Source organism: Nicotiana tabacum, chromosome 1, assembly GCF_000715075.1.
Source record: "Nicotiana tabacum cultivar K326 chromosome 1, ASM71507v2, whole genome shotgun sequence".
Classification (NCBI taxonomy): Eukaryota; Viridiplantae; Streptophyta; class Magnoliopsida; order Solanales; family Solanaceae; genus Nicotiana; species Nicotiana tabacum.
Genome location: NC_134080.1, coordinates 31,429,680 through 31,501,768, shown reverse-complemented (window position 1 = coordinate 31,501,768; position 72,089 = coordinate 31,429,680). Strand labels below are relative to the sequence as shown.

The window sequence follows — 72,089 nt, the reverse complement described above, 5'->3', positions numbered from 1 at the left end:
ACTAGAATAAAAGAAAGACATTTGGAACTGGTTCTTCTATCTGGTTCATGTAGCTTCAGGTTCGCACACTTGAATCACACAAGAATTGCTTGCAAAATGCCTTGCTATTTTGCTCTCAACACACGTTTAACTTCAGCATTTGTGCGTACCTATAAAATGAGAACATCCTACAATATATAGAGTTAGTAGAATAGGAAATAACTAAAAGTCTAATGCTTTACTCTTGCTGGTGGAAAAGTTCTAGTGACCGGCGCTTAGGAACAAGTGCTCTCAAGTAAGCCTCATCGGTAATTTTACAGAAAATCGGACAGAGCTTCCCCTATTTTTGGACCATCCCAAAAATTTTCCTGCCTCAAATCAACAACCAAACATCCTAATATCATACCAAACAATTGACAACTTGCCAATTAACAAATACAAGTCTTCACCATAACTAAACCACCAACTAACCACTAGAAATACTAATTTATCTCCAACTTTGATAAATGAGAACGATACTCAACATAAGACTATAATAAAAAAAGAATACTCATGACACTAAAATAATGACTATGGAGCGACTCTAAGAATTCAATGAAAAGACCATAACAATAAATAAAATCTCTGCCAACGCGAACAAGTGTGAGGCTCACCGAGACATATCGACCTGTGCGCTCTAATTAACGAAATCCTCGCCTACGTCAGCTGCTGTCTCTGTAAAAAAATTAGTGGGGAATGAGTCACTAGCTCAGTGAGTAATAACATTTAACCACAACCGTTTTTATTTGGGGACAAGTCAGAAACATGCTAGTATCTCAAAGAGAATATACATAAAAATGCCCTTTCAGAAACAATCAATAATTTCAGTCTCATCACGCTTTTCTTGTAGTAAAATATAATTAACAATTCAGTAATAAGCTCGATAACCACTGTATAATATCATTATTCACATTTTTGGGAGGTTTCAATGAACGCATCATGTAATCGGTATAACTATGGACTTCTTCGCAAGAAGTCAAATATAACGGTAGTCCCTACTCGAGGGAAATCAGTAACAGTATACTAGTTCTACCTTCCCACTAGCGAGGGCTATAACTGTACTCTGTAATCGGTAAATACAAGGTACACCAGGTCTAACGAACCCACCGTTAGCTATGGGATCCTTCAAAGTCTCCTCCCATTTATACTTTTCTTTGTAATAATAAATATTCACATGAAAACATTTTCAAAATAGTAGAGGGCATTTCAATTCTTATCAAATCATGTAATCTGATTTCGGTAACGGTTATCATATCTCAAATACTAGTTAAATATGTCTAGTAACATGAGAACATTTTAAATAACTGTAAACCTCTCAAGTAAACTATTCAGTACCATATCAAGTAAAGGACTTGTCCCACATGCAATTTCAAACATTCACTAATACATTTAATTTTCAAAATCATGTATAAACCATGAAGGTTATGAAAATACAAATTGCAGTAAGATTACTAATTACAGTACTCGTGCCGAAATACCAACTGCTTCACCTCAAGCAACTCGTACAAATTTCTCCAATCAATCTATAATTACATAATATCGATCTCATATTAATTGCCTCATTTATGCTAAATCCATCACTAATTTAGAATACCCAATTATCGGGGTTCATGTTTGAGTATTAGTTTGTGAATTTATATTTAATCATAGAACTAGTCCATAATTCTATCAATTTCAAACTATTTGGTATAATTTACTCCTCTAAAACTAGACCTATCAGTGCTTAAACCAAACTTTTATAGCCTTATTATCTCCATAGTAATTGTATATATAAGAGAAAGGTGATATTGAATTATTTTGTACTACATGAAATTGCATAGATTCAGTGAAATAATTCAACAGATGAGAAGAAGAAGGTTAACCTCTTGAGTCGAAGGAGAACTTTAATACTTTCAATTTCAACTCCTAATTCTTCTTAAGCCTTTGCCTAAAGCTTTCTTCTTCTTCTCTTTTCTTTTTCTTCTTCTCTGGTTTCATTTTTTTTCGTTTTCCTACAGAAGCCTTGGCTTCTTTTGTTTGCTAACCCTTGCCAAACCATGGCAGGTTATTATTTTTCTAAGGGGCTTCGGCCCTTTTTTTGTTTCTTTATTTTCCCTTTTTTTTCTTGTTTCATTTTGTTTCATTGTTTTTTTGAAGTTACTTTCTTATAGTTATTATTATTATTATTATTATTATTATTATGACCAATACACCCTTATTTAAAAAAATATAGGGTATTACATCCTCCTCACCTTATGAAATTCGGTCCCCGAATTTAACTCAAGTATGTACAGTAGACTGAAACAAATGGGGGTACTTGACTTGCATATTATCTTCTATTTCCCAAGTAGCTTCTTCAACTGTATGATTTCTCCATAAGAATTTCACGAACACGATTTCTTTTGACCGTAGTTTTCTTATTTGTCTATCAATAACAGTCATTGGCTCCTTCTCGTAAGACAACCTCTCATCGAGTGGTATAGTCGGTGCTTCAATCATTTGAGATGAGTCTGATATACATTTTCTTAGCATTGAGACGTGAAACACTGGATGAATAAAGGACACTCAGGAGAAAGTGCCAAACGATAAGCCACAATTCCCACTCGGTCTAGTATCTCATACGGTCCTATAAACCTGGGGCTCAACTTGCCTCTTTTTCCAAATCCGCATCACACCTTTCATAGGGGAGACTCGTAGGAACACTTTGCCCTCAATTGTGAACACTAGATCTCTTCTTCTCTTATCAGGATAAGACTTTTGTCTACTTTGAGCTGTAAACAATCTTTGTCTGATCAATTGGACCTTGTCCATAGCTTCTTGTACTAGTTCGGATCCAAATAAATTAGTCTCGCCAGCTTCAAACCATCCGATAGGAGAACGACATCTTCTACCATACAATAATTCGTATAGTGCCATTTGAATACTGGACTGGAAGCTATTGTTGTAAGCAAATTTAGCTAAAGATAGATAAGCATCCCAACTACCTCCAAACTCAAGAATGCAAGCTCTCAACATATCCTCCAAGATCTGTATAGTATGTTCAGACTGCCCGTCTGGCTATGGATGAAATGCAGTACTAAGATCTACTCGTGTACCCAATGCTTCTTGAAAAGATTTCCAAAAGTGTGAGGTAAATTGTGATCCTCTATCAGAGATGATGGATATTAGAACTCTGCGAAGCCGGACAATTTCGTTCATAAATATCTGTGCATACCTGACTCCACCATATGTAGTCTTAACTAGCAAAAAGTGTGCTGATTTCGTTAGTCGATCTACAATCACCCATACAGAGTCATAACCTCTAAGGGTTCGTGGTAGCCCGGTGAAAAAATCCATAGTAATTCTTTCCCATTTCCACTCTGGAATCTCAATTTGTTGTAGTAGTCCCGCGGGTCGCTGATGTTCAGTCTTGACCTGCTGACAAGTCAAATAACTAGAAACAAAGTTAGCAATATCTTTCTCCATACCTTCCCACCAATAAAATTGCTTCAGGTCATGGTATATCTTTGTGGATCCAGGATGTATAGTGTATTTAGAGTTGTGGGCTTCTTCAAGAATAGCATGTCTCAACCCATCTACGTCTGCTACACATAGCCTGTCACCTATTTGAAGAACACCATCACTTTCACCAATCATATCCTTGCTTTTACCAGCTAAGACCTCATCTCTGTATTTACATAATCGTTCATCCTCATATTGGATGGCCTTAATGCGCTCAACTAATGAAGACTTAGCTTGAGCACAAGCCAAAAATGCCTCTGAATTTCCGACACTAAATCTGATACATGTATCTTCTAGTCTCTGAATATCTTTGGCCAAAAGTCTCTTTGCATGGGCTATATATGCCAAACTCCCCATAGATTTTCTACTCAATGCATCAGCCACCACATTGGTTGTTCCAGGATGATACAAAATAGAACAATCATAGTCTTTGAGTAGTTCCATCCAACGACGCTGCCAAAGATTTAGATCTCTCTGCTGAAAGATATACTTTAGCTTTTATGGTCAGTATAAATCTCACAAGTTTCACCGTATAGATAATGTCTCCAAATTTTTAGAGCAAATACCATTGCAGCCATCTCCAAATCATGTGTAGGATAGTTTTGCTCGTGCTTTTTCAATTGTCTCGAAGCATAAGCTATAACACGACCATTTTGCATGAGAACACATCCTAATCGCACCCTCGAGGCATCACAGAATACTGTAAATCCTCCAGAACCTGATGGTAAGGCTAATATTAGTGCAGTTGTCAAACATGTTTTGAGTTTTTGAAAGCTCTGCTCACATTCCTCCATCCACTAAAATTTTACATTTTTCTGTGTTAGCTTGGTCAGCGACGCTGCTATTCCGGAGAAATTCTGTACAAAATGCCTGTAATAGCCTGCTAAGCATAAAAAGCTGCAAATCTCTGTAGGAGAAGTAGGCCTGGCCATTTCTGCACAGCTTTAGTCTTCTTAGGATCTACCATAATTCCATCTTTGGATACAACATACCCTAAAAATGCTACCGAGTCTAGCCAAAATTCATACTTCGAGAACTTAGCATAAAGCTGATGTTCTCTCAAAGTCTGCAACACAGTCCTGAGATAATCCTCGTGTTCTCCTTGGCTACGAGAATATATCAGGATATCATCAATAAATACTATTACAAATCTATCCAGAAACGGCTTGAACACCCTATTCATTAAATCCATGAAGGCCACTGGAGCATTAGTCTGTCCGAAAGGCATCACGAGAAACTCATAGTGCCCGTATCGAGTTCTGAAAGCAGTCTTAGAAATATCTTCATCTTTGATTCTAGGTTGATGATAACCAAAACAGAGGTCAATTTTTGAAAAGTGGGCAGCTCCTTGTAACTGATCAAACATGTCATCTATACGGGGCAAAGGATATTTATTGCGTATTGTTATCTTGTTCAACTGCCTGCAGTCAATGCAAATTCTCAGGGATCCGTCTTTCTTATTTACGAACAGTACCGATGCACCCCATGGTGATACACTAGGTCTAATAAAACCCTTATCTAACAAATCTTGTAACTGTTGCTTTAGCTCCCTCAACTCTGCTGGTGCCATTCGATATGGGGGTATCAATATGGGTTGTGTGTCAGGTAGCAAATCAATACCAAAGTCTATTTCTCGTACTGGAGGCAATCCTGGTAAATCCTCAGGAAATACATCAGAAAATTCTCTCACTACTGGTACATTTTCTATACTAACTGTTTCCTTTCTTGTGTCATTTAGAATAGCTAAGAGACCCAAGCAACCTTTCTTCAAAAGTCGTTGAGCCTTCATAAAAGATACAATTTTGCAAGTCTCTGGAACCTGACTCCCTCTTAGAATAAAACTGGGTTCATTTGGTATCTCAAACCTTACTATCTTTGCATGACAATCGACTATAGCATAGCAAGAAGATAACCAATCCATTTCCATCAGCATGTCAAAGTCAATCATATCAAGTACAATAAGGTCAGCTAGAGTATCTCTACACTTAACCCGAATCTGACAAGCACGATACACGTATTCAGCTAATAGAGACTCTCCAACAGGAGTAGCAACTAGAAAAGGATCATTCAATAGCTCAGGTTGTCTACTAAACCTCAAAGCAAAGTACGAGGACACATAATAATGATTAGATCCCGGATCAATTAACGCAAGTGCATCAAATGAACAGAAAGAAAGAATACCTATAACTACTGCATTCGATGCCTGAGCACCCTGTCTAGTAAATGCAAAAACTCTCGCCTGACCTCTACCAGCATTCTCTTGTCCTTGATTCACAGTAGCACGGTCTGCAGCACCTCGACCTTTGTTTCCTGTACCTGTAGCACCTGAAGTATTACGAGTAGTCTGAGTCGGTGCAGCTGACTGAATAGAAACCTGGTTAAAATTTCTCGGAGGCTGAGGGCAATCCCTCAAGTGATGTCCCAACTGGCCACACCGAAAGCACTCTCCCATTAGAACATGACATTGGCCCAAATGTAATCTACCACAGGTCTGGCAGACTGGAGTAGTGGCATATATCTGCCCAGAATTACGATGTCCAGAAGATGATGGTGCCCTATTACCTTGTCTATAATGTGGTCCGTATGTGGAATGTGAAGACATGTGTGTCTCTGTCTGAGAACCCTGTTATTGTTGTTGTCCCTGATTTCCTGCTCTTCTATTTTCACTAAAACCACCACTGAAAGCCCCTCCTGTCTTGGCCTTCTTACGTAAATCACTAGCCACACCCTCTTCATGTCCCTTGTTTTCAATCATTCTAGCAAGGTCGACTACATCAGAGTAGGATAAAGTCTTCATCTGTAGGGCTACTTCAGTGTATAGAAGACCAACCAATCCATCAACAAACCTCTAAATTTGAGCTTCTTCGGTAGGCACTAAGTGAGGAGCATATATAGCCAGCTTACAAAACTTAGTGTTATATGTTGACACATCCATATCTGGAGTCTAAACCAATCTTTCAAAGTCTCTAGCATATTGTTGCATCAGACTATCTGGAAGAAAATGATTCTTGAACAACTTAGTGAACTCGTCCCATGTCAGTGGTGGTGCTCCTGTTGGCCTTCCTAGCAATACAGTTTCATACCATGTGTTGGACATATCCTCTAGTTTGTATGTCGCGAGCTCCACAGCTCTCTCACTAGAACATCCAAGAGCACGTAATGCCTTAAGTGTCCCATCCAAGAAACTTTGAGGATCTGCTGAATTATCGGAACCTATGAATTTTGGTGATTTCAATTTCAGGAACTCATGTAGGGATACTTCCTTATTCCCGAAAGGCTGAGTCTGTGTAGGTGCTTGTGTCTGTAAAGTAGCCTGAGGAGCTGAACTTCCGCCCTGAGTAGGCACCAATGCCTCTAACACATTCAATAATCTTGCCACTGCATCTGCAGGTAAGGCAACAATAGGTACAACAGTTGGCACTGGTGGTGGAGCGTTCTGAACTCCCTGCTCTTGCACTTGATTTGGCATAACAGCTTGGATTTGACCCATGTTCCCAACTTGAGGTTGGGGAGCAGTCTGTCTTCTAGTTTGATGAACCCCAACTTGACCGCCACCCCGGGTAGCACCACGTCTAGCACCAGGTCCAGCAGATGAGGGTGTGCGTGTCCTAGCTATCTGCGAAAGAAATATTCCAAAGTCAATCTCAAGTTATCTCAATGCACGATCAAAGAATGAAAGAAGGGAAAATATTTCTAGATGTTCAGTAGCCTCAAGATCATAAGTATGCGCGCCTACATACCCATGAACAAGACTCTACTAAACATTGCTCCATGCCTCGGGACTTAAAGCCTAAGCTATGATACCAACTTTGTCACGACCCAATTTAGGATTGTGACCGGTGCTTAGGAGCAAGTGCTCCCAAGTAAACCTTATCGGTAATTTTACAGAAAATCGGACAGAGTTTACCTTGTTTTTTGACCATCCCAATAATTTTCCTGTATCAAATCAACAACCAAACATCCTAATATCATACCAAATAATTGACAACTTATCAATTAACCAATACAAGTCTCCACCATAACTAAACCACCAACTAACCACTAGAAATACTAATTTATCTCCAACTTTGATAAAGGAGAACGATACTCAACATAAGACTATAATAACAAAAGAATACTCATGACACTAAAATAATGACTATAGGGAGACTCTAAGAATTCAATGAAAAGACGATAACAATAAATAAAATCTCTGACCACGCGAACAAGTGCGAGGCTCACCGAGAAATATCGACCGGTGCGCTCTATTTAACGAAATCTTCGCCTGCATCAACTGCTGTCTCTGTAAAAAAAATTAGCGGAAAATGAGTTACTAGCTCAGTGAGTAATAACACTTAACCACAACCGTTTTTATTTGGGGACAAGTCAGAAACATGCTAGTATCTCAAAGAGAAAATACGTAAAAATGCCCTTTCAGAAACAATTAATAATTTTCAGTCTCATCACGCTTTTCTTGTAGAAAAATATAATTAACAATTCAGTAATAAGCTCGATAACCACTGTATAAAATCAGTATTCACATTTTTGGGAGGTTTCAATAAATGTATCATGTAATCGGTATAAGTATGGACTTCTTCGCAAGAAGTCAAATATAACGGTAGTCCCTACTCGAGGGAAATCGGTAACGGTATGCTAGTTATACCTTCCCACTAGCGAGGGCTATAACTGTACTCTGTAATCGGTAAATACAAGGTGCACCAGGTCTAACGAACCTGCCGTTAGCTACGGGATCCTTCAAAGTCTCCTCCCATTTATACTTTTCTTTGTAATAATAAATATTCACATGAAAGCATTTTCAAAATAGTACAGGGCATTTCAATTCTTATTAAATCATGTAATCCGATTTCGGTAACGGTTATCATATCTCACATACTAGTAAAATATGTCTAGTAACATGAGAACATTTTAAATAACTGTAAACTTCTCAAGTAAACTATTCAGTACCATATCAAGTAAAGGACTTGTCCCACATGCAATTTCAAACATTCATTACCATATTTAATTTTCAAAATCATGTATAAACCATGAAGGTTATTAAAATATAAATTGCAGTAAGATTACTAATCACAGTACTCGTGCCGAAATACCAACTGCTTCACCTCAAGCAACTCGTACAAATTCATCCAATCAATCTATAAGTACATAATATCGATCTCATATTAATTACCTCATTTATGCTAAATCCATCGCTAATTTAGAATACCCAATCATCGGGGTTCATGTTTGAGTATTAGTTTGTGAATTTGTATTTAATCATAGAAATAGTCCATAATTCTATCAATTTCAAACTATTTAGTATAATATATTCCTCTAAAACTAGACCTATCAGTGCTTAAACCAAACATTTATAGTCTTATTATCTCTATAGTAATTGTATATATAAGAGAAAGCTGATATTGAATTCTTTTGTACTACATGAAATTGCATAGATTCAGTGAAATATTCAACACATGAGAAGAAGAAGGTTAAATTTTGAATCGAAGGAGAACTTTAATACTTTCAATTTCAACTCTCAATTCTTCTTAAGCCTTTGCCCAAAGCTTTATTTTTCTTCTCTTTTCTTTTTCTTCTTCTCTGGTTTCATTTTTTTTTTTTTCGTTTTCCTACCGAAGCCTTGGCTTCTTTTGTTTGCTGACCCTTGCCAAACCTTGGCAGGTTATTTTTTTCTAATGGGCTTCGGCCCTTTTTTTTGTTTCTTTTTTTCCCTTTATTTTGTTTTGTTTCATTGTTTTTTTTAAGTTACTTTCTTATAGTTATTATTATTATTATTATTATTATTATTATTATTATTATTATTATTATTATTATTATGACTAATACATCCTTATTTAAAAAAATATAGGGTATTACAGATAGAGTTCTCTTCAAGTAAGGAGTATTTTTCCTTATCATTTATGCAATCTTTTCGTTTAGGAGATATCAGATATAACCACTTAAGCTTATCTCTTTTATTACATACATGTCCTGTGCTCAAATTTGCCCGTGTCTGTGTACGGACCTGATTAATGCCTGAGTTCCTTTGTAAATCATCAAAACAAACTTCACTTAGGCCAACATTCGGATCAGAGTAGGAGCGGACCTGGTGGAGGACAAGATTCGGGAAGCGAGACTTAGATGGTTTAGGCGTGAAGAGAAGAAGCACATATGCCCCAGTAAGGATGTGTGAGAGGTTGGCCTTGGTGGGTCTGAGAAGAGGTAGAGGTAGACCAAAGAAGTATTGGGGAGAGGTGATTAGGCATGATATGCCATTGCTTTAGCTTACCGAGGACAAAATCTTTGACAGGAAGGTGTGGAGGTCGAGAATTAAAGTAGAAGATTAGTAGGTAGTCAAGAGTGTTTCTTTCAAATAAGGTCTGCGTACACTACCCTCCCCAGACCCCTTGTAAGATTATACTGGGTTTATTATTATTGTTTGTAAAATATTTACTAAACCTTCCCAATAGAAAACCAATTCCAGATCTGTGATAAATACTATATTTGTTAATTAGTAGCCTTGCAATATGGTGAGTTACTTGTTATAACCAGTTAACTCACATGGATAGGGTAAAAAGTTTTACACTATCAGAATAAAAAATCCTAAGATCATCATTTAAAATATTCTTTTATGCAAATAGATGTGAACTATGTTATTTCTGATATTGAACAATTATGGAAGACACTTCAATCGTAAAAAATGCATCAAGGTTATAGCAAAAGGCATATACTAGCATTTTCGCGGACCATTAACTTTTAATGCCATGTTAACCGATCACTCTTTCACAATACGCATTGATTTAGTCTAATTTCTAGTTACATCCTCCTATTTGGTCCCCCCTTAACCATTTTCACTGACAACGTGGTCACACCGTAAGTGGTTTATTACAAGTATAGCATGATATAGAACCTACGATAAAAATAAAGTTTCTGCAATAGCTTATAGATCAAATACTGTTGAAAAGGATAAAATTGGTCCCAACCCTAGAGCACCCTCTTAATTACTGTCTCTGCAAGCAACAAAATAGAATATAATTAATTTAAAGATCTCATTCATTAATGTAAAGAAGCTGGTTAAAATACTGGTTGCCCCATGTCATCATTATGATGCAAGGTAAGTTTTCATAGGGTAGCATTGCATGCTCTTGATTTTAAAACTTAAAGATATATTTTGCGGTTAAGTAAAAGTTGTCTAATAATTATTTGACAAACACGTGAACAGAGTACAAAGGCATGTACATTTGCGAGCTTTGTTTTTATCAAAGTACCACGTTTTAGGCTCATTGTCCACATTCCTAGCGGGTCCAAAAGTGTCTTTCACACAGGGAGTTGAGGCTGATGGGAATTGATCAATGAAGAAACCTAACCCAAACATCCTAGATCAGTAGGGACAATGTCATTCCAACTTGAGAAATAAGATTTAACTATGCAATCATGATATTCAAAACCCTTAGTCTCTCAATAACGTTGTGAGACAGGTAGTGGAATTAAAATATTTGGAGGAATTTTAGTCTAACACTAATAGACTGAGTGTAAGAAGCTAAGGTTTCTCTCTCCAAAAAAAAAAAAACACATTACATGCTCCCACGGCAATAGGCATATTTTATTTTATGTGACAAAGTTTGAATTCACATAGAGTTTAAAAAAGAATGAATGATTTTTGAAACTTGCATCATAATATAAGATATATATATTTATCTGGCTATAAAGATTTCTCATTAAAGGTAATATATGAAGTTTAAGTTAAATTGTCTTCATATGTAAAACCTATCATTTTTTTTAGAAACGGATTAAAAAAAATGTTATCACATAAATTGAAATAAATGGAATAGGATAGATGAATTAACAATAATTCTTTCCTGTTTCATCCTAATGGAAATAAGATCGATAATGTAGAAATTAAAGATGGGAGGCTTGCAACCTAGAATAAAGAAAAAAGTAAGTTGAGTGATGAATGAGGGAGTTGAGTTTCCGTTGGGGGAACATATGTCATGTCAAGTTGACGAATAAAGAAAAGAGCAAGTTGAACAAATGATGGAATATATATTATATATTATATAATAAAAGAAAACAAAGGGGTGGGCGTGGGTGGGGAATAATTAGGAGTATAAAAAACTGTATGAATTGTATTATTGGGCAGTTCCTGTTGTAACTTATAAGGTGGACAATGCCAGAGGGCCTAAACTCTATGCCCTACATAACTTACTACTACAAGTTTGTGTTTATTCAGGGAACATAGCAAGTGCAACACTACAGGATTTAGGTACTATACTCTTATTCACATAGGGTCATAGACAGCCATGATGGAGTATTTGAGGTGTTTGGATATGATGCAGTGGTGTTGAGGCGAATTCAGAATTTGAAATGGATCAAATTTTGTAACGACATTAAATTAATATACAATAATAATTGAATTCATACACAAAATATTGAGTTTCTAGGACCCGTAGCCTGGAGGTTACATTCTGGATTTTGTCGGGGGTTGTGTGGCTAAGGAATGGCCAAAGTTTCAAGTAGTTCATTCTCAAACATACAATAGAATTATGAAAGAAACATATGATATTAATTTATAGGTGAAAAATAGTAGTATAGAATTGGGGAATGGGGAGTGTGAAAGAACAAAGGTTAAGTACCATGTGAGAAGCGTGATGGCCTAGGATGTTATTGTCTGTTCTTTTAAGTGCAATATTGATCACTACCTGTTTTTCCTCTTGTTTATCGTTCTATTTTTAATGCAAATTAACGATATGGGAGCCATGACATGAACCTCTACATCTTGACAAAGGCACCTGCTGTAGGGACTCTAACTAGCTTGTTAACTAGAGAGCTTTCCTCTATATATTAATCTACTATTTGTGATCACTTTTAATAAATGTTGTCATGATTCCATCAAAGCATATAAAATTCCTGTAATTTGAAAAATAGGATTTACTATCTTTTGGTAAAAATTTAGCTCATTTTGCTTCTGTCTCATACGGGATGGCAAACGGGCAGGTCGGATCGGATATGAGTAGATCGAAAATGGGTAATGCAAAACCCGACCAATATTTAATACGGATAAAAAAATGGATTAACCGGCAGATAATATGGATATCCATATTATTCATGGCTTCTTGAATATAGTCGCTTTTGGGAGAATTCCTAGTCTTTCAAACTTGAGGAACCACCAATTGAGTCTTTGCAAATATAAAAGTTATACCCATTGGTTATCTGTTTTTTAAATGGATAATATGAATCTTATCCATATTCGACCCATTTTAAAAAGTTTATTATCCAATCTATTTTTTAGTGGATAATATGAATGAGATAACTATTTTTTTTAATCCATTTGCCACCACTAGTCTCATCATTACCTTTAATTAGCTTAGTGAAACTAGCCAGTCGCAAGTATAAGTATACATATTTGATAATTGTGTCACAGAATTATGAACTTCATGTTGCCTTTATGCGGTGGAATATAGGACCTGTCATGGGCTGCTTTCCAGACACGCCCTATGACCCCTTGGTCGCGCCCCATGGCGGCCTCGCAAACCTCATAATGACTAGCGCCATGGTCGGCTCCGTGGTCTTGGCTGCGCCAAGTGACAAGCGCGCATGCGCCTCTGTCGCCCCACCGATGCCTCTCGCCAGCGCCCAGTGGCTGGCCAATGACAACAGCGCCCCGCGCCCTGACAATGCCGCGCGCGCAGATCCTGATGCCTCGCCAGCGCCCAGCTGCAGGCCCATACCAACAGTGCCTCGCGCACAGACCCTGATGCCAAGCACCAGCGCCTAGCTTCAGGCAAACACAACAAGTGTCGCGCGCGCCAACAGCACCACGCGCGCAGACCCTGACCCGCAAGACAAAGTTGCTGCCATCGGACTTGTTTCTACATTGTAATAAACTAAGTCCTTTTCATTGTAATTATAGGCTAGTTTACATCATTTTCATTCAGTGTGCTTCTACAGCTTTATTAGGACAAGTCATGTAACTTTAATTTATTTTTTTTAAGCATTATTAGGGGGGATCAAGCAATCAAATATTTTCAAACAAACAATTTTCTGTACTGGTATCTTTCCCCCTTGACACCACATCTTTTGTAATCAGCATTTCATTCATCAATAAAATCATCATCATCATTCAAAACCCAATTTTCTCTCAACTTCCGCAATTGCTCGTGACATTGGTTTTCCCGCACGGTATTAACAATATAGTCTAGCGTGCGGAGGGGACCTCATTGGCGGACAGCAACCGCACTGACATCGGTTGCTTAGCCTTACGTTGCCCTTCTAAAGAACATCAGGAAGGCGTTGTGTAACAGTTGGTATCAGAGCCTAGGCTCGACATCGGACGAGGGAACACATTTGCCATCATCACCATTTCTGACCATAGTGAATCATGGGGAGCGTCTAACATCCCTAGAAGAGACGGTTGACCGATTATGACCCATCGTGGATACGGTGCATGATCAAAACAATAACCTAGTGCAAAGGTTGGACGACCTGGACTGCCGAATGCGGCAGGCGGAAAATGACATTGTAAACATCAGTCGTGACTCTGAGGATGACCGACAAACAACAACCATTGAAACTGCCAATACTCATGGTAAATTTGAGGACCTCCAACAGGAGCGTGCCGACGATTTAGCCCATCGGCAACAAGAGGCAGACAGACTAACTGCCATGCAGAAAATCATAAACAACTTGACAGGCAAGCTCAATGTTGTCAATACTGCCCTACAGAGCCTACTTCGAGAAGGCGACAACCACATCAGGGGTGCAGCAAACCTCACCCACATTCCACAAAAGCTTAAGATACCGGAGCTAAAGCCATACGACAGATCCCGAGATGCTAAAGAAGTGGAAAATTTCATCTTTGACATCGAACAATACTTCGATGCCATGGGCCATTTGGAAGAATCCAAAAATGTAGCAACTGCTGCCATGTATCTTCAGGGCGATGCCAAACTTTGGTGGCTGGTCAAATACGAAGCCATCAAGGCCAGTGAAGATACTCTCCAGACATGGGATGAATTGAAGGCAACCCTACGCCTGCAGTTCTTCCCCGAAAATGTGGAATACAACGTAAGGAGAAAGCTATGGGATCTCCGTCACACCAGATCAGTGCAAGAGTACGTGCGCAAAATTCTCCGCACTCATGCTAAACATACGCGACATTGGGTACAAAGACAAACTCTTCGCATTCATAGAAGGTTTGAAACCTCATGCCCGTATGGAACTATAAAGACAACGGGTAGACACCCTGCCCAAGGCCATTCAAGCTGCAGAATGTCTTGGCGATTATCATTTGGGAACTCAGAACGACATGCCCCAGCCGTCTGTCCGAGGGGGATTCAACGAGAACCATCCCAGCAATGGTGGCCCAAGCAAGAGTGGGGGAGATCGGAGTGCATCCAAAACTAAGACTCCTCCCTCCAGCAACAACAGTGTTGTATCCATCAACAACAATGAGGGGAGAAAGACTCCCTCAGAATGCCGTCATTGCGGAGGGGCACATTGGAACAATGAATGCCCAAACATAAAGGTCAATTCTCATCAAACTATTGAGGACGAGTCAGATGCATCAGACACATCAGAATCAGACCAGGTAGGCGCCTTCAATGCAATTGTTGGCTCTATCCCACATGCCTTAGCGGGGACCAGTGCATGTCCTCCTAAGAAAATCTCAGTCCCAATCACCAAGAAAGGGAAGGGAAAGATGGATGAGAGGCTTCCTAAGCAAGCGAGGACCCTAATGTTTGTCGAATTGAAAGTGAACGGCAAGCCCCTTCATGCATTGATAGACACGGTTGCTACCCACAACTACTTGGCTTCAACTCAAGTAGAGTGCCTGGGTCTTGTTGTGCAAAAGAACAAAGGCCGCGTCAAGGCCATCAACTCGCCACCCCAGGCATTGGGTGGAACAACTACAGATGTCCTAGTGAAACTTGGCCCATATAAAGGAAGCATCGACCTACGTATCGCAATCATAGATGACTTCGACATGATAGTGGGTTTGGAGTTCATGAGGCAGACCAACACCATACCAGTACCATATGCCAACATGCTCTTGATGTTGGGAGAAGACGGGGCCAAGCCCTGCACCATACCATGCTTTCCCATAAAGATGGCCGCTGAAAACATCTCGGCCATGCAGTTGGAAAAGGTAGTCAATAGACATGAACCCCTGGTTTCGGCTACCCTTCGCAGCAACAATCAGCCATCATGTCATCGGCCTCAAAAGACTGGTGACGCTCCTCAGCGTTTGAAGACTTGTCAGCCATGCCATAAGGACAAGTCGGATCAGTCATCACAGACGGGACCCTTGCAGCCATTATGTGTCCCTCATAGACCATGGGAAAGTGTTTCCCTCAGGTTCATCACAGGATTGCCCCAAGTCGGTAATCTTGCATCCATCTTGGTTGTCATAGATCAGTTTTCAAACTATGTAACCTTTATAGCAGCCCCGCAGAACATCTCAGCAGAAGATACAGCTCTACTCTTCTTCTTGCACATTGTCAAACATTGGGGCCTGCCCAAAGACATTGTTAGTAGGCGCGACTCACGCTTCACTTGCAACTTTTGGACCCATCTCTTCAGGCGCTTTGGGTCAACATTGAGTCACAACTCAGACATCCATCCACCATCGTATGGCTAGACAGACCGGTTCGATGACATGTATCACACCTCCTTTTTTCACTACACCCCCGAGAAGGGGTATAAGTGGAGTTTTTTCAATTAAAGGACAATTGAAGCGGGATTATTTACATTAAATTCAGAGTCGCCACTTGGGATAATTTATGGTGTCCCAAGTCACCGGTTAGAATCTCGAATCGAGGAAAATATTGACTTTGTATTACAGTCCGCGAGCCATAAATCCAGGTAAGGAATTCTGTTAACCCGGGAGAAGGTGTTAGGTACTCCCGAATTCCGTGGTTCTAGCACGGTCGCTTAACAATTTATACTTGGCTTAAAAAAATTATCGAGTTAATTACGTGATTTACTCATACTTAAAGAATTATCGAGTTACGCATACGTATTCTTGCGTGGTTTGGCGTGTCAAGAGTCATGTCACGCGTACGTGTGCACAATTCACAACACTTAGTTTATTTTTTTAAAAAACTTAGTCAAAGTCGCGAGGACGCGTACCTTAATTTATTTTTGAAAATCGTAATTATGTCACACGAACATGTATACAATCACGATGATTGATTTATTAAGATCATACCTAAAAGCATACTATCAATTTGATTTTGATGTAAATATGTGAAAACAAGATTTCATGGATCAATAGTGAGCTTTCCTCATTCTCGCATTTTAGGATTAAAATTTCAAAAATTAACTACTTGCATTCTTAATAACTATGTTAACCGAAAACAAAAATATTATCACGCAAAGCAACAAATTTTGATAATATAGAACTGAGTAAAACAAAAAAAATAAAACTTTATAGTCTTTTGATATTAAAACAAAACTCCAAACAAGCTGCCTAAAATACTTTATGAATTATATATCTTAAGCACATAATCTTTCTCTAGCACATAATCTTTCTTCTCCCTTTTTTAAAAAAAATAAAATATTCCTACCAAATTAACACTTAGAAATTTCCAACTTTCATGGCTAGGCAGTTAAAAATTATAAACGTTTATTCAGAGAATAAAAAAAAACTTTTCTTTATGTAAAAGAGACTTACTATAATCTTGTAAAGAAAATTTATTAAGGTTTATGGTCTATTCACAAGAATGATTAGAAAAAAAAAAATTTAACCGATTTATGACTTAGGGATACTACATAATTATTTCGTCCACGATTAATGATACTCTATTATTATGAAAGTTTAGCCGAAGTTACGCGAACGTATACTCTGATTTTTTAAAAGAAATCGTAACCGTGTCACGCGGACGTGTCCATAATTACGATAATATTTTAAACGGCCCTAAAGGTTTCCCTACGAATATTTATTATTTTTATATCTACATTAATACGAGGGCCATGGGAATTCGCTAAATGGCGCGCCTCGATTTCCAAAGAATTAAGATTCATTAAGTGATGGCCATAGGTTATATGATTCAAATGTGTGAATGGCACGCCTCAAAACTATTCAACTAGAAGAATTAAGGAGATAATGAAAACTAATTTGAAATTAAATATCACAACCACACCGCGAAAACAGTACCCTTGATTTAATTATGTGCCTAAAGCTTGATCACCATATTCATAAGTTGTTTGTTCTCTTCCTATGCTTGAGACCAATTGTATGTGTTTAAAACTTGCAAAATGGTTTACGTGTAAAGCTGGGAGAAACTTTAGCTGATATGCATACCATTTGTTTTATGAAATAACCATCACTCCACCCAGAGCAAACTCAACTTTGTATATCCTCTTTTAAAATGCCGAAATCAGTACTCATAAACCCAATCCTCTTCTACACATTTATTTCAAGTCCAAGTCCTAACTATTCTGTTAATTCGCTTATGACGATTGGGTTTTAGACAAACAAAATCAAACCAATTATTGTCCAAACTTGTGAAAACTCTTTACAACTACCAAATCTATACCTTGTAATAATGTTGACATTATTTTGTTATAAGAAATGGGCTAATTGCACTTCTAAACTAAAATAGGCAATTTATTGTTAAGAAAGAAAACTAGTTTACAAATTGATTTGATAGACAAATTCACACTACATATACCACGAATACACAACTGAACCTCTCAGAATACTCCAATACTTTAAACATAATGAACTATATCAATTTACCTCTAGCTTATGGTTATCCCAATAGCTGTTATCATACAAGATTACATACAAACAAGAGCACTTATCTCAACCAGAACTAAAACAAAATTCCGATGTTTGACGAAATATACTATCGTGGTTCCTTGATATTACCATACTACCATACACTTAGCTAACATGGCTTAAACACAAAACTTAGCTAATGGTCAATATTCTACCAAGTTCCCCATCTCAGCAGTTCAAAAGCAGCTATAACCAATGAGCTTCAGAAGTAAGTAAAATTACTGTATAGCTATACTAACTTCAACAGAGGCAAGTTGACTAATAGCTCCCATGTTGAGCATATGACATGTTAATTAACTAAAAAAAACTGAAACTAAACTAATAGATTTGAATGTGCAGAAGGCACATTTGGAACTCCGGATTTCATTTCATTGCAATATCGAAACCTTGTGTGAGATAAGGCTAGAAACATATACCTGAGAATAAGGAAAAAAATAAAGAGGGAATGAGGAGGCAGTAATCAACAGCAGCTAACCCAGTTTAATCTTCAGCAATATCACAATAACTTCAAAAATCAAAACAGCTTCAAGCCAGAACTTCTCAGAATTGAATCATTTTTCAACCCAGAATCAGAACTTCTTTTTTAAAAAAAAAGAATTCTGACTAGCAAACCAGTTTTAAGAACATAAATAAGACCAGTTTATATCAAAAGATTGCAGAAATTTCTTATGTAATTTCTAGTCGTTTCTCCAGCTCTCTTTTTGTCTCCATTTTTTTGTGTGTTTCAGCTCCCTTAAATAGGCATTCAATTAGTACCTTTTCCACTACAACTTATCTTCTCCCTTTTAAATTATCCACTCAGATTAGTGCTTTTAGTTAATTCAATAATGCAAATACTACCCTACCACTATTAGAAGCTTCTCAACTAGTGACCACTTGCATAAAACTTATAATAGTCAATTCTTATCAACACAATTAAACAAGAATTTAAACCAAATTATTGAACTGATCCTAATTACTCTGACTAAACCTAGAATACGAAGGACTCAGAGGTTTCCATAATTAACAGAAGAAATCAAGAAGTTAGATGACATGAACAATAGCTAAAGAAACTCATGAATAAACCAGACCAAATTGACGAACAATTTTTTAGTTCGACACAGAAACTAAACTAAAACAAATTGAATCCGACCAAATAACCATTCTAAAAATAAAAGAAAGGAGTAGAGGAAGAAAAATAAAAAAGAATTAGAAAAACTAAAATTAGGACACCTACCTCCAAATAATCGAACCCCATCTTGAATTAGATCTTAAATTTTGAATATGAAGCTGGAATAGACCTTAATCGAGTGTTCTCGACTGAGAACACACAACTAAGGTCGATTTCGACCTCAAATCTTCCAATATCTAACTGATTTGGAGTTTGGGATTTTAGTTTTTTTTTTAGATTCGAACAGTTATGGTGTCAGTCGAAGGGTGTAAAGTGGGGATTTGGAAAGAGGGTAGTGAGATGGTTCTGGGGTATCGATTTGGGGCTGGTTGGGTAAGCCATGGTTCGGGGTCAAATCTTCGAAGAGTTATGGGGTGATTCAAGGAAAAGAGAGTGGGGATTTGGCATGAGGGGGGGGGTTCTGAGAGGGGTAAAGGGGTTTGGATTTTGGGTATATTAAAATGGGTGATTAATTCAGGCCGTTGGATAAATGGAATCCAACGGTTCAGATTAGCTCATTAAATGCAACGGGGTCGTTTTGGTTTCATGGAGGGAAGACCGGTTCAGGGGCGGGTCAGGGGCGGGTAATGGAAATGGGGCGAAGTTCTGGTCGTTGGATGTAGATGAATGGACGGTTGAGATCTATTGAAATCGAAACGACGTAGTTCTGTCCCTATACTACGTTGTTTCGATGGTTTCAGAGACTGAAAGTTTGGACCGGGTATGGGGCATGTTTTTTGGGCTGGGTTAATTGATTTGGGCTCGGGATTTAAATTAAAACACAGCCCAACTGATTCTCTTCTTCTTTTATTTCCTTTCCTCCTCTATTTTTCAAAAATTAAAACTAAAATCCTAAATAAATTAAAAAAACGAATTAACTTTAAGAATATTAATTAACTCTAAGTAATAATTATCACAAATAATTAAATATTAGATTAAAAGCAAATCACACAATTCGACTAAAAACACACACATATGTTATTTTGTGAATTTTTATTTTTGTAAATCCTAATTATTAATAAATTCCAAAAAATGTAAAAATCAAATCTTAAATGCAAATGCTATATTTTTGTATTTTTAATGCATTAATAGAATTAAACATGCACACAAATATATGCAAACAATCAAGAAAATCACACAATAATTCCTAAAATAACACATAATTAAAGACAAGACCTAATTTTGGAAATTATTTTGGAGTAATTCGTATGAGGCAAAAATCACGTGCTCACAGCTCCCCCTCTTTGTCCGGAAACATGAAGAGTTATCGTGCAAAGATAAAGTGAGAGGATACGAGCGATTTTTGCCTGTTCGAACACTCAGTAGGAAGCATTTTTTGAAAGATTTGACCGAACCTCCGCTTCAAAGGTTTCCTACACATCCTTGGCTATAAAGGAATCAGGTCAATGTAGTTCGGGAAGTTTTGGTAGCTGGGACTACCATGAAGGTGCGGTTTTGTTGTTACAGCTGTTGCTACTGCTGATACTGCCTACTGACCTCTTTATTACCCCATGACAAAAATGAAGAAGCTAGACTAAGCTATAATCTATGCTTTACAAAGATTTATTTTCAAACTTGATCTTGTGACTGATGTTGCCTCGTTGACTTGTATTTTCCTCAGAAGTTCCTTTGTGGCTGACTTGAATGGTATTCTTTGAAATGCTTTCCCTTCTTCTCCAGGCGGGCACCTGATTGCTGACCCTTTAAATGTCTTCCTTTGACTATTGTTTCCTTTCCTCTGTTCTCCAGGCGGGCTCCTGATTATTTGAAATTTGAATTGCTTCTTCCTTTCGTTCTACAGGCGGGCTCCTGACTACTTGAAATTTGAATTGAATTCCCTTGTTCTCCAGGTGGGCTCTTGATTGTTGCGACTCGAAATGTATTCCCTTGTTCTCCAGGTGGGCCCCTGATTCAACAAAATAGACAAAAGCAAAGATAAATTTCTGCCCCAGTTTGGTAGATGGGCATATATAATCATGTTACCAAATATCATTAAGAACTTGAAAATGGAAACTTGAATTGTACTCCCTTGTTCTCCAGGTGGGCGCCTGATTGCTGAAACTTGAATTGTTGTTCCTTGTTCTCCAGGTGGACGCCTGATTGTTGATACTTTAATTGTTGTTCCTTGTTCTCCAGGTGGACGCCTGATTGCTGATACTTCAACTGTTGTTCCTTGTTCTCCAGGTGGATGCCTGACTTCAACAAAAATAGACAAAACAAAAGAAAGTTTTCTGCCCTAGTTTGGTAGCTGGGCGCATCTGTGAGTGTTAAACTGAAGCATATTACCAAATATTAATAAGAATTTGAAAGTTAGGTCCCATTATCCAGGAGGGTCCTGACAACTCTTAACTAAACGACAATTTTAAATCTAAGCTATATCTTTTAAAGGCATGACTTATGCTAAATCTTGTTATCTAAACCAGTTTTAAACTACGTCTTATTATCCAGGAGGGTCCTGACAACTCTTATGCGATCTTTGAAACCAACTTATATTCCTTTTGGTGCACATTTGTCTTATATTTACTACTTATGATTGTTTTAGGGTTTAACCTAGGTCCCATTTTCTAGGAGGGTCCTGAAGTTTCGAATTGAGTCTTGTCTTAAAAAAAATAAAAAATTCAAAGCAACTTATATTTTCACGAAGTGGAGCTTATGCTAGATCTTGTACTAATGAATGTTTTGAATTAAAGCTAAGTCCCATTTTCCAGGAGGGTCTTGAGAATTTATACGATCAAACCTGCATGGTACTTGCTTTCCTTACAGGGTGCTTCCTGAACTAAATGCCATCTTTGCCCCTGTTTCAAATCAAAGAAAATCTTGTTAGTTTAAAAAGTGGTGGTTAGTTGTGGCGTTCTTGCTGGGGATGGTTTTCTCTTTGCCATGTTTTGCTTCAACAAACTGCCTTGAACTGGTCGAAAGGACTGTTTTGACCCATGACTGATCCTTAACTGCAGGATCCCCAACTGTTGTTTTTCACTTCTGACCCTTTTATTCGTAACCATACATCTCTCATGACATTACTGAACCATTCTACTGATTTAACCTTTACTTACACCCTAGGTCCCACTTTTCATCATACTATCTCCAGCATGTCCTAGCCGTATTTTGCTTTGTGCAATTTTGAATCTGGTAGTACACTTTGACATTCCTTCTTATTTGTTGGAACAAAGCTAACCTTGGAAGAGCTTTAGAGGAGTAAAAATTAACAGCAATGAAATGCGACGATTTTGAGAATTAAGAATAAAGAAGAAAATCCAAATTTGGATGACTGTTGGAGATAGGAAAAAGGAACTTATCTGAGTGGAGTCACTAACACCAATGATCATGGTATGCGTTTTGGATTAATCAGGCCAGTCTATTTAACCAATCTCCTTTCCAATTATTTTACTTTGTTCTTCAAGATTTTCACAACCCAATTTTACTTTCCGCCAATTTACGGACTTTGTTCGACTTGCAGTGCCCTGAAGGGTTTTCACCGACAAACCTCTCTTATTCGTTTGTTCCTCATTTCCTTGTCGCCTTATGGTGTCCGCGAAGGTTTTCACCGATAAGACTCTCTTATTTTTACTTTCTCTCAGCTTTTGTCGCCTCATGGTGCCCGTGAAGGTTTTCACCGATAAGACTCTCTCATTTTTACTTCCTCTCAGCTTTCGTCGCCTCATGGTGCCCATGAGGGTTTTCACCAATAAGATTTTCTCATGTTCATTACTTTTCCTGCTTGGACCAGAGTGTTATCCTGATATGAATCACCTCTATTTGCTCAACTTGGCATCTCTCGAAGACTGGTCGGAAGGTCTTTCTTTGGACCGTAATGTGGGCTTTTGGATGGGGTTAAAAAGAAAGGGTATCAAAGGCTCAAAACAATTTGACATGGGTTTAAAATTACAACTCTTGGAATCACATTTCTTATTACAAGTACAACTTTTGCCCCAGTTTCTTGCTTGGTGATGTTTTGATATTTTATTTTACTATGACCGAGCCGTGAGGCTGCCTACATATCCTTAGCAGGAATCAGGTCAAACGTAGTCCACACCTGAATCTCTTTGTTTTGTTTTCTCTTTTCGCTTCTTTTTTTCTTTTCGTTATTGATTCCAAAAGAGGGGTATGAAATAAAATAAATAAGGCTCAAAAGGGGAAACAAAGGGCAGTGTGTTTAGATAGCAGAACAAATTGCCTTCGTCATTCCAATCTTCGAAACAATGCCAAGTACAAACAATCAACAATTATAACAAAGAAATCACAAATAATATCTCTTTACTGCATCAGAATTGATAGTCATGTCTATGCATTTTCCTTCGATGTCTGTTAAACATAGAGCACCATTGGATAATACTCTGGTCACAATGAATGGCCCTTGCCAATTCGGGGCGAACTTGCCTTTTGCTTCAACCTGATGTGGAAGAATACGTTTCAGCACTTGCTGACCCACTTCAAACTTTCGAGGACGCACCCTTTTGTTGTATGATCTTGCCATTCTTTTTTGATATAACTGGCCATGACATACTGCTGCCAATCTTTTTTCATCAATCAAGTTCAACTGCTAAAATGGGTTTTGACCCACTCATCATCATCAATCTTAGCCTCAGCGACAATCCGAAGGGAATGGATTTCAACTTCTGCAGGTATTACTGCTTTAGTGCCATATACTAACAAATAAGGAGTTGCACCTACCGAAGTACGAACAGTAGTGCGATATCCCAACAACGCAAATGGTAATTTTTCGTGCCATTGCCTCGAACCTTCTACCATTTTCCGAAGTATCTTCTTTATGTTTTGTTGGCTTCCTCGACCGCTCCATTCGCCTTGGGACGATATAGGGTAGAATTGCGATGTGTAATCTTAAACTGTTGACATACCTCTTCCATCAAGTTACTGTTAAGATTAGCACCATTATCTGTGATGATCACCTTTGGGATTCCGAATCGACAGATGATACTTGAGTGAACAAAATTGACCACTGCTTTCTTGGTCACCGACTTGAAAGTTTTGGCCTCAACCCACTTGGTTAAATAATCAATGGATACCAGAACGAACCTGTGTCCGTTAGATACTGCTGGCTCAATTGGTCCAATGACATCCATGCCCCAGGCAACGAAGGGCCATTGTGCAGATATTGTGTGCAATTCCGATGGTGGAGAATGAATCAAATCTCCGTGTATCTGGAACTGATGACATTTGCGTACAAAATTGATACAATCTCTCTCCATGGTAAGCCAATAATAGCCTGCTCGAAGAATTTTCTTTGTCAGCACATATCCGCTCATATGCGGTCCGCAGACTCATGAATGTACTTCGAACATGACAGCCATAGCTTTTCTAGCATCTATGCATCTTAATAATACAAGGTCTGGTGTTCTCTTATACAAAACTCCTCCACTTAAGAAGAATCCATTTGCCAACCGTCGAATTGTTCTATTTTGATCCCCCGTGGATTGCACTGGATATATACCCATTCTGATGTACTCTTTGATATCGTGGAACCATGGTTTGCCATCAAGTTCTTATTCAATCACGTTACAGTAAGCATGCTGACCTCGGACTTGAATATGCAGAGGATAGACATAAGCTTTGTCCAAATGGTGCAACATTGATGCCAGGGTAGCCAAAGCATCGGCGACCTCATTATGGACCCTTGGAATATACCTGAACTCCACTGATCGAAACCGTTGACGAAGATCATGTAAACATTGTCGGTACGGTATGAGCTTCAAGTCTCGCGTTTCCCATTCTCCTTGAATTTGATGTACCAGAAGATCCGAGTCTCCCAAGACCAAGATTTCCTGGATATCCATGTATGCAGCTAGTCTTAGACCCAAAATACAGGCTTTATACTCAGCCATATTGTTGGTGCAATAAAATCGAAGCTGAGCCGTAACAGGATAGTGATTCCCTTTTCAGAAATAAGCACAGCTCCTATCCCGACTCCCTTTATGTTGGCAGCCCCATCAAAGAAGAGTTTTCAGCCTAGTTTTTCAATTTGCTCTAGTTCATCGATAGGCATCACTTCTTCATCGGGAAAATAAGTTCTTAATGGCTCGTAATCTTCATTGACCGGGTTTTCGGCTAAATGATCGGCCAATGCTTGGGCTTTCATCGCAGTCCGAGTCACATAGATGATGTCAAACTCTGTGAGCAATATTTGCCACTTCGCAAGTCTCCCTGTCGGCATAGGCTTTTGAAAGATATACTTCAACGGATCCAAGCGCGAAATGAGGTAAGTAGTGTAGGATGACAAATAATGTTTCAATTTCTGAGCCACCCAAGTTATGGCACAACATGTCCTTTCCAGCTGAGTGTACTTAACCTCATAAGCTGTGAACTTCTTGCTAAGATAATACATGGCTTGTTCCTTTCTGCAAGTGATATCATGCTGCCCCAGTACACAGCCAAATGAATTTTCCAAGACTGTCAAGTAAAGAATCAAAGGTCTTCTTGGTTCTGGCGGAACCAGTACGGGTGGGTTTGACAAGTATCCTTTTATCTTATCAAATGCTTCTTGACACTCATCAGTCCACTTGACTGCAACATCTTTCTTCAGCAATTTGAAAATAGGCTCACAAGTTGTCGTGAGCTAAGCAATAAACCTGATGATGTAATTCAACCTCCCTAACACACTCATCACTTCAGTCTTGTTCCTCGGAGGTGGCAATTCTTGGATGTCTTTGATCTTTGATGGGTCCAACTCGATGCCTCGCCGGCTGTGAATCCCAACAGCTTTCTGGATGGAACACCAAATGCGCACTTGGCAGGGTTAAGCTTGAGGTTGTACCTGCGAAGTCTTAAGAAGAATTTCCTCAAATCTCCAACGTGGTCGGCTTGATGCTTTGATTTTACGATTACATCATCCACATATACCTCAATCTCCTTATGTATCATATCATGAAACACCGTAGTCATTGCTCTCATGTAAGTTGCCCCGGCGTTCTTCAAACCAAATAACATTACCCGGTAGCAATAAGTTCCCCACAGCGTGATGAATGCCGTCTTTTCTGCATCTTCTTCATCCATTAGAATCTGATGATACCCGGCATAGCAATCCACAAAAGATCATATCTTATGCTTGGCATAATTATTGATCAAAATGTGGATATTGGGTAGTGGGAAGTTATCCTTCGGACTTGCTTTGTTGAGATTGCGGTAATCGACGCATACTCTAATCTTGCCGTCTTTCTTTGGCACAGGCACGACATTAGCCAACCAAACAGGATATCGAGTGACCCGAATGACCTTTGCATCCAATTGTTTGGTGATTTCTTCTTTAATTTTCACACTCATATCAGTTTTGAATTTCCTCAACTTTTGCTTGATGGGAGGAAACACTGGATCGGTGGGCAATTTGTGGACCACTAAATCAGTGCTCAAACCCAGCATGTCATCATATGACCATGCAAAAATATCTTTGTACTCTATGAGTGCTTTGATTAACTCTTCCCGGATTTTTGGCTCAAGGTGGACACTTATTTTAGTCTCTCGGACATTGTCTGTGTCCCCTACATTAACGGCTTCTGTATCATTCAGGTTGGGTTTGGGTTTTTCTTCAAAGTGAATTAACTCCTTACTAATATCTTCGAAGGCCTCATCCTCATTGTATTCTATTCGTAATCACAATCTACTTCTTGAATTATTATTTCGGAATCAGATTGATTTTTAAGACTGGGCTGAGGATTCCTTATGCATGCCATATCACTAGAGCCAGCGTAAAAAGAACTGTACAGAAAAGAAAAACAAAAGAAAAACTATCAGGAATGATAAAGAAGGGGAAATTGCATTTCATTGAATGATGAAAAGATAACAAGGTTTGCACACTTCACACAGACTGAAAGATAAAATCTGGATTATAACCCTAGAATGATCCACACAATCTGAAGGAAAATCAAAATAAACTACCAAGACTCCTTTCGAGTGGGGAGAGGAGTGGCTTTCCAATTATTAAGCTTCATTTCTGGCCCAACGAATTGAATTTCTGCGTTGCTAGGACCTTCACCACTTTCCACCATGTTCACACCGTCAAACAACTTTTCAAATCTTTCAATTAACTCCTCATCATGATTAATCATAGAATTGGGAATTGTTGTTACCGGGCGACTTCTGGTACCGGACTTGACAAATGATTTGGAAAGATGTGGGACTGGCTTTGGAAGGACCCATGCCTTCTGTTTTAGCTTTCTGGCCTTTCTTATGTCTGCAGCGGTGGGCTTGAATCCCAAACCAAATGTTCCCAAGTTTTCGGGAAGAGACACCGGCTGTATGATGCCTTGCAAAAACGAGCCCAAACCTTTACCGAGTACAAAACCATTCTTCAACATCTCATAGGCTACCATGACTGATGCGGTGGTTATCTTTGGATTTGGAAGGTATTTCCCCTCCGGAACTTTCTCTACCAACATCGTGTCTGAAACCTGGTAGACCCATGGTCCCTGGTCATCTTCCACTTCAATAACTGGTACAATGGCATTGCTGCGAGCACATAAACTGTCTTCCCCATGCACAACTATTTCTTGTCTATCCCATTCAAATTTGACTACCTGGTGTAGTATTGATGGGACTGCTTTAGCGGCGTGAATCCATGGTCGACCTAACAGTAGATTATAGGAAACAGCTATATCCAGCACCTGAAACTCCATTGTGAACTCGACTGGCCCTATCGTCAGCTCTAGCACTATGACCCCAACCGAATCTTTACCTCCACCGTCAAATCCCCACATGCAAATACTGTTCTTATGGATCCTCTTATCTTCTATTTTCAACTTGCTTAGAGAGGAGAGATGACAGGTGTTTGCGCTTGACCCGTTGTCAACCAATACCCGGGTCATCACAGAGTTCTCACATTTTAATGTGAGGTAAAGAGCTCTGTTGTGCTCAGTACCTTCTATAGGCAATTCATCATCGGAAAATGTGACTCTGTTTACTTCGAAGATTTTGTTTGGTATTTTTTCCAAGTGGTTCACGGAGATCTTATCGGGAACGTGCGCCTCATTCAAGATCTTCATTAAAGCTTGACGGTGCTCGTCCGAATGGATCAATAATAACAATAGGGAAATTTGAGAGAGCGTCTTTCTTAATTGTTCCACAATAAAGTAGTCCTGTAGCTTCATATTCCTCAAGAATTCTTCTGCTTCTTCTTTAGTTACGGCTTTATTTACTAGCGCTGGATTATTTTTAGCTCTTCTTAACTCTTCGAGAGTAAAACACCTTCCCAAGCAAGTTAAACCTTGTACTTCACAGATTTCTTCTTTGACTTCCTTCCCTTTGTACATCACCGTTACCCGTTCGTAATTCTATGGAATAGCCTTGCTATTGATTATTGGTAACTGGGTTACTGGCTTGATAATAACCCAATCTGTGCGGGCTCCTTCCACAATTATGATGGGTTTGTTGGCCGCTCCCGGTACAATCACCTTCACCCCTTCCTGTTTCGTTTCAACTTTGCTTAAAGACCCCTTCTCAACTGCCACAGATGGCTCAACACTCTTTTTGCTCTGCTTAAGTACCAACTTCTCATCTGCTGATTGTTCAATTGTCATGACTCCACTAGACCGAATCATCATGACGGTCTGTGATGGCTTCTTGGGTTCTCCCTTCGCATGCACTATTTCGATCATATTTGCCTCCTGGTGGGTTGGCATTGGATTCTTGTTAATATTGGGCACCTCGAGAGCTTGAACTTCAATTATATTGGTATCAATAAGCTTCTGTATCGCATTTTTCAAGTGCCAGCACCTTTCCGTATCATGACCCGGAGTACTAGAACAATACTCACAGCTGACAGTATAGTCAAGATTCTTTGGAGGAGGATTTGGCAGTTTGGACTGTATCGGCCTTACCATATCTAGCTGTTTTAGCCTGTGGAACAGACTAGTGTATGATTTTCCCAACGGAGTAAAGGTTTTCTTTTTCTGCAATCTTTCACCCTTGAGTGCTTGACTCGGCCTGAAACTTGGTCCGGGAGTGTTTTAGTAGGCTCGTGGATATGGATAAGTATTTGGTAGGATAGGAGCCCTCCATTGAGTGTGGGCAAGAGGTTGGTTGTATGCTTGTACATGGTGGACGGAAAAATGAGGTTCTGGTGGAGGATAGTAGTGCTGGGGTGGATTGTGGTGATAAGTTTGTTGGTAGGGTCGAGGTTGATTGTAGTGGTAAGGTGAACCTCTGGATCCGAACCAAGTTCCTGAATCAACCATTGCTGCATCCTCTCTCTTCTTCTTCCCAGTCCCTCCTATGCCGCTTTGAATAGCCTGAGTAGTTGCTTTGATAGCCGAATAACTCATGATTTTATTCGACTTGAGGACTTCTTCTACCATGCCCCCCATCTTTACTTCTTCATTGAATGACTTTCCCACAGCTGAGACCAAATGGCCATAGTAAGTAGGTTCCAAAGCCTGTAGGAAGTAATCTACCATCTCACTTTCCTTCATTGGGGGATCTACTCTTGCTGCTTGCTCCCTCCATTGGAAACCATATTCTCTGAAGCTTTCAATATGCTTCTTCTCAAGTTTAGTCAAGGACAGTCGATCTGGAATGATCTCAAGATTGTATTGGAAGTGACAAGCAAATGCTTGCGCCAGATCATCCCATGTGTACCATCTCCCATGGTCTTGGCGGGTATACCATTCCAATGCTGATCCGCTCAAACTCTGATTGAAGTAAGCCATTAACAATTCATCTTTTCCTCCAGCTCCCCTCATTTTACTGCAAAACCCCCTCAAGTGGGATACTGGATCGTCGTGCCCATTGTATAGATCGAACTTGGGCATCTTGAAACCTGCCGGTAATTGCACTTTCGGGAACAGACATAGGTCTTTGTAGGCCACGCTGACTTGACCTCCCAACCCCCGCATGTCTCTGAATGATTGTTCTAAGCTTTTAACTTTCCTGAACATCTCCTCCTGTTCGGTATTTTTGACTGGTTTATCAGCTTCTATCGGGAGGTCAAAGCGAGGAGTATACGAATGGGTTTCTGGAGCTTTAAAAGTGGGCTCCGAAGGGTAGTATTGGTTGTCTTGGGCCTGGAACATAGGCTCGCTAGGAAATTTGTGGAGTGTAGCTGGTGGAGGTGCTACAAAGACAGGAGTTACTAGCGGAGGAGGGTATGGAATTGGTTTAGGGGGTGGAGATTGTGGTGTATGAGAAGTGGTGCCCCGGTAGTGCTAGTAAATGGGAAAACTCGGGGATAGATCGGTGGCAGGATGATCTTGAGTTTGAGCCGGTGGTGGGGTGGAAGAAGGGTTAGCAGGCTAAGCTGGGGGTGATTGTCCTTTAGACCAGGCCTGATACATCTCGGCCATCTGTTGCTTATTGAGCATCTCCTCTTTCATTTTACTGACGTCCAACTCCTCTACCTCAACACTTGTGTCGACATCCGGGATAGACATGATTTCTGGTATTGGTCCTTTTGATCTGGTTTGGTAATGATAATGTGCCAGTATACTCTAGATAAACTAACTGCTTGAATTCTCTGAAAAACAACAAACTTGTTAGTTTTTAGAGTTTAACACATAGGCAATTAACCATTTTCTATCATGTATTTGCTTGGTTGTTTGTGTCATCCCAGCTTTTCCTGACCTTTTCCTTTTATTGTCACTCACGCTTATCTTTTATTTCCCTCCCCCTTTATTCATTTTATTCTTTTCTTTTGGTTTTGGTCTAATCCTATGGATATTGCCTACGTATCATGACCCCGTATGCATCAGACCGAGCGTAGTTCTGGTGGAAACAATTATTATTATTTTTAACAAACGAAACAGTACAAAGACAGAAATGACATTACATTTGGACAACACTTTAAGAAAATGATTTAAAAGACTCAACATGGACTTAAACTAAAACATGACTATTATATGAAAAGTTCCAACAGTTATGACTACGCTTCACTCCACAATCTTTTTCTTTTAATCACTGGAACATCTGCTCACGATGGGGCTTGACCCGGTTGACCTCCTAGTGTACGATACATCCTCTCTAACTCCATTGCAAGATGACGGGTAAAAGTAGGTGCATGCTCTAGAAACCTCTCACAATCCATCCCTTGGCAGTTCACATAACTTTGAGAGGTGTAAACAGCCAAATCATGGATTTGTGCTCTGAAGTCCTGGAGATTCTGGTCTTGGTTTTGTAACTGTTGTTGGCGAGTGGTGGCTATATCTCTTATGTGGCCTTCGCGATCTAAAGCCGACTCCAATTGAGCCCGAAGTCTGGCCTGATCGAGTCTTGCTTGTGCTCTCTCCCTATCAATATCTGCGTGTTGATGTTCTCTATTGTACCTTCTCATTTCTTCCAATTGTGCATGGAGTTGAGCTTCTGAATGTATCTAGTGGTCCTTCTCTCTCTTGAATTGAGCCATTTCTTCTTCACATCTCATTACTTGGTGTTCCTTACTAGATTTGGCCTCCTCATTTAACTGTATGATTTTTTTCTTAGCTTTGTCTAACGCCTTTTCAGTCTTTGTCAAGATGGAGTCATAATCTTGCATTTTTTCCATCAGATTGGCAATGATTTTCTGATCTTTCCAACTTCTCACTGTCGCTTCAGAGGCTTTCTTCATCTGTTGAAACTAAGCGCGGAGAGTTTTATTCTCGCTAATCAGACTCTTCTTTTCACCTTCCACTTCTTGTGCTTGTAAGTCTTTCTCCAAATTGAGGTTCCTCAGGCTTTCTTCTAAGGCATGAATAGTTGCTTAGTACCCCTTTTCCTTTTCACCCCAAGCCAACCGTTCTTGGATTTTGTCATCAAAGGCTTGAACATGCGGTCTTTTTATGGGCCTTCTAGGAGCAGGTTCTGGTGCATCATCCACACAGGATCTTTTCTCAAACCACCTAGCATAACCCGGATTTATCTCACCTTTCGCAGGATCTGGAACTTGGGTATCATCTTTCAAGTATCGACAACCATTCCAAATTTGCTGGATTAAAGCCTCAGGGAGAGTGGCTTCGGGGTGTAGCTCAATCACTTGCACACTCAAATCTTCATCATCAGGCACCACTTGGTATCTCCCTAGCTGTCTTAGAACTCTCTGTGGCGCATACGGCTGGACGCTTCTTAAACCCAAGAGCAGCAAATAACTCTTTAAGGTTGACATGTGTATCACCTCTCTTACCGGGAGTCATCCCAAAGTCCACTCAATTTGACTTGCCATTAAAGATCTTAAATGGGATATCCAGGCTTCCACCCCTTCTGGAGATTTATAATCTTTTATTCTTTCTTCATAACTCTTGATGAAATTGTCCTTGCTTAGACCATACTTCATGAACTTTGGGGTGATGTCGGATATGCTCAATCAACCACATTTGCAACAAAATATTGCAACCTTCGAAGAATTTTGCCCCGGATTTACACAAAGTCAATGCCCGATAAATGTCTGGGAGAATGATCGGGGAAAGAGTGTGATGTTCTTTGGTAGTGAGGACTTGTACGACTCTGGCTATGCGAATATCAATTGCCCGCTCTTTGTTTGGGAAGACCATGATTCCTAGAAAAGCTACCATGAAAGCGAAGTGTCGGTGAATCTGCCAGGTGTCCTGGTTTTGTTTGTTAGTAAGGCCCTTTTCATGAATTTCAAATCCATCCGGCTTTCCGAACCTTGAATATAGGAAGTTGAAAGAACAATACCCTTTGACAACGTTGCTTTTTCTGATTTGATTACTGATATTCAGAAGATCAAAGAATCGGTGTACTGAGGGAGCCTTTGGGAATATAAGATTCTGGTTTCTCAAATCTCCGTCAAAACCAAAATATCCAGCTATTTCTTCTAATGTGGGAGTAATCTCGAAATCAGAGAAGCGAAAGACATTGTGAACAGGGTCCCAAAAAGTCACTAGTGCCGTAATCAAATCATTGTGCGGTTTAACTTCCATAATATCTGTGAGAGCTCCCAAATACTTAATGACCCATTTCTGAACATATCCTCCTAACTCGCGCTACCACATCTGAAGCCGAAATAGAAACTCATCTGCATCTGTGAACGGTGGGTTTTGAACGGTGCTCATTTTGTACCTGTGAGTGATTTTAATTTTAAAAAAACAAAATCAAGACTCATTTTGAAAAAAAATCATTAATATTTCTAAAAAATTCATTTAAAAAAATACTTCGATGAAGAAGATTTAAATGCTGTGTTTGCTAACCGGCAAATTTTTTTTTCTTTTGAAGAAAAAAACGACCAAAGGCGGTTGTTCTTGCAAAAACAGCCTTCCAGCGCCCTTTTGGGGACATTCGGCATATTTTTGACAAGAATGGCATCACCTTACTTATGACAACACAATGACATTTATGTACCCAAATTTTTAATTATTTATTATCTTTTTTAAAAAAAAAATAGTTGGGCCCGATGTGGGTTGCCTACGTATCTCACATCCGGCGAGAATCAAACTTACGTAGTTCGTAATAATAAAACACAACACTTCCTTTTCTTTTCAAAATTTTGACAGAATTTCAACATATTTTGGAAATTATTTTTCGAAAACAGCCAATTTTCTTTCTCGGCTCTCACATTGCTTTTCCTTTTCTAACTTTTCCCTATAAGCTGGTCAACATGCAAATCCGAAACAAATGAATGCACAAGTAGCAAGTAGGATGCATCATGATGGTCTTTTCATTTCGGGTACACCTGTCCTAGACAGATCCAACCCCTGTGTTGAGTCTCCAAAGTCAAATGCACATGATGCAAACAAACGTTCCTACTAGGGATCCGGTATGAAGCTGAGTTATTCTAAGTGTAAAACCTGGGGTATACTGTTCTAGACCTGACTTACCCAAGCGGACAGCTTGAGCCGAAGTGGGGGCAACGTACCGGGAGCACGAAAGTCTACCCGGCCTAGTTATTTGGACCAACATCGTTCTACTTGGTATGACTTCTAATAGAAAAGTGGGCCACGCGCACGTGTGCACAATAAATTCAGAAGACTCAGAAAGAAGAAGGGTTTCGTAACAGTTTATATATACAATTCAGATAATATCAAAGCGGTAAAAAGCAACATTTAGCACATTAGGCCCAAACATGTAAAAATTAGATAATAATAAAGCCAAATATAACAGTTATTATAAGCTCGAATTCTTGAACCCTGAACCAGAGATTCTGGGTTGGTTCCCCAGCAAAGACGCCAGAGCTGTCACACCTCCTTTTTACCTATACCCCCAAGAAGGGGTATAAGTGGAGTTTTTCCAATTAAAGGACAATCGAAGCGGGATTATTTACATTAAATTCAGAGTCGCCACTTGGGATAATTTATGGTGTCCCAAGTCATCAGTTAGAATCCCGAATCGAGGAAAATATTGACTCTGTATTACAGTCAGCGAGCCAGAAATCCAGGTAAGGAATTCTATTAACCCGGGAGAAGGTGTTAGGCAATCCCAAATTCCGTGATTCTAGCACGGTCGCTTAACAATTTATACTTGGCTTAAAAAAAAATTATTACGTGTTTAGAAACTACATGCATTTTACCTTTACCGCTTTTAATTACGTGATTTACTCGTACTTAAAGAATTATCGAGTTACGCATACGTATTCTTGCGTGGTTTGGCGTGTCAAGAGTCATGTCACACGTACGTGTGCACAATTCACAACACTTAGTTTATTTTTTAAAAAAACTTAGTCAAAGTCGCGAGGACGCGTACCTTAATTTATTTTTGAAAATCGTAATTATGTCACGCGAACATGTATACAATCACGATGATTGATTTATTAAGATCATACCTAAAAGCATACTATCAATTTGATTTTGATGTAAATATGTGAAAGCAAGATTTCATGGATCAATAGTGAGCTTTCCTCATTCTCGCATTTTAGGATTAAAATTTCAAAAATTAACTACTTGCATTCTTAATAACTATGTTAACCGAAAACAAAAATATTACCACGCAAAGCAACAAATTTTGCTAATATAGAAAACTGAGTAAAACAAAAAAAATAAAACTTTATAGTCTTTTGATATTAAAACAAAACTCCAAACAAGCTGCCTAAAATACTTTATGAATTATATATCTTAAGCACATAATCTTTCTCTAGCACATAATCTTTCTTCTCCCTTTTTTAAAAAAAATAAAATATTCCTACCAAATTAACACTTAGAAATTTCCAACTTTCATGGCTAGGCAGTTAAAAATTATAAACGTTTATTCAGAGAATAAAAAAAACTTTTCTTTATGTAAAAGAGACTTACTATAATCTTATAAAGAAAATTTATTATAGTTTATGGTCTATTCACAAGAATGATTAGAAAATAAAATTTAACCGATTTATGACTTAAGGATACTACATAATTATTTCGTCCACGATTAATGATGCTCTATTATTATGAAAGTTTAGCCGAAGTTACGCGAACGTATACTCTGATTTTTTTAAAAGAAATTATAACAGTGTCACGCGGACGTGTCCATAATCACGATAATATTTTAAACGGCCCTAAAGGTTTCCCTACGAATATTTATTATTTTTATATCTACATTAATACGAGGGCCATGGGAATTCGCTAAATGGCGCGCCTCGATTTCCAAAGAATTAAGATTCATTAAGTGATGGCCATAGGTTATATGATTCAAATGTGTGAATGGCACGCCTCAAAACTATTCAACTAGAAGAATTAAGGAGATAATGAAAACTAATTTGAAATTAAATATCACAACCACACCGCGAAAACAGTACCCTTGATTTAATTATGTGCCTAAAGCTTGATCACCATATTCATAAGTTGTTTGTTCTCTTCCTATGCTTGAGACCAATTGTATGTGTTTAAAACTTGCAAAATGGTTTACGTGTAAAGCTGGGAGAAACTTTAGCTGATATGCATACCATTTGTTTTATGAAATAACCATCACTCCACCCAGAGCAAACTCAACTTTGTATATCCTCTTTTAAAATGCCGAAATCAGTACTCATAAACCCAATCCTCTTCTATACATTTATTTCTAGTCCAAGTCCTAACTATTCTGTTAATTCGCTTATGACGATTGGGTTTTAGACAAACAAAATCAAACCAATTATTGTCCAAACTTGTGAAAACTCTTTACAACTACCAAATCTATACCTTGTAATAATGTTGACATTATTTTGTTATAAGAAATGGGCTAATTGCACTCCTAAACTAAAATAGGTAATTTATTGTTAAGAAAGAAAACTAGTTTACTAATTAATTTGATAGACAAATTCACACTACATATACCACGAATACACAACTGAACCTCTCAGAATACTCCAATACTTTAAACATAATGGACTATATCAATTTACCTCTAACTTATGGTTATCCTAACAGCTGTTATCATACAAGATTACATACAAACAAGAACACTTATCTCAACCAGAATTAAAACAAAATTTCGATGTTTGACGAAATATACTATTGTGGTTCCTTGATATTACCATACTACCATACAGTTAGCTAACATGGCTTAAACACAAAACTTAGCTAATGGTCAACATTCTACCAAGTTCCCCATCTCAGCAGTTCAAAAGCAGCTATAACCAATGAGCTTCAGAAGTAAGTAAAATTACTGTATAGCTATACTAACTTCAACAAACGCAAGTTGACTAATAGCTCTCATGTTGAGCATATGACATGTTAATTAACTAAAAAAAAACTGAAACTAAACTAATAGATTTGAATATGCAGAAGACACATTTGGAACTCCGGATTTCATTTCATTGCAATATCGAAACCTTGTGTGAGATAAGGCTAGAAACATATACCTGAGAATAAGGAAAAAACAAAGAGGGAATGAGGAGGCAGTAATCAACAGCAGCTAACCCAGTTTAATCTTCAGCAATATCACAATAACTTCAAAAATCAAAACAGTTTCAAGCCAAAACTTCTCAGAATTGAATCATTTTTCAACCCAGAATCAGAACTTCTTTTTTTAAAAAAAATTCTGACTAGCAAACCAGTTTTAAGAACAGAACTAAGACCAATTTATATCAAAAGATTGCAAAAATTTCTTATGTAATTTCTAGTCGTTTCTCCAGCTCTCTTTCTGTCTCCATTTTTTTGTGTGTTCCAGCTCCCTTAAATAGATTAGTGCTTTTTCCACTACAACTTATCTTCTCCATTTTAAATTATCCACTCAGATTAGTGCTTTTAGTTAATTCAATAATGCAAATACTACCCTACCACTATTAGAAGCTTCTCAATTAGTGACCACTTGCATAAAACTTATAATAGTCAATTCTTATCAACACAATTAAATAAGAATTTAAACCAAATTATTGAACTGATCCTAATTACTCTGACTAAACCTAGAATACGAAGGACTCAAAGGTTGCCATAATTAACAGAAGAAATCAAGAAGTCAGATGACATGAACAATAGATAAAGAAACTCATGAATAAACCAGACCAAATTGACGAACAATTTTTTAGTTAGACAAAGAAACTAAACTAAAACAATTTGATCCGACCAAATAACCATTCTAAAAATAAAAGAAATGAGTAGAGGAAGAAAAATAAAAAAGAATTAGAAAAACTAAAATTAGGACACCTACCTCCAAATGATCGAACCCCATCTTGAATTAGATCTTAAATTTTGAATATGAAGCCGGAATAGACCTTAATCGAGTGTTCTCGACTGAGAACACACAACTAAGGTCGATTTCGACCTCAAATCCTCCAATATCTAACCGATTTGGAGTTTGGGATTTTAGGGTTTTTTTTTCGATTCGAACAGTTATGGTGTCATTCGAAGGGTGTGAAGTGGGGATTTGGAAAGAGGGTAGTGAGATGGTTCTGGGGTATCGATTTGGGGTTGGTTGGGTAAGCTATGGTTCGGGGTCAAATCTTCGATCCAAGATTCGAAGAGTTACGGGGTGATTCGAGGAAAAGGGAGTGGGGATTTGGCATGAGGGGAGTGAGGAGGTTCTACGGTGTAATTTTGAAAGGGATTGGACCACCGAAACCGCCGTGAGGCGATTTCTGGTGGGCGGATGGCGGTGGTGTGAGGCGGCGTTGCATTGGGTCTCTGAAGAGATGAGAGACGAAGGAGGGGGTTCTGAGAGGGGTAAAGGGGTTTTGATTTTGGGTATATTAAAATGGGTGATTAAATCGGGCCGTTGGATAAATGGAATCCAACGGCTTAGATTAGCTCATTAAATGCAACGGGGTCGTTTTGGTTTCATGGGGGGGCAGACCGGTTCAGGGGCGGGTCAGGGTCGGGTAATGGAAATGGGGTGAAGTTCTGGTCGTTGGATGCAGATGAATAGACGGTTGAGATCTATTGAAATCAAAACAACGTAGTTTTGTCCCTATACTACGTCGATTCGATGGTTTCAGAGACTGGAAGTTTGGATCGGGTATGGGGCATATTTTTGGGCTGGGTTAATTGATTTGGGCTCAGGATTTAAATTAAAACACAGCCCAACTGATTCTCTTCTTCTTTTATTTCCTTTTCCTTCTCTATTTTTCAAAAATTAAAACTAAAATCCTAATTAAATTAAAAAAAATCCGAATTAACTTTAAGAATATTAATTAACTCTAAGTAATAATTATCACAAATAATTAAATATTAGATTAAAAGCAAATCACACATTCGACTAAAAACACACACATATGTTATTTTGTGAATTTTTATTTTTGTAAAACCTAATTATTAATAAATTCCAGAAAATGTAAAAATCAAATCTTAAATGCAAATGCTATATTTTTGTATTTTTAATGCATTAATAAAATTAAACATGCACACAAATATATGCAAACAATCAGGAAAATCACACAATAATTCCTAAAATAACACATAATTAAAGACAAGACCTAATTTTGGGAATTATTTTGGAGTAATTCGTATGAGGCAAAAATCACGTGCTCACAACATGCTGGAGGAATATCTCCACAACTTTGCAACCGGATCACAGAAGCATTGGGTGAAGCTCTTGGATGTTGCTCAACTGTGTTTCAATTCTCAAAAGAGCCATCATACAAACAAAAGCCCTTTTGAAATTGTTACCGGACAGCAACCGCTTCTCCCGCAAACGGTGAATGCATCAACCGTGCCGAAATCTCCTCGAGCTGCCAACTTCTCGAGCGAATGGGAGCGCAACATGGGGATAGTGTGGGGCTATCTCGTCAAAGCCCAAGAGCGGGCAAAAAGATTCACCGAACAAAATCTTTGCTTTGCCCAACATCAAACAGTGGACAAAGTAATGCTATGCATCCCAAAGCGATACTTGTTTGCAGAGAGGACCCATGACCCTCGCCTGTAACAAAAATACATCGGGCCTCTACCCATTGAAAAATGCATTGGGAAGTCCACATACCAGGTGTAAACCCCATCCTGGTGGAAGATCCATCTAGTCTTCCATGTCAGCCGCATGAAATCATTGCATCGCTACAACAGCAAGTTCAAAGAACAGAGGGGCGCAAACCTCCCATCCAACAACCACCAGAATCATCATCATCATCATCATCATCATAAGGCTCCGAGGACGGCTCCAACTCAGGTGGGGGAGAATGCCATGGGCTGCTTTCCAGACACGCCCCATGACCCCTTGGTCGCGCCCCATGGCGGCCTAGCAAACCTCACAATGCCTAGCGCCATGGTCGGCCCCGTGGTCTTGGCTGCGCCAAGTGACAAGCGTGCATGCGCCTCTGTCGCCCCACCGAAGCCTCTCGCCAGCACCCAATGGCTGGCCAATGACAACAGCGCGCCCTGACAATGCTGCGCACGCAGATCCTGATGCCTCGCCAGCGCCCAGCTGAAGGCCATTCCAACAGCGCCTCACGCACAGACCCTGATGCCAAGCACCAGCGTCAGCCTCAGGAAAACACAACAAGTGTCGCGCGCACCAACAGCACCGCGCGCGCAGACCCTGACCTGCAAGACAAAGTTGCTTCCATCGGACTTGTTTCTACATTGTAATAAACTAAGTCCTTTTCATTATAATTATAGGCTAGTTTACATCATTTTCATTCAGTGTGCTTCTACAGCTTTATTAGGACAAGTCATGTAATTGTGGTTTATTTTTTTTAAGCATTATTAGGGGAGATCAAGCAATCAAACATTTTCAAACAAGCAATTTTCTGTACTGGTGTCTCTCCCCCTCGACACCACATCTTTTGGAATCAGCATTTCATTCATCAATAAAATCATCATCATCATTCAAAACCCAATTCTCTCTCAACTTCCGCAATTGCTCGTGACATTGATTTTCCCGCACGGCACTGACAATCTAGTCTAGCATGTGGAGGGGACCTCATTGGCGAACAGCAACCGCACTGACATTGGTTCCTTAGCCTTACGTTGCCCTTCCAAAGAACATTAGGAAGGCGTTGCGTAACAGACCTCATGTAACTTTTCTTTACTTTCTCTAAGTTATCTTATGAAGTGGGAAAAATGTTCTGGTTTACTTCACAAGTCGTAATTTAAATTTCTACCACATCACTTAAACACCGTCATCAATACAACATTCATATTAGATAGGTTATCTTCACATACAGTATGCTATACCGCAACAATTAAATGTGTGGGATAATACTCTTTTGATGAGGAGGGGCCACAAAAGCATATATGGACCAAGAGTTAACATAGACTCACAAATGACACATGGAAGAGTCATATTTTTTTCAGATTTCAAATGCTAAAATTTGACTTATTAGGAAGGAGATGAATGCATATCAATATAAATACTTAGAATAGCGTCATGTCAGATGCGGAGTTAGGATTTAAATCTTATATTTTTGAATTTTAGAACGACAATTCAAGCTCTAATGACTGTGTTCTAATTCTAATATTTATACATATTTAATAAATTATTAACACAAAATACAATATTTGAGCAAAAGTTACTGAGTTCGGCAACTTCTGCCACAGCTCTTGGTCAGGGTTGGATAAGACAGCAATAAGGTGACAATAATAGACAGTACTAGATACCCCCCTCGTGTACAAAACTACTCCGCACACTCTGCGTTTTGAAATAGAGACAAGGCACTATTTTGTTTCCCTTCCCTAAGCATCAATCATATTTCTCATCTGTTATATAAGTGGCCTTTTCCTCCCTGTAGAGGTAGAGCCTCACCTGTTTTTGCAGACTCCTTTTTCGGTTTATAGGACAAAGGCGAGAAAATTGTACACAAAGGATAACTTGTAATGTTCTATAGTTTTCATGGGGTTTCTGTCTCAGTTCTTTTTAACATCAACATCCTAGAATAATTGGATATCACTATCCAAGTTCATGGCACGTATTGTCCGTTTTGTCCAACTGACCTCGCCGATGTGTCTCTTAAAGTACGCTATTATCGAGTCCAAAGAATACGTACCATGTGAATTAGTGTTATGCTTTATAATCCTCTCTCATTATATTCTAACATGGAATTTGTCTAAGGTGATATATGCACGTCTTTTTCAGAAGCTTACTACCCTTGCTCGACCCCCCTCATCGGCCCTTCCTGCTTATGGGCGTCATAATTGATTGCCTCGTTATTAGTTTTATCTGAACAGTTTTTGTACCATTGCAAAATTTTGACCCACCCTTTTAGGAGAAATTCAAAAATAGCCAGATTTACAAGTGGTCATTCAAAAATAGTCGTAGTTTCAAAGGTAATCGAAATTTAGCCACTTTTCATGTAAAGATAAATCTGAACGAAAATACTGTTCAAAATCCGAAAAAATACTCCAGCATCTTAGACTGGAGTTCCAGTATAATATACCGGTCCAGCATAATATACTGGAGTTTGGAGCACCGGTACTCCAGTCTCCAGTATATTATACTGGAACCAACAAATTATAGCGGTCCAGCATAATATGCTGGAAGTTCATACACAGGTGCACCGAGCTCCAGTATATTATGCTGGACCGGTCTATGTTGCAACAAAATAGTGACTATTGTTCAATGACTTGACAAACGCTGACTATTTTTGAATGACCAATCCAAAAAATGGCTAGACCGTGCTATTTTAACACCCTTTTATTTACCAGCTTCCCTCTGAATTACTCTTTATTAATGGGCTTTATTAAGGAAGCAAAAGCAAAGAGAAAAGTAAAACATAATGGGGTTATGATAAAATACTTTTACCTATGAACTAAAATATGATAATTAACTTAGGAAAGAAAATCACAGATGCTACAGCTGACGGTCAAGATTTTTAGAAAAAAGGGGGGAAGAATTGAATTGTCAATTTCCATTATTATATTCACCAAACAAAAAGAACAAAGCTAGATATGAAGGGAAAAAAAAAGGGTACAACAAAGAAAAAGAATCAGTATAATCGTTATTGGCTCACAACCAGTCCTATGTATCCGCGTTTGATGAGGTCACCATCACACAAATCAACGGCTCCTTATCAACATAGTTAGAATCAGGAAGCACAGGATTGCCACCACATCCGGTGCACGTGAGCACCTTTGCTCTCATAGCTTGACAATCCCAGTTGGTGGTCCCTACCACATACAACATCAGCCCAGCACAGCAAACCTGGGCCGCAAGTAACCCGACCCAAAGTCCAACAAAACCCAATCCTATCCAGAATCCAAGCCCAACCGCCACCGGCATTCCCACTAGATAGAATGCACCAAGGTTCACATTCGCCGCCGTGGTTGGCCGCGCAGTCCCCCGCACAACTCCGCATCCTACGGTTTGCGGACAGTTACCGAGCTCGCACAATCCTAGTATGGGTAAAACCGTCGACGTCAATTCTATAATCCGTACATCGTAAGTAAACATTTTAGCCCATGAATTTCTCATTGTAGTTGCAAAAACCATAGCTGATAAGCCCATCAAACCCGCTAAGAAGATTGACACCGTAGCAGATAGTCGGGCCTTGTCGGGTCGGTTTGCACCAAGTTCATTACCGACCCGAGTGGACACCGCGAAACTAAGAGAAGAGGGAAATACATAGAGGAAAGCGGTGGTTTGGATCAAAATACCCATGGATGCCACGGTGGCTTTGGGGTCCACAAGTAGTCCACACAACAATATCATGATCTCGTACCACCACCACTCTAGGCAAACCGAAACACAACTCGGTGCGGCTAATCGAACCAGCGGCATCCACCCGGTCAAGCACTCAAGGCTAGGTTTGGTCCATGTCGGCTTGTCGTGTACGACGTAAAAAACAAGTGCAACAAGCGCCGCCACGTTCGACGTGGCGGAGGCAATCGCAACGCCTGCTACACCGAGTTGAAGCAAAGAGACAAGCAAATAATTAAGCGGCAAATGTAAAACTGTGCCCGCTAAGGAAGCTAACGTGAGCGGGTACGTAATACCTTGAGCTCGAAGGTAAATACGTATAGGGTGAAAAAGGGAATTAGTAATAAGATCAGGGAGTGAAAAAACAAGATAAGTATGAGCTAAACGGGTGATATTGGGGTCTTGGTGTAAATAAAGTAAAATATGGGAAATGTTGACCCAAAGGAATGTAATGGGCAAACAACAAGAGAGAAGGAAAACAACGGACCTTTGTAGAGTTAAAGACAAAAGCTTAGGACGTTGAGCACCAAAAGCTTGAGAACAAAGAGGTTCCATACCTAAAGCAAGACCAGAGAGTACTGAATAACCAGTAATATTAGCAAATGCAATAGCTAAAGAACCAGCGGCTAACTCAGTATCACCGAGATGGCCAAGAAAAAGCATAGAAAGAATGGAGCGAGAGTAAAAGGTTAAGGCAGTGAGTGCTATAGGGAAAGCAAGCTTGAAAACTTCTCTGCTTTCTTGGATGATTTGTGATGCTGTTATTTTTTCATGAATTTGTTTGGGATTTTCTTGGGGTAGTGATAAAAGATCAATGAATAAGTGGGTTTGAGTAGATTTTTGTGATGATATTGATGGTTTTTGATCAATCTTAGAGATAGTGGTGAAGTTATGAGTGGTGTTTGAATTGCACATAGCTACTTCAAAAAAAGAGTAAACAGAGGAATCTTTGTTAGCAGGTTTTCGGAAATTTCTTTTCCTATAGGTTTTCTTTGTTTTAGTATGTGAGAATTCCTGAGAGAGAGATACTGCTTTAGTTAATATCTCTGAACGGATTGGTTTGGTTTTAGGGGTGAAGAGAGGATTGAACAAATATTAATAAGGGTTATTGAGAGTGGGGTTTTAATTTTTTGTTTTCTCTTTATTTTATTAGCCATTTTCTTTGTATCTTTTAATTCTTTAAATGTACTACATCCGTCTAAAAATAGAAGTCTCAAATTATCTGTTATTTTAGAAATTTAAGACAAAACTAATTTTTTTTCACTTTACCATTAGTAGTAATTGTTCTTGAAAATGGAGGTCACATATATAGAGTACATATTCAATGAATAGAGGTTATTTTTTAAGGCTTAATTAATATTTTTTAAGAAATATGTACAAGAAATACGGCAAATAATTTGAGACGGTGCCAAATATAATGCTTTTGTAGTGCTATTATTATAGTTTTTTTTTTTCGTCTTTATATTGGAATTATAATTTAAGGGTAAAAAGGGTCTTTTGGTTTTTAATTGCTTTTGTGTGGTTTGAAGAAAGTATGTCAGAACTCCTATTTCCAATATTGTATAGGGTGTGGGTTATATTTCTCATTTACGAGAGAGATTGGTTGTGATATTTTTTTTTGCCTTCGGATGTGATCACCAGTCCCAGTAGTCCAGTTTTCAGCAGCTCAATGCAATGAAATCATGGAATTCTATTGCAACATATATGAACAACTGCCTCTTAGATCAGCAATATAATGATCAGACCACTCTCTTTGTCATGCATGGGATGGCGCACCTTCATTTCTTTATTTGTTTTTCTTTTGCCTTTATTCCATGATATTTTCTACAATCGTGGTGTTTGTATTCACTTGTTGGAATTGACTTGCGCGTAATTCAATTAATTTTAGGCATGATCAAATGAAACTAAGATTTGAACCTTATTGATTCGAAGTTTTAATTTTTTTAAGTTATTCGGTTCTAAATTAATAATTTATACATATATATTCATTGAATTTCTTAATACAACTACAAGTTTTGAACAAAAGCTACTGGGTCCGCCGAACCCGTAACCAACACAGTGGCTCTGCCCCTGCCTTCAGGGACGGAACCACCTGCTGCCAAGGGGATTCACTTGATACCCCTTGATTGAAAATTATATTGTGTATAGTATAAAAATAGTTTTTTTTGTTTGTATATAGGCTATTGAATTCCCTTAATATGAGAAAAATTCTGGTTTAATGATAAAAGGGGTTCAAAAATTAGTTTGAGTCCTAGATTCAAATACTAAGATGTCGTTTTTGTAATTTTGATTCAAATTCGTGACTCGGCTACTAATGATCCTAATGTTATTTCCACAAGAGTAATTAAGTTCCAATGTTTTACATACACGAGGAAAAGAAAAAAAAAAGACAAAAGAAAGAGGGATATCAACCTTTATTAAGATCCCAAGAAGCTATTGCTCATCTTAGGACTAGTTTCCAGTCAATTATTTCTAGATGACTAGACCCTTTTAATTGCATTATTGATCACAAAATAGAAGACAATTGCTACATCTCTATTAAGATATCAAACAAACACTAATCCATTTGACTGGTTTACGTTTGTTATTTTAACTTCCCAAGGATCAAAACTCATTAATGCTTATTCAATTGACATTTATTTGTTGTTTACTTTGTAGTAATTTGCTAGGACCTGAGGTAACTGAAGATCTCACCATCCACATATCTGTTGGAATTTTGTTTTTTAATTTCTCTTTTTCGTTTACACCTGTGTGGGGTTTTCTTGGTTCAACATGGAAATTTTGTTAAATATATTTTCCCAATATCCACGACACCTATTCAATTTTAATTAGAAGCTGACCAAAGTGAAGAATGAAGAGTACCCAATCAACATCTTCCTCTGATATTTGTTTTCTAAATCTGGAGATACATTAGAATAAAATTTCTACACTTGTACTTGAGAACCTGTTAAACTAGGTGATTTGATTATGGTACAAACACGCCCAGTACCCAATCTAATGTCGCACTTAAAATTTAACCATAAATTTTCCATTCAAGCTGGATTTATTTCTGTTGTTTGCTGCATAATTACATTCAACACTACGAAAATCCAAATAAGTCCTGAATGTTACCGATAGTGTGATTCAAGCTCAAGTTACAAGTGTCATTAATATTTCTCCTGAAATACTCTTTAAAACATGAGTTTTTTACAATTACAAAATCTTTATTGCAAGTTAAAGTTGATATAATAGATGAATTTAAACATTTATTTGCATATAATGAAACTAGTTGTAAATAGTATGTATGTATGTCCAAACGCTAACTAAAGATGTTGTATGAATGCTTTCGATATATTATGATTTCTTTAAACTGGAAGGATAAGAAAATGGTTCTATGTATATGCTCAATGATAATTGAGCAAGAGACTTGACAAGGAGGTCGCCCAAGGCGAGCAGCAGCAGTTGGACCAATGGGTCATCGCCTGGTGAATGCCAAGCCCACCAAGATCCAAGTAGATGGACAAGATCGGCCTTTAATCCGTTAAATTAAAGAGAAATGTATATTTTTAGACGCCCAAAAAAATAATAATCGACTATATATATATATGTTGTATGTATGTGTATTATATACATATTTTATTTACTTTTTGGCTAGTGAATACTATTAGGTTAGGTGGACCCACCAGTTTTGTATTTTGCCATAAAATAAACCCGATGGCACATTTACACAAATATCTATTTTTAGGCCAAGGTTTAATTTTATTCCTATTCTATAATTGTGCAAATATAAACCTTAATTTAGACATAATTATTGATTGGGATAGAGCTTATATTGTGGTCGTCTTTTGTGAGTAAATATAATTAAGTTTGTGGTGGCTATAAATGTGAAAGCCACTGGTAGCTTGTGACCAAGTAAACATGGAGAGTACTAGAACCCCATGTGAGTTAAGAGGAATGGATGTAGGCTTAACATTTGAATTTAATCAATATAAGAAGATTATCGTGTTCATTTTACACCTAATTTTATTTTTTATATGTTGTAATATATGCATCCCCATCTCAAATCATTCAACACTGCACTCACTAATCTTCAAAAAGGACTAATCTTCAAAAAGGATTCTAGTAATCAAGATTTGAACAGATTTTGTTCAAAAAGTTTTCTTTCGATTGAAATCCTTTTTTCAAAAAAGTGATCAAAACAATTTAAATCGAATAAATTGCAATTCGTCGTCTTCCTATACTTTAAAATTTGAGAAACTATAATCATTATTTATCCCAAAATTAGTTCAATTTATCTTTACTCAAATAACTTTAGACAAATGAACCCAAAACTCATTTATAGGCTAATAGCCTATTTGACCAAGCTTCTCCATCCAAGAAGCACTTTTTTTTTCTCCAAAAAAAAGTATTTTTTTCCAAAGTTAATGTGTTTGGCCAAATTTTTGGAAGAAAAAAATGTACTTTTGAGGAGAAGAGAAGCAGTTATGGAGAAGCAGAAGAAAATAGTTTTTTTCTGAAAGTAATTTTTTTTAAAAAGCACTTTTGAAAAAAATATACTTAAAACAGTTTTTAAAAGCTCGGTCAAATGCTAATTGATGCTCAAAAGTACTTTTTGAATTAATTAGTCAAACAAAACTAGAAAAATACTTTTCAGAAACACTCCTCACGTAAACCCATTTGACTCACCTAAGTTCAACCTACAAACGAAAAAAACAATCTTTTAAGAAAGAAAAAAAACGTGGTATTAATGCCAAATAGGAAGAAAACACGTGGATAACCTAACCTGGGGTTGGTGACAATACTATCAAATTTTGCAGAGAGATAAAGCTAGAAGCTTTAGATTGAGGAGGATTTAAGATGCAATAGTAGGAAAGCTAGAGTTGAGAGAGTAAACGAAGGTTATCTATTCTGAAAAAACATGGCGTATGTTGGAGCTCCTAACTTTGCTGCTACAAATGCGATTTATACAAAACAATCATTGCGGCGGATTAATGGAATTTCGCAACCCAAAAAGCTGCTATTTTCGCCTCTCCCTAACTATAAAATGCTGAGGATGACGATGAATCTGCAATCTAAGGCTTCTGATAAGGTTTATTTCTTCATCCTGTATCTGCTCCTTCTTTGCTGGCTCCTTTATTTGACATCTTACTATATAGTAATATAAAACATTTATATATTGATTAATTGAGATATTTAATTTTTAGTAACTTATAAGAAAGACAAAAAAACACATGGTTTCCTTTGTTTTCTGGATTTGGCATTGACATGGCCAATTTCATTAATAATTTTATAGTAAAGAATTATATCTGGACAAATATGGACCAACCACAAACTTGAAAAACCATAATTTAATTGACCAGTTACTTCAATTGGAAATAAATTTAATGAGCAAGTGGTCCTCTTTGGTTGGAATTATCATTTAAACGCATTCAACACTTTGTAGGTCAACCTTTTCCCCCCTTCTCTTTGTCTTTACGGAATTAATTTTCAATCATCATTTTCAGCATAATTATATAAGAAAGAATTACAAGAAAACATATATGACTCAACACCATAGCAAAAAATGGCCCATGTTTTTAAGTTTTATCCGGCCTAGCCTATATTGTACATATTTTGAAAGCACTAGCAAATTCAAAATCTGTGTTCTTACAACCAATACTTCTAAAAGCTATGGAGTTAAATTTGTTCTCGCAACCATTGCTTTCACTCTCTCTTCTTCTCACATCTTCTACATATGCTTCAATGGGTCGTCCGACATTACTGCTTCTCCCCCTGTGTCACCTGGTTACAATGTAAGAAAATTGAAGAGTAGAAATCCACTATTGAAGGACATTCAACGCTTTGAATTCAAAAATAGGATTTTTTGAGTTTGTTAGTTGTTTGGATTGGGTATTATTCCAATTGATTGAAAATATCAAAAAGAGTTCAAAATTTAAATTTGAAATGATTTGGAGTAAATTTGAGCAAGATTTAAGTTAAATTTCAAAAAAAAACGCAAGGAAGAAGACGAAGTCAGTTTTTTGTATAATTATGTATAATAGTGTATACGAGTGTATAAAGACATCTTATACACTATTATACATTTTTATACACTTTTATACAAGCGTCTGTAGACGAACTTCTTCCACGATTTTCTGTTGCAATTCTTGTTCAAAACCAGTCCAAATCTCCATTAAATGACTTTAAATTTTATATACAACATCCTTATACTATTTTTAACAAGTCTAAATAACGCCCACTTCATAATTCTCACAGAATCAAATTCGGAATTTAAACCTACATATTTAAGCTTGTTAAAAATCTAATTTTCACCACCCAAATGGATTTGGTTTGTTGAACTAATATTTGAGTCACAGTTACTGATTCGAAAATTAACTTAAAAGCTTGAGCAATCTTTTTTAAAAATGAAATAGTAATTTCGAGAATCTTATAGAATTGAATGTTGAGTATTAGCCTATTATTTTTTGGCTAGTTAGTTGTAAATTGATATATGAGCTATAAAATTAAAAAGTAGGAAACCCAGTTGTTCTTATGTGAAAATTTTCCATTATATAATGAAAAATTAACCCAAATAGCCGGTGAAGTTATAAATATATGCATAATTCTATCTTGTGCTTGTAGAGTCAGAATCTCAGATACTTGGGCTCTATCGATTATTTTTTGATTATTTTTACAGGATGAAGGTTCACCATGGGACGATAAGGGGTTATTGCAGAGTGAAGAATTGTATCAGGTACACATTTTTATTTCAGATTCTTTTTTTCCCCCTCCCTTTTTTTTTTCAATACTAATTATCATTTCTTTTGAAATGCTGCCAGTATGTTTTGGAGACTAGTGTTTATCCACGAGAACCAGAGTTTCTCAAAGAGATCAGGACTATAACAGCAAATCATCCAGAGTAATTTTCTTTTATGACTTTGTTTAATCATCTAATTGCTTCTTCACTGTCGTATTTCTTTATCATAATTGCTATGATTATGCTTTCATTGAGCCGAGAATCTATCGAAAACAACCTCTCTATCTTTACAAAGTAGGGATAAGGTCTGCGTACATACTACCCTCCCTACACCCCAATTGTGAGATTACACTGGATATGTTGTTGTTTACTCGTCGAAAACACTTAACAGGAAATGAATGCATGTATTTGATAAGTTAAGCTTCATTGGAAAACTGAATTGATCAAACTCAAGTAATTAGTTAGCTGCCTTAATCTGTTCGTACGTGCAGAACTTACATGTAAAATAATAGGAATTATTTCTTTAAGTTAAAGGAAGTTGGTGTATAAATCACACACACTTATTCGTTACAAAATTATAATGCTTCTTATTTCTCCAGGTTTTATATGGGAGCACAACCGGATTCAGGTCAACTTATAGCCATGCTCTTGAATCTAATAAATGCCAAAAGGACTATTGAAATCGGCGTCTTCACTGGATATTCTGTGCTTCTCACTGCTCTTACAATTCCTGATGATGGCAAGGTTAGTATTGCTGTTAACTCATCACTAAATAGCCCCAAGTAATCTTCACACATATGTACAAAAATTGACAAATGTGTTAAATTGCAGATTATAGCAATAGATCCAGATCGACAGTCTTATGAATTGGGACTACCAGTCATCCAAAAAGCTGGAGTTGAACATAAAATCGATTTCAAAGATTCTCCAGCTTTACCTGTTCTTGACAAACTCCTGGAAGATGTGAGAAAAACAATTAACTCATAATCTCAAACTATGTCGTGTATGCTTTAATGTGATTTTCTTTTCCCTGATTCATTGCAGAACGAAAACAAAGATAGTTTTGACTTTGCATTTGTTGATGCGGATAAAACTAATTATGGAAACTATCACGAGAGACTAATGCAGTTGGTGAAAGTTGGAGGTGTGATAGTGTATGATAACACACTATGGTATGGAACACTTGTAATACCAGAAGAAAAGGTTGATGAGTTGATGAGAACAGAAAGGAAATACTTTCTAGAGTTAAACAGATTCCTTGCTGCTGATACTCGCATTCAAATTTCTCAAGTTACTGTAGGTGATGGAATGACCATCTGCAGGAGACTATTTTGATGAATACTACAGCTTTTTTATCCATATAAGTACTCAGTTTTTCTGTTACTTTTTTAATAAATTAAAAAATTCAAAACATGGTTCTCTCCATAGTCGAGGCTCTAGCGGAAACAGTCTCTCCATCTTCATAAGATAAAGGTAAGGTCTGCGTACATAATACCCTCCTCAGACCCCATTTGTCGGATTCCACTGGGTTTATTATTGTTGTGTGGTTCTCTGTCCATTTAACTCTTTAAATTGCCGAAAAAATCTTATCTTGCAAGCTGCTGCTCTTCCAAATTATTTGCTCTAAATTGAGGATCATGGCAAAAAAAAAAAAAAAAGGTATTTTGGGAGGAAAAAAATAGAATATGGGATGAAAGTTAACACTTGTTTCGATCCTTGGAAGATGAAAAATGGTAGAAAAATAATTTTCTTCTGCCTGATTGAGGGAAAACAGGGTGGAAAAGTAAACAAATAGAAGTTGTAATTTATTTTGACAAGAGAAATAGTTTTCAGTTAGTTGGTGTTCTAGTTAGCGAGAGCCTCTCACTTTTATTTTATGAATCAGTAATGCTAATACAATTCATATGAATAAATGAGAAATTGCATCGATCCACTTGGGATTGGGACGCAAAGAAAGGTATGTTTTCGAAGGAAAGGAAATAAAATATGAAATGAGGGTTAAACCTTGTTTAGATACTAGAAGAAAAAATTTATACTTCTGTTTTATTTGTTATTCCAAAGTAGCATGCCCACGGTGTTTTTTTTCTTCTTCAAAATGTGTGATTTTGGATGAAAATTTCCTATAGTGTGTAATTTTCTGAGAATTTTAGAAATATATAAAACACATATGTAAAATGCGATTTATATTTGTTTAAGTTAGCTGAGGCAACAAACGCTTTGAGAAATATCATTAGCTTAATTCGCATTTTGAAAATATAATTTATAAATCCCATTTCAAAAATGTAACTTATAAAATTTTGAGATTCACTTTATAAATCACCAACATAAATATAAAATCCTATGCAAGTATTGTATATTTTTAATACTAACAAGGAAACCAACATAAATAAGGTAGAGTGGGTCAAGACAGAAATATCTTTCTATTTGTCTTTTGAGGTACTTTTGTATGCCAAAAAGTCTGGAAACTAATAATTGACACCATTATTTGTTATAATATTTTGTGAATTTTGCAAATAGCCTAAATTCAATTTATATGACATAGTTTGAATGGACATAAAATTTAAGAAAGAAATAAATATTTTTAAAACTTGTGGTATTAAATAAAATATTTATGTGGTTATGAAACTTTCGAAACTTCTGACCTTAGACTTTTGAAAAGCTTCCCATTAAAAGTATAATAAGAAATGTAAAATTAATTATTTTTAAATATAAGAATGTGACATTAATGCATTTTAAATTAATTGACCATTTATTTTATCGTTCAAGAATAATTATTTTTCAAACAAGATAAAGGGAATAGTAATTGTATTTAATGCGATATATATCATATCAACAACAACAACCCAGTATAATCCTACTAGTGGGGTCTGGGGAGGGTAGTGTGTATGCAGACCTTACCCCTATCATACTATATTTTAAGTGGGAAGCCTCTAAGTCAAGGTTGAATTACTAAAATGTCCATAAAAAATTATTGGACTTTTATACCCTTAGTAAATAAATAATTTCTTATTACAATCTTTAGTAGTTAAACTATTGTATAAAAAGGTAAAAATATTTCATCATAAATATCTTTTATCATGTTAATAGTAATTAATTAAATACTATATTATAAGTGGGAAGCCTCTAAGTCAAGGTTGACTTACTAAAACGTCCATAAAAAATTATTGAACTTTTATACCCTTAGTAAATAAATAAATAATTTCTTATTACAATCTTTAGTAGTTAAACTATTGTATAAAAAGGAAAAAATATTTCTATCATAAATATCCTTTATCATGTTAATAGTAATCAATAGTTCATTCAACAATAAAATACGTACAATGTACAAAGTTTTGAGAATGAATCTGTTAAGAATTTATAGTTGGAGATTACGAAATATTAATGTGGCAATTAATAGTTTTATTTCATTTTAAACACAAGAAATACAGGAGGAACGAAGGGGCAGAGGTTACATTGGTGAAAAAGGAATAGGAAAAGCCAATGATTGGTTAAATAAACTTGTGGATTTATAGCCTTCTTTCGTTGGAGTCATTCCCGTTAATTTGGCATTAACATTCTGAAATTCTTCCTTTTGCTGGTTTAGATTTTTTTGCACTTAGATTGATGTGCTCCAAAGTCAAATAAGCACTTTGCGATCTTTTATGGAAAGCAAAATCCATGGTGCTAAGTATTCTCTTCACGCAATTAGGGAGTTTGACTTTCAAATGCTGCTATTTCATTTCACATCACTGAAGATTTTGTGTAAACATATTTCATCATTTTACTTTCTCATTCAAATATTGCAGTGTACTTTATATTAAAAGAGCATATAAATTGGGATGGAAGGTGGTCTCCATCAAGATATTTGGGAAGAAGGAAGATGAACAATTTTCGCTGGTCTTTTTTAATTTTTATTTAAGATCAACTAGATTTCAACAGAGATAATCATGAGGAGCATCGTTTATAAGAAATTATTAAATTAGATATAACCAATAACATTTATGTACTTAATAAAATAATAAAAATATAACTACAAATAACATTTTGTATATGTTAAGCCATTAAAATCGAAGGAAATTGACAGATTGTAGTTAGGGTTTTGTGAAATGTAAAGAGGAAGAGAAACGGGAGAAAAGAACTTGCATTCTGTGCTCAAAAATCTGACCAAAACTCATCTGGAATGTTCTTTGCCTCTCTTATATATTTTGGGCCTTATTTACAACTCAATGAATAAAACTAAGACTAAGGCTCTACAACAGTTCATAAATAAACTGGGCCAGGCCCAAATGCACTTCATGTAACTCCAACACCCCCCTCAAGTAGGAAGGTGGGCACACACCCAACTTACCAATTAAAGCACGATGTTGCAGACCTGCCAAAGACTTGGTAAAAATGTCGGCCAATTGTGAACAAGTACGAATATAAGATAAAGAAATAAGCCCATCAGCTAACTTAGTACGAATAAAATGGCAATCGACCTCGATGTGTTTGGTACGCTCATAAAACATCGGGTTCTTTGCAATGTGAATCGCAGCTTGGTTGTCACAAAGAACTAGGACTGAATGTAACGACCCGACCAATCGTTTTGAGCCTTTGCACTTCGCTCGCCAGTTCTCGGGCATGTCTAGCCCCGTGTGATGTATTATGACTTATGCAAATCGTCGGTTTTGGTTTTCAGGGTAATCGGAATAGATTTGGAAGGACAGTTCTCAGTTTGAAGCTTAAAATTTCAAAGGTTTGACCAAGTCTTGGGTTGTTAGTATATGATCTCGGATTTAAATTTTTATGATTCGGTTAGCTCCGTTAGGTGATTTGGGACTTAGGTGCGTGATCGGAAAGTGTTTTGGAGGTCCAGAGCGGGTTTAGACTTGATTTGGTTGGAATTTTGGCGTTTTCCGGTTAATATGTGAGATTTTGATATAGAGGTCGGAATGGAATTCCGGAAGTTGGAGTAGGGCCGTTGTGCCAATTGTCACGTGTGTACAAAATTTCAGGTCATTCGGACGAGGTTTGATAGACTCTTTTGATAAAAGGCGGAATTCGGAAGATTTTGGAACCTTAGGCTTGAATCCGATGTTATTTGGTTGATTCGATATTGGTTGATGTGTTTTGAAGATTGGTATAAGTTTGGATAGTGGTATATGACTTGTTTGTACTTTTGGCTGAGGTCCCGGGGGCCTCGGGGTGATTTTGGATGGTCGACGAGAAATTTGGAGTTTGGGATTTGCAGTTGGAGCTGTTGAACCACTGTCATAACCGCATTTGCGGCTTGGGGACTGCAGGTGCGGGACCGCAGAAGCGGAAGGCTAGCCGCAGATGCGGAAGTTGGTGCGAAGGGCTAAAGCGCAAGTGAGATGATTTGGTCGCACTTGCGAGACCGCAGGTGCGGAAGGTGAGATCGCAGGTATGGAAGGTGGGGTGCAGGTGCGGACTTCTGGTTTTAAGTGAAAACCGCAGATGCAGTGCTTTGGACGCAGATGCGGTACCGCAAGTGTGGTGTACGGACCGCAAGTGCGAAAGGCCTGGGTCAGAAAGTATAAAAGGATCCCTTCGCGAATTTTTGGTTATTTCACCATTTTTTAAGACGGCTTTGGAGCTTTTTGGGAGATTTTGAAGAGAGAATTCAAGGGAACTTCGTTGAGGTAAGATTGTTGAACCAAAAACTCGTTCCTATGGTGTTATTTCATTGATTAAGCTTGAAATTTATGGAAATATGTGGGTAGATATTGAAGAAACTAGGGATTGGGATTGGAGACCTTTGATTAGGAATTTGAGAGGTCAGTTGTTGTCGAATTTTGGCATTCTTGGTATGTATGGACTCATGGGAAGATAAGGAGTTTATTGATGTAATTTTTATTGGATTCCGATACGTGGGCCCGGGGGTCGGGTTTGGTCAATTTCGGGATTTGTGTTGTAATTTGATAATTTTCGCATGGGCTTTGTTCCTTTAGCATATTTTGACGTCACGAATCTATTTTTGGATAGATTTGGAGCATCCAGTGGCCTATTCGAGAGGCAAAGGTATCAAAGTCTAGAGTTTGGACCGGATAGAGATAAGTAATGATTGTAAATATTTGTCCTGAGGGTATGAAACCCCGGATTTTACATCGTTGTGCTACTTTGAGGTGACGCACACGCTAGATGATGAGCGTGGGGTCGTGCACCATTGGGGATTGTGATTTAGTCCGTCCCGTATGAATGTTAAGTCGCGTATTTGATTGAAAACTGTTTGATATCATTGTGTTTTGGAAATTATTACCATGCTTTGGGCTGAATGCCATATTTGGGCTTCGTGCCAATTGTTTTGAACCCTTAGGGGATTTTTACTACTATTCCTCACTGTTTTGACTTTATATTTGTGCTCAGTCATGCTGTATTCTACTGTTTTCATAACTTAGTCATATTTACTCTGTTTTTTATATTTTAAATAATATTTTGGGCTAAGCATCATGTTTTACTGTTGCCCGAGTAGCTTGAGAGATTTCTGACTGAGTGAGGCCGAGGGCCTGTATTATGAGGATACTGTGGGATCGGGCTGCGCGCCGCAGCAATATTGTACCAATTCATAATTATGAGGTCGAGGGCCTGATTTGTTACGCAACGAGGTGGCTTGATATGAGGCCGAGAGCCTATTTGATTATGCCACGAGATGACTTATTATTGTGCTTGGGTCGTAAGGGACCCCTCCCGGAGTCTGTACACCCCCAATAAGCGCGGGGACCTAGTGTGAGTGATATGATGTAGCTCGAGGAGTTGTTGTTGATTCATATTATTGACCGAGGGGCTATTGTTGATTCATATTGTTGCCCGAGGGGCGGTTCTTGGTTCATGTTATGCCCGAGAGGCTGATAACGTGTGATTGTGAGGTTGCCCGGGGGGCTGGTTCTATTGATATTACGCCCGAGGGGCGGTTTATGATACATGTGTTTGCCCGATGGGTTGTTTACATTTTCTATCATTTATACTCACTGTTTTATCACTCGTTTGAAACCATTGAAGGTTGTTTTAAAAGATTTTTACTGAAACTGAGCTTGATTTATGAAGTAAATGATTTGTGTACTACTTTGGAAATGATCGACATTTGTTGTAGTGTTGTGACGTGGTGTGACAACCCGGCCGGTCATTTTAAGAATTTACTCCCCGATCCTCTATTATCTGCTTTCCCCGTGTTTATTTCTGCTATTTTATGCTGGGATGTTCGGTTTTGAGTTTCGGAGAGTTTTGGGGCACTTAGTCCCTAAATGAGAGCTTAAGTGTTGGAAATTTGATCGTAATCGGAACAGTGTAAAGACGGCCTAGGAATGGAATTCCGATGGTTCTATTAGCTCCGTTGGGTGATTTCTGGCTTAGGGGCGTGTTCGGATTTTGTTTTGGAGGTCCGTAGCTAATTTAGGCTTGAAATGCCGAAAGCGAATTTTGAAGTTTCCGGTTCGATAGTGAGATTTTGATCCGAGAGTCGGAATGAAATTTCGGAAGTTGGAGAAGCTCCGTAGTTTTAATGTGATGCGTGTGCAAAATGTCAGGTCATTCGGACGAGGTTTGATAGACTTTTTGATTGAAAGCATATTTTTAGAGTTTTGGAATTCTTAGGCTTGAATCCGTGGTTGATTCGTCATTTCGATGTTGTTTTAGGTGTTTTAAGGATTGGTATAAGTCTGGGCAGTGGTATTAGACTTGTTGGTGCCTTTGGTTGAGGTCCCAGGGGCCTCAAGATGGCTTCGGAAGGTTGTCGGAAGAATTTGGAATTTGTTTGAGCAGCTTCAGCTGCTGGTTTTCTGTCATAACCGTACATGTGGATGGGTCCCGCAGGTGCGTAGCCGCAGAAGTGGCATCGCCATCGCAGAAGCGGAAAAGGGAGAATCTAGCAGGGACCGTAGAAGCGGCCCCGCATCTGCGTAAGGTTAACCGCAGGTGCAAAAGCTAGGCTTTAAGTGAAATGTCGCAGATGCGATCATGTACTCGTAGAAGAGGGACCGCAGAAGCGGATTAACTGGGCAGAAACATATAAATACTTGTCTTCGCGAATTTGAGCTATTTTCACCTCTTTTCAAACGGGAAGAAGCCTTGGGGAGAATTTTCAAGAGAGATTTTCGGAGGAATTCATTGGGGTAAGGTCTTTGGTCCCTAAACTCGTTATTTGAGTGATTTTTTATCATTATAAGCATGAAAAGTTAAGGAAAATCAGTGGTAATTTGGGGGTTAGGGCTTGACTAATTAGAGGCCTTTGAGTGATGATTTAAGGGATCAATTGAGGTCCGATTTTGGTACTTTTGGTATGAATGAACTCATGAGAGTGTGAGGATTTTGGAAATGTAGATTTTACCTGATTCCGAGTCGTGGGCCCGATGGGAATTTTTGGTCATTTTACCTAATTTCGCATATTAGCTTAGAATTTCTATGTATTATGAGTTACTTGAAGTGTTATTTACATTATGAAATTCAATTGAATTGATTTGGGCCATTTGGAGTTGAGTACTCGTGGGAAGAGCGTGGTTTCGGATTGACTTGAGCTGGTTCGAGATAAGTGGCTTGTCTAACCTTATGTGGGGGACCTTCCTCTTAGGATTTGGTATTATTGATAATTGAAATGCCTTGTACGTGAGGTGACGAGTGTGTACTTGTGCTAATTGTTGGAAATCCGATTTTCATTAAGTAATTACTAGTATGTTTCCTTTCCTGTTTTATTACTTGCTCTATTAAGCATGTTGTTAACTTAGGAAAGCATGTCTAAGTGATTTAATTATTTTATTTGCTCAAACTGCTTTACCTGAATCTTGTGCAGCATGCTAGGCTAGAATTAGTTATTTGCCTTAATATGAAATTTGACATTTTCTGAATATTGTCCTGTTGCTGTTGTGTATTTATATTGGGACTACAAATGTGGGATTCCGGTAGATCCCCCTTGTCTGTTTACATTTGGGACTATGGATGTAGGATTCCGGTAAATCCCCCTACGCAGTTATATGGAACTACGGGACTACACCCGTAGATTCCCCTAGTACTGGGTATTTACATTTGGGACGGCGAAACGGGATTTTGGTGGATCCCCCCACACTATGAGTGGACTACGGGACGGTATCCCGGGAGATCTATATGATATGTATATTTGGGACTGCAGGACGGTATCCTGGGAGATCCCGATTGTTAAGATTTGGTGCTGAGCCACATTTATTTCTGTATTTACTTTGCCTCTGTAATAGTTGTTGTTGTCCTTTATATCGTGTGTTACTTTACTGTTGTACCTATTTATACTGTTCTGTTCTACACTGTCGAACTTTATATTTTATTTGACCTCAGTAGGGCCCTGACCTTCCTCGTCACTATCCGACCGAGGTTAGGCTTGACACTTACTGAGTACCGTTGTGGTGTACTTATGCCCTTTCTGCGCATGTTTTTTTCATGTGAAAATCCAAGTACTTCGACTTAGACTTACTATCCTTGAGGCGAGGCGACCCTTCAGAGACTTCAAGGTATATCTGCCGCGTCCGAAGACCGAGGAGTATCTCTCCACTCTCTCTTGTAGTTATAGTCCTTCTGTATTTACTTTGTTTTAGACAGTCTGGAGTTAGAGTACTATGTAGTATCCTTAGCTTGTGATTTTTTGAGCTTCCGGGTTTTGGAAAAAGTATTAGTTTTGAGAGTTGATATTGTGTATGTCGAGCGACACTATTAAACACTGTTTTATTTACTATTTTGGTTTTTATTTGTTTTCTTCAGCAAATTGGTTTATTTTTTGCATTATTAGGCTTACCTAGTTGTAGGGACTAGGTGTCGTCACGATGGTTCACGGAGGGCGAACCGGGGTCGTGACAAGTTGGTATCAGAGCTCTAGGTTCATAGGAGTCATGAATCACAACCCGGTTTATTAGAGTCTCGCTGATCGGTACAGAGATATCTGTACTTATCTACCAGAGGCTATGTAATTGTTAGGAAAATTCCACTTCCATTGATTTCCTTGTCGTGCGAGATTTTGATGTCACAATTCTAAACTTTTGTCTTCTATTCTCTCACATATGGTGAGGACACGCACCACCCGAGATGATCAGACACCCGCGCCCCCTACTACAGCCATTAGAGGACGGGGTAGAGGCCGAGGATGCGCACGTGGCACAGTCAGAGCACCCGCGCGAGCTGCCGCCGAGGTACCACCAGCAGTTCCAACCGGAGTCTAGGCACCTGATACGCCTACTACTACTACTACTACTCCAGCTCTCCAAGAGACTCTTGCGCAGTTCATGAGCATGTACAACACTTTGGCTCATGCAGGGTTGCTTCCCCTTACTGCAACAACATCTCAGGCCGGGGAAGGAGCACAGACTCCCGCCGCCCGCACTCCTGAGCAGCCAGTGAATGTTGATCAGGTCCCAGAGATTATTCTTGTCCCTCCTGCAATGCCAGTTCAGCCCGAGGATAGGGTAACGGCTTTAGAGGATGAGCAGCGGAGACTTGAGAGGTTCAAGAAGTATGATCCTCCGGTGTTCAGTGGGTTAGTATCAGATGATGCCTTGGGATTTCTGGAGGAGTGTCACCGTATCCTCCGCACTATGGGTATATCAGGATCGAGTGGGGTTTTTTTCACTGCCTTCCAGCTTCGAGGAACCGCCTATGAGTAGTGGCACACTTATGAGTTAGACAGTCCGGACGAAGCTGCTTCACTGACTTGGACCCAGTTTTCAGATATGTTCCTAGGAGAGTATGTTCCTCAAAGCCTCAGGGATGCATGGTGCGCAGAGTTTGAGCATTTGCGCCAGGGTGCTATGACTGTCTCAAAGTATGCTGTCTGTTACACTAGTTTGGCTAGACATGCACCAGCCTTGGTTTCTACTGTTCGTGAGAGGGTTCACCGGTTTATTGAGGGTGTTATTCCCAACATCTGGTCTAGCATGGCTTGTGAGTTTGAGATGGATATTTCCTATCAGCAGGTGGTGAGCATTTCTAGGAGGATTGAGGGTATGCATGCTAGGGAGAGAGGAGAGGGAGGCCAAGAGGTCTCGAGAGTCGGGCCATTATTCTGGTGCTCGTGCCCCAACTGCAGGTCATCACGGTAGGGGTTATATAAGTCTCCCTGTTCATTCAGCTCTTCCAGCAGCCAGTGGTATTCCAGCTCCTCCTAGACCTCAGAAGCCTTATTATGCACCTCCGGTTTCTAGCGCGCCTCCTGCGTGGGGTAGGGCTGTGCATTTGGATCGGATATCCGAAATCCGATCCGATCCACTCTATTTCGGATTTTCGGATTGGATTCGGATTGGTATGATTTTAATCCGATCCGATCCGATATCCAAAATTATATGTACCTATATAAATACACACTAAAATTTTAGGGTTATGCTTATTCATTTTTCACACACCCCCTCACTCACTTAGATTTTTCCGCCTCTCTTGCACCTCTCTTCTTTTCAGTGAAGACTAAAAGAGTCTCAATGACTCAAACTTCCGATTTTACTTTGATTTTATGTCTCTTTCTTCCGCCTCTCTTCTCTTCTCTTCTGTCTTTTATGTCTATTTCATGTTCTATTCTTCAACTTTTGATTTTATTTTGATTTTTTTGTTTGTTTTGGTAGATGGAAGATGAGATAGAGACACCGAATGAACTTTAAATTGTTGAAAATTTTTGTGACAATCCGATCTGACAATCCGAAAAATTATCCAATCCAAAGTTTAAAATCCGATCCAATCCAATGTTAATTCGGATCGGATTCGGATTGCCCTTTTCAGAATCCAAAATCCGAAATCCGAATCCAAAATATGCTAAATCCAATCCAATCCGATCCGTGCACAGCCCTAGCGTGGGGTGCTTTCAGAGGTCAGTCTAGCAGACCTGGACCGAGCCAGTCATAGCCACCACATCCTCCCAGAGCTTGTTTTGAGTGTGGTGACACACTCCATATGGTGAGGGATTGCCCCATACTTGGGAGGGGTGCACCTCCACAAACTTTTCAGCCACAATGTGCCCCGTAGAGTTCTCAGGCTATGATTACAGTTCTAGTTGCTACCCCACCTGCTCAGCCAGCTAGAGGTGGAGGTCGGAGAGGTAGAGGTTGCCTTAGAGGGGGAAGCCAGGCCAAATACTATGCCCTTCCTGCCCATCGAGGTTGTTGCCTCCGATTCTGTCATCACAAGTATTATACTGGTTTGTCACAGAGATGCATCGGTTCTATTCGATCCAGGCTCTACTTATTCTTATGTGTATTCTTATTTTGCTTCGCATTTGGGTGTACCTCAGGATTCTTTGAGTTCCTCTGTTTATGTTTCTACTCCTGTGGGAGATTCTCTTGTTGTGGATCGCATTTATCGGACATGTTTGGTTGCTCTTAGTGGTTTTGAGACCAGAACCGATTTATTGTTGCTCAGCATGGTAGATTTTGATATTATCTTGGGCATGGACTGGTTGTCACCCTATTATCCTATTCTTGATTGTCACGCCAAAACCGTGACGCTGGCTATGCCAGGTGTACCGCGTGTTGAGTGGAGGGGTACTTTATATCACACTCCCAGTAGAGTTATTTCCTTCCTTAAGGCTCAACGTATGGTTGAGAAGAGGTGTGACGCGTATTTAGCTTATGTAAGAGATGTCAGTATTGATACCCCTTCAGTTGATTCAGTTCCAGTAGTACGGGATTTTCCTGATGTGTTCCCAGCTGATCTTCCGGGCATGCAGCCTAATAGAGATATTGATTTTAGCAGTTTGATTTTGGCATTGATATATTGCTGGGCATTCAGCCCATTTCTATTACTCCGTATCGGATGGCTCCTCCTGAGTTGAAGGAATTGAAGGATCAGTAATAGGAATTGCTTGATAAGGGTTTCATTCGGTCTAGTGTATCACCTTGGGGTGCTCCTACCACATCGTGTCGAGTGAGGGTATTCAGGTGGATCCAAAGAAAATAGAGGTTATGCAGAGTTGTCCCAGACCATTCTAAGCTATAGAGATCCACATTTTCCTTGGCTTGGCGGGTTATTACCGTCGTTTTGTTGAGGGGTTTTCATCGATTGCAGCCCCTATGACTAGACTGACCCAGAAGGGTGCTCCATTCCAGTGGATGGAAGAGTGTGAGGCAAGCTTTCAAAAGTTCGAGACAGATTTGACTGAAACCCCAGTTTTAATATTGCCTACAGGTTCGGGGTCTTACACCGTTTATTGTGATGCCTCTAGGATTGGCCTTGGAGCAGTTTTGATGGAGGACGGTAGGGTGATTGCCTACGCATCCAGACAGTTGAAGGTGCATGAGAAGAACTACCTTGTCCATGATCTAGAGCTTGTTGCCATTGTTCAGGCCCTGAAGATCTGTCGCCATTATTTATACGGTTTGTCGTGTGAGATTTATACTGATCATCGGAGCTTGCAGCACCTGTTCAAGCAAAAGGATCTTAATTTGCACCAGAGGAGGTGGTTGGAGTTGTTGAAGGACTATGATATCACTATTTTGTATCACACGGGAAAGGCCAATGTGGTGGCCGATGCTTTGAGTCGCTGGGTCGATAGTTTGGGGAGTTTGGCTTATTTACTAGCATCGGAGAGGCCTATGGCGATGGATGTTTAGGCCTTAGCCAACCAGTTTGTGAGATTGGATCTTTCGGAGCTCAGTCGGGTTCTAGCTTGCGTGGTTTCTCAATCTTCCTTATTTGATCGTATCAGGGAGCATTAGTATGATGACCCTCATTTTCTTGTCCACAAGGATAAGGTTCAGCATGATGATGCCAGAGATGTGACTATTGGTGAGGATGGGGTATTGGAGATGCAGGGTCGGACATGTGTACCCAATGTTGATGGGCTTCGGGAGTTGATTCTAGAGGAGACCCATAGTTTGCGGTATTCCATTCATCTGGGTGCTGCAAAGATGTATCAGGATTTGAGACAACACTATTGGTGGAGGCAGATGAAGAAAGATATAGTTGGATTTGTAGCTCGGTGCCTCAACTGTCAGCAGGTGAAGTATGAGCACCATAGCCCGGGTGGGTTGCTTCAGCAGATAGAGATTCTGGAGTGGAAGTGGGAGCAAATCACCATGGACTTTGTAGCTGGGCTCCCACGGACCTTGAGGAAGTTTGATTCCATTTGGGTGATTGTGGATCGGCTAACCAAGTCCGCGTATTTCATTCCTGTGTACTACCTATTCTTCGGAGCGTCTGGCGGAGATTTATATCCGGGAGATTGTTCGTCTGCATGGTATTCCAGTTTCCATCATTTCAAATAGAGGTACTCAGTTCACATCACGGTTCTGAAGGGCCGTTCAGCATGAGTTGGGTACTCGGGTGGAGTTGAATACAACATTTCACCCTCAAATGGACGGATAGTCCGAGCGCAATATTCAGATTCTTGAGAATATTCTCCGTGCATGTATGATTGAGTTTGGAGGGTCTTGGGATCAGTTCTTGCCATTGGCGGAGTTTGCCTACAACAACAACTATCAATCCAGCATTCAGATGGCACCGTATGAGGCTTTATATGGTAGGTGGTGTCGATCCCCGGTGGGTTGGTTTGAGCCGGATGAGGCCAGATTATTGGGCACAGACTTGGTTCAGGATGCTTTGGAGAAGGTTACGGTGATTCAGGATAGACTCCGCACAGCTCAGTCCAGACAAAAGAGTTACGTGGACCGAAAGGTTCATAATGTTCCTATATGGTTGGAGAGAGGGTTCTGCTTCGGGTTTCGCCTATGAAGGGCGTTATGAGATTTGGGAAGAAGGGAAAGTTGAGTCCAAGGTTTATTGGCCCTTTTGAGATATTGAGGCTTGTTGGGGAGGTTGCTTATGAGCTTGCCTTACCTCCCAGCTTGGCAGGAGTTCATTCGGTATTTCATGTTACGATGCTCCGAAGGTATCACGGTGATCTGTCACACGTGTTTGATTTCAGTTTAGTCTAGTTGGACAAGGACCTATCTTATGTTGAGGAGCTAGTGGCAATATTGGACAGGCAGGTTAGAAAGCTAATGTCAAAGAACATTGCCTCAGTGAAGGTTAAGTGGCAGGGTTGGCTGGTCGAGGAGGCGACCTGGGAGACCGAGCAGGATATGAACAGCTGTTACCTTCATCTTTTCACTACTTCAGGTATGTCTCTATGCTCATTCGAGGACGAACAAATGTTTAAGTGTGGGAGGATGTGACGACCCGGCCGGTCGATTTAAGAATTTACGCCCCGATCCCCTATTATCTACTTTTCTCGTGTTTATTTCTGCTACTTTGATTTGCCGGGATGTTCGGTTTTGAGTTTCGGAGAGTTTTGGGACACTTAGTCCCTAAATAAGAGCTTAAGTATTGGAAATTTGACAGTATTCGGAACAGTGTGTGTGAGCATGTGATTTTTGCCCTAAATATGATTATTCCCAAAATCCCAAACAAAATAATTTTTCTTTATTTTCTTTACAATTTTTGTGCATTTTTGTGTCATTTTCCGATAATTGTGGCATTCTATTTGCGCATTTTAAATTCTATGAAGTACGAAAATATGCATTTTTGCATTTAGGTTTTAGTATCAATTAAGGGTTAATTTGTTTTAAAATAAAACATGAAAATCACAAAAATTAGTTCACTTTCGCATTTTAATGATTTTTATTATGAATTTGTCGTGAAATAGTTTTTTAACAATTCTAGGCATTAGTCAGTTTTAGTTTTTGAAGTATATTAGGACTTTACTTTAATTATTGCAATTCTATAAAATCAGAAAATAATTACAAAATTGCAAAATGGAAAATAATTAGATAAAATGAAATAAAATAAAAAACAAAAAAGGAAATTAAAGTGAGAAGCAAGGGGCTGGCCAAGTTTGGGCCAAATCAAAGAAATATTTCAGGCCCAAACGCCTTAACCCGTTGCAACCAGTCCAGCCCAAACCCTCAACCCGGTCCGCCCCCCTGTTAAATGAAACGGTGTCGTTTCAAGGCCTTTGGATCAGGACCGTTGGATCTCATCAATCCAACGGTCCAGAACTAACGAGGTTCCCAGTATATAAATGTCCAAACCAGACCCCCCTACCCCCATTTACATCGTCTTCCTCACCCCACCCCTTCTTCCCTAACCCTAATCCACGCCGCCCTAAAAACCCTTGTCGGCGGTGAACGTGACCTACACCGTTCACCCTGAAATTAACACCATGGGTTTCCCTCACCCTCCTCTTGCTACTACACTCGGTGGTTTGCCTCGAATAGGGCCGGAACTTTTCGAATCTTGATTTGAAGTTTTCCGGCCAGTTGATAGTTTGTCCAACTCGGCCCAAATTCACACCCTACAACCCCCAGCCCTTCCTCAACACCAATATGTGGTTGTTTCCTTCCAAATCACCCTGAAACGACCCAAATATTAGATCTAGGAATCACGGTCCAAACCCTAAAGTCAAACCCTTCTGATTGCGAACCGTAGCACCCTTAACCATGTGTTCTCGTGTAAGAACACATGGTTAGGGATGTTACGCGTCAAAAATCTGAAAGGGTTCGTATGTTCATGACTGGCCGGAGCCCTTTTTGCCTTTGTGAGTTCTTCTTTTCTTCTTTTACTGTTTCTTTTAGTCGCATGATTAAAGTATTATTTGCAGTCGTTGTTCATTATCTTCCTGTTTATTCTTTGGTTTAACTGTGTTAGTTCAATTTCTGTTAATTATTGTTGATGCTGAGTTTGTTAGTTGATTGAATGAATATAATTTCTTGATTATAATTTCATAATTAGTTTAAGTTCTTTTAATGTAATCATGGTAGCATAAGCACAGTTTGCTTTCGTTTAGCTTATTTGAGTTGGTTAATTGAACATGATGGGGTCAGTCAGTCTGGTTAGTTGGTTTCTGATTGTTAGGTGTTTAACTTTAGTTGGTTTCTGATTGTTAGTTGATTGATTATAGCTTAATTTCAGACTGGGTTAAGGTATGGGGTTTAATTATTAAGGATAAGGGTAGGATCAGTGATTCAGAGAGGCTTTTAAGGGTAATCTGGGTATGGAAAAGGGTAGTTCTGATAGGAATAGTAATATCAAGGTATAGGGAAGGGAAATATGGGTATTGTATGGGTAGAGGAATGCTTTAGGACCTTCTAGAATGGGTTTCAAGTGTAAATTTTAATAAGTACATTGCAGTTACTTGTTTAGCAAGATAAGAATAGAGGGACCAAAGTGAAAGTAAGGAGGGACTAGTTAGAAAAATCATAACTTAGTTTATTCTTTAGGGTTTTCCTATAAAAGGGCATTAGATGCCTTGGGAAAGGGGGGCTCTCAGATTTTCTGCCTTGAGCCTTAAGTTTTAATGTGAGCATTCATTCCTTCTTTATTTTAGTTTGCATTTCAATTCTAAGTTATTCAAAAAATAAAACATCAAATATGGAAATCTGAAACAGTTTCAGAGTTTCATTATTAGTGTTGGGTTTCAGCTGTGAGGGACAGGGGTATGTTAGACTGATCTGTGGAAATTGGCTTGCATTTCTGATTTTCGAAGTAATCTGTCTGTGTTTCTGTGGTATCACATTGCTGGGTTGTTGTTGCTGTTGTTCAAAATACTTGAATCCTCACCTTTTCTGTATTTCATATTCCAATTTCCAGGTACATTTCCCTGAATCTCAATAATGTATGTTGAAGTTGAAATGAAGTGTTCCAAGGCTTGTTATTCAATTGAAAGTAGCCTGTGTCTTTGATGATAGTAGTAGTGTACTCACCTGTTATGTAATTGGCAGAATGTGTATAATTAAACTTGTTCATTAGGGTAGATTACATGTTGAATGTTACATGGTTTAGAACTGTTTAATTGGACATTTGTGTATTCAGATTCTTGTGTATAGTCCGGGGTGGAGTTCGTTGAAATTAAGCATTTCATGTTTATACCATTATCATTTTCTGTTTGCTTAAGTTTCACGGTATGCTGAAATCAAATCTGCAAAAGTTGCAATTAATTTAGAGTTCAACACGCTTGGTTGTCTTAACTTTGGGCCTAAGATGAATTGGGCACAGCTTCATGCTGGGCCAATTTTGGGCCTGGCTAATTTGCAGTCGGCCCAGATTGTGGCTAGACGAGAAATTGAAATAAGACCCAAGGATTCAATCCCTGGGCTGTGCGAATGCAAGCCCAGTTTTGGGCCTGTTTTTGCCTAACGCCGATACGCTTTAAGGGGCTGTGTCCGCAGCTTTGGCCTAGTGGGGCTTTGTGAGCTCAGGGCCCATTCGTTTGGTATTTTTGTCCATATTTTCAACTTCAAATTCAACAAATTGTAGGCTTAATCAATTAGAATCCTCAAGTAGTTAATGACACAATTATTCTATTGCGTAGGCTAGGAAATGGTGTTTAGCGAATTTCACCGCCTTTCCCAAAATAACAATACGTTAGAATCTTTAAGCACGCTCTTAATAAATTTACCTTCTTAAACTCGGGTGCGCATTGATGCGACCCAAATCCAAATCCCGATGAAGCCAAGATGTGTCGACAACCGCGGGTGCATTGATTACGACGTGGTTCGAAACATGTTTTCGCGACATCGTAATTCTTATAAAAAATAATTAATGATAGAAAAGAGCTTTACAAATTAAGACGAGCCTCACCACACAAAAAAGTAATAAATGCGGGGCCCTTAGTAAGTAATTATCGACATGATTAGAATTGGGATGGCCGTTTAGCGAACTTCACGGGTTTTCCCCAAAGTAACTCTATGTTAGTATCTTTAGGTACGATTTAATTAAATAACCCTCTTAAAATTCGGGTGTGCATTGATGCGACTCAAATCCAAATCTCGGCGAAGTCGAAACGTGTTGATAACTACGGGTGCATTGATTGCGACGTAGCTTGAAATACGTTTTCACAACGTCGCAATTCTGCTAAAATAAATAACAATAGAAGCGGTTTACAAATAAAAAGCACATAAGTTAACATGTATTAAAATCAGATAAAATCAAATACAACAGTTAAGCGACCGTGCTAGAACCACGGAATCCGGGAATGCCTAACACCTTCTCCCGGGTTAACAGAATTCCTTACCCGGATTTCTTGTTCGCGGACTGTAACATAGTCATATTTTTCCTCGGTTCGGGGTTAAACCAGTGACTTGGGACACCATTAATCTCCCAAGTGGCGACTCTGAATAATTAATAATTAAATCCCGTTCTGATTGTCCTTTAATTGGAAAAACTCCTTTACGCCCTTCCGGGGGTGTAGGTAAGTAAAAAAGGAGGTGTGACAGCTCTGGCAACTCTGCTGGGGATCGAACCCAGAATCTCTGGTTTCGTAGACCAAAATTCGAGCTTAGATAAATTGTTGTATTTGATTATATCGGATTTTACTACATGTTTTATGCTAAATGTGCTAAAATGTTACCGCTTTGATATTATCTGAACTGTATATAAACTGTGCCGACACCCTTCTCTCTTCACCTCTGGGGATGTGCTTACTGGTTGAGACTCCCTATTCTGTTAGTGTCATACCTTGAAATAAGAAAAAGGTCGGACAAGTTACGAAGCCGGATGGCCTTTTGGTTCCCGGTAAGTTGCCCCCTCCTCGACTCGAGTTGTCCGCTCGGGTACACAGTCTAGTACACTGACCCAGGTTTTGAATATAGAATAACGTGACTTCATGCCGGATCCCTAGTAGGAACACTTATTTGCATCATGTTGCATTTGACTTAGGGGACTCAACACAGGGGTTGAGTCCGTCTAGGACTAGCAACCTGAAATGAAAAGACCATTCTGATGCATCCTACTTACTCTGTACATATATTTGTTTCGAACTTGCATGTTGACTGGTTTCTGAATCTCGGGAATGTTGGAAAATTGAAGAAAAAGAAGAGAGAAGAGAGCAAAATAAAATATCAGTTAGGGAGTTAATTGATTATTTTAGGAAAATCAATGACCAATTACTGGCAAAACTCTGCCGAAATTTTGAAAAAAAAAGAAAATGTGATACTTTGTTTTACTAAAAAAAAAAGCAGCAAAGAAAAAGACGGTCGTTTATTTTGAAAAGTGTCTGTCGAAAAAAAAATCTTTTATTCTTAGTTTGGGAAAATAGGTTGTTGAAAGGGAAAAAATGAAAAAGAAAAAAAGTCTCTTATTGTCAGCTTGAAAATGGGTTGTTTTATTTGTTGAAAAGAAAAGAGAGAGTCTTGTTTCTAAAAATAGTTTTTATTCATGTAAAAATCAAAAGAGTCATGTTTTGAAATGGTTCGGATAATTTACCCGAACTATGCATGGTTTGATTCTCACAGGGTGTGAGATACATAGGCAACCATCATCAGGTCCAACCTCCCTTTTGCAAAAATAACCAATGTAAGCACGTGATTTTTGACCCTCCCCGAGAATTTTCACATTTTTAGCGTGAATATGTGAAATTGGGTCTAGTATAGCTATTTTAACTATTTTACTTTATTTCGTTGTAAAAAGAAAAATTTCAAAAAATATATATATAAATTTTAGTTTATGTATCTCTCATAAACTTGAAAAATACAAAAATTGCACTTTATTTTTTGTACTTTATATAATTTCGAAAATTACAAAAAATATAGTTCTATTAAGGTTTTATAGTCATTTTTAACTTTGAAAAATACAAAAATATTACCTCATATTTTATCTTAATATTTAAAAACGAAAATTACAAAAAAATAGTTTTATTAATATTTTGTAGCTATTTTAAACCTTGAAAAATATTTAAAAGATATAGTTTTGTTTAAATACTAGTCTTATTTTTGGTAGTTATTTTGCTTACATAGGACTAGTTAAGCAACGTGTTCCTATTTCTCGGGTCCGGGCAAAAGAATAATATTCGGGTTTAAACTACCCGGTTTTAGGCCTAATTTTCGGACCTAGCCCATAATAAACCGTGTCCAGGACACGTGGGGAACCCCACCACGCGTGGGGGACATATGCCTCGAACCCCACCACGCATGGGGCTCATTTTGATGGGCATTGTATTACAAAAACACGGAAAACACATTTTTAAAGGACTGGGGAAAAATTTGGACGGGGACCACTGTTCCTCTTTCTTCTTCAAAAGAAGAAGAAAGAGCAAACCCTACTGATCGGATCCCGACCCCCCCCCCCCCCAACGAAAAACCTAACAAGAACCCTACTTCCCCGCGTCGCATCCCCAGTCCAGAAAACGACCAAACCAGTCGCCCTCACGTCCAAAAAAACCAGTTCAACACCACCACCAACGACGCCCAGCTCCATCACACCCGTCGCAACCCAAAAACCAGTCGCGACGCCACTCCCTCACGTCCGAACGACCATCGCTTCCATCCTCCATTAAATCCGGCGAGTACTGCTGCTTCGCCTTCGTCGTCACTGCCCCCAGCTTCACTCCCTCATCGTCAAACAACCTCTCCTCCTCAGCCAACAAGCTCTACTGCTCGTCGACCCTACTGCTGTCACCATTGTTGCGTTGTTCGAGCAGCACCCACTGCTGCTGTGGTTCGGGTTCATCACTGCCCTTCGACGCTACATCCAAACCACCAGCCCACGGTCATTTCTTCTCCTTCATCGTAACCAAAAAAAAAACTAGTCCGATGATCCTCCATTGAATCCGGCCCTCGCTGCTGTTCCGTTCAGCTCCCCCACGCCCAAATGACCGCCTGGAAAAGTCAGTTGTAGCCATGACTCATTGTTAGTCCGTTCGTGTTCGAGTTTCTGGCGCGAGCTATTCCGTCCGAGCTTTGATAACCTTTTCTATGGTTTCCCGGTCGCGGTTATTCGTTGAAGTCGATGTTGAGGTTTGGTCCATGGCTCTATCTGTCTCTGTCTGTCCAGGTTAGTAAACTGCAAGCATTAGACGAGGAAATGTTACGGAATGTTCAAAAAATGCAATATAGAAATTGGTATGATAATTTTCTGCTTATGTTTTCATCGTACGCATTTTTTCTCATTTTGCATTATGTTATTATTGTTTACTTGATGTCATTTGATTTAGTTGTATTAGTAGTCCTAAGACACAGTTTGACGTCGATTCGCTCGGCCCTTCATTGTCTTAGTTTATTTGGACAAAATTAGTATTAGTACCTGTTGTTACTACGCCTGAAACACTCATTCGCTTAACTTCTTTTATTAAATCTTGACAAGTTATGAGATTGTATTTGTAAAGAGGCTGTAAGGTTTAGTATGGTTAAAGGCGTAAAAAATGGCATCCCTTTAAAAATATAAAAAATAATAATAATAATAATAAAATAATA

At 38.7% G+C, this 72,089-nt stretch overlaps 3 protein-coding genes across 3 annotated transcripts; 1 reads left to right on the top strand and 2 right to left on the bottom strand.

Moving 5' to 3' along the window:
• Nucleotides 1–2,277: 2,277 nt before the first annotated feature.
• Nucleotides 2,278–3,855, bottom strand: LOC142162371 (uncharacterized). Its single transcript, XM_075218720.1, has 3 exons — nt 3,212–3,855; nt 2,673–2,932; nt 2,278–2,543 (listed from the first exon to the last, which is right to left on the bottom strand). The coding sequence occupies exons 1-3, from the start codon at nt 3,853–3,855 to the stop codon at nt 2,278–2,280; spliced, it is 1,170 nt and encodes a 389-aa protein (XP_075074821.1).
• Nucleotides 3,856–42,475: 38,620 nt separating this feature from the next.
• LOC107826707 (protein DETOXIFICATION 51-like) lies at nt 42,476–44,393 on the bottom strand. The gene has a single exon (XM_016653726.2). The coding sequence runs from the start codon at nt 44,193–44,195 to the stop codon at nt 42,603–42,605; it is 1,593 nt and encodes a 530-aa protein (XP_016509212.1). The 5' UTR covers nt 44,196–44,393; the 3' UTR covers nt 42,476–42,602.
• A 3,671-nt stretch (nt 44,394–48,064) lies between these two features.
• Nucleotides 48,065–51,408, top strand: LOC107826706 (putative caffeoyl-CoA O-methyltransferase At4g26220). Its single transcript, XM_016653724.2, has 6 exons — nt 48,065–48,348; nt 49,936–49,992; nt 50,078–50,157; nt 50,595–50,739; nt 50,827–50,958; nt 51,040–51,408. The coding sequence occupies exons 1-6, from the start codon at nt 48,178–48,180 to the stop codon at nt 51,328–51,330; spliced, it is 876 nt and encodes a 291-aa protein (XP_016509210.1). The 5' UTR covers nt 48,065–48,177; the 3' UTR covers nt 51,331–51,408.
• The last annotated feature ends 20,681 nt before the right edge of the window (nt 51,409–72,089 follow it).

Excerpts from the sequence above, each read along its gene's own strand:
- LOC142162371 (XM_075218720.1), bottom strand. The coding sequence starts at position 3,855 with ATGGGGAGTTTGGCATATATAGCCCATGCAAAGAGACTTTTGGCCAAA. Across the intron at positions 2,933-3,211 it reads ACTACATATGGTGGAGTCAG|CTTCCAGTCCAGTATTCAAA; the intron begins GTATGCACAGAT and ends TTACAACAATAG. Across the intron at positions 2,544-2,672 it reads ACGAGTCTCCCCTATGAAAG|TGTTTCACGTCTCAATGCTA; the intron begins GTGTGATGCGGA and ends TTATTCATCCAG.
- LOC107826706 (XM_016653724.2), top strand. The coding sequence starts at position 48,178 with ATGGCGTATGTTGGAGCTCCTAACTTTGCTGCTACAAATGCGATTTAT. Across the intron at positions 49,993-50,077 it reads AGAGTGAAGAATTGTATCAG|TATGTTTTGGAGACTAGTGT; the intron begins GTACACATTTTT and ends AAATGCTGCCAG. Across the intron at positions 50,740-50,826 it reads CAATTCCTGATGATGGCAAG|ATTATAGCAATAGATCCAGA; the intron begins GTTAGTATTGCT and ends GTTAAATTGCAG.
- LOC107826707 (XM_016653726.2), bottom strand. The coding sequence starts at position 44,195 with ATGTGCAATTCAAACACCACTCATAACTTCACCACTATCTCTAAGATT.